Here is a 71,256-nt window from a genome sequence, read left to right on the forward strand (position 1 = left end):
ACTGATCCTAGATCTGTACCTAAGGGCATAGTCTACCCAGGGCGAGCTGCCAGCCAGGCTGGCTGGGGCCTTTTGTGTGGCTGACACCCCCTACGGGTCACATGAGCATGAAGGATGACATCACTCTCCAACCGAGACGCCAAGCAGGTTCTCATTGGTGTGAACACAAACGCATTACGTTACACTTGCCAACAGATTTGCCATAACAGTAACTTACTTTGAGCAACTAAGGTGATGTTCAAATGTGACCAACCTTTTTCCCTTGCCTTATGTATTATTTAAATCTGTGAATGTATACAATTGAAAGTGTCAACGTACATACTCAAATACACTGAGAGTTGTTTGTTCTTGAGGACAAGGCTTTGTTTGAGTGACCCATTTAAAAAAAAAAAAAACAGATTTTTCTTTTTATCTACCATCTCTGTACACAAGTAGACCGGTGTCAGTCAGTGCCATCCAGTCAACGTCTCTCAATCTGTGGCCATTTGAGGCTAATTGACAAGGTGGTGGGGTTCAATCTGTCAGCAGTCTCCTACGTTCAAACCAACACCAACTTAAGGACTAACTTTCTTCAACTTCAAGTGTGAAAATTGATTTTAGAAACTTGAGTTTGACTATAACCCCTTACAAATTCACAAAAGAAAAACAGCTTGGGCATGATTTGCTTACACAGCCCTAAATGTCAAAAAGCACTTTGGGTTAAATACACCAGAGACTCCTACTACAGTATTCTAATGGACTATGGGATACATAGAGGCCTTGAAAGTAAGGTCTAAGCTACCTGACAATCACAACCCGAAACCAGAGATCATCACTTATTCAAAGCCTGTGACTCACGCCATGAAAGAGCACAACGGAAACACACCAAACAGACTTCACAGTTCACACATCAATTTTTTTAACAGCCAAATTTTACTTCCTCTTTTGTGACATTCAAATAGTTTAAGCATGTACATGTTAGTCAACAAGGCATCATATTGAAAAAGCTCCACTTCCATGTTGATCTGGATATCTTTATTATTTAGTCAGCATAGCAAATTGAACAAAAAAATTAAACAAAGCATTTTCTTATCTATACTGAACAGAAAGTACAGTCTTGTCTGACTGCATGACACGAGCTGTACAGCTGATGTGAATGAGCAGCGCAGAAGGCCCCAGTTACTGGAGAGCAGAGCACCATTGAAGTGGTATGGTGGGCTGAAAAGTAAACGCTTACTGGGGTCCAAGAGTCAGTCAAGAGTCAAGTGTGCACTTTGTCAAGGGGCCTATAGTATGTGTCTTCCCATCCTCTCATGGATAGGGTAGTCCCCCCCACCTATAGTGCAGACTCAGCTATGAGTATGCTGTCAGTCTGTTGGTGCACCTATAAACTCAGGGCTTCGCAAAAGCCAGCCAGAGCTGCAAATGGAAGCGCTTGGAAGAATAGAGGCAAAACGAGACCAGTGGTAAAAGATTCTGATCCGAAAACAGAACACAAATACAACAATATCCATCCATGTCAGTTTCCATATATTCCAGCATCCATATAGTGTCTTTTTAGAAAACTTCCCTAGCAGACATCATGGATGGAATCACTGTTTAAGGAATTACGCACTAACATTTTCTTCATTTTTTTTTTAATACAACCAATCAACAGTGAAAAAAGTACTTCTTCGTAAGGTCCTTACATGTCCGTAATACACAATCTTAATCCTTAAAAAAAACATGGTGGCAGTTGAACTGATATGCTGATGCTGCCCCTTTGTTTCCGGCACAGATATGAATGGGTAACGTCCTCAAAGGGGCATTTCCCATCTTTTGGGTGGAAGTTGGGACATGAGAATACTGTATGAAAAGGCTGTCTAATGTATCTATAGAACCCTGCTATCCCCCAAAACATCATACAAGAGATTTTGTTTGTGAATACGCATCTTTCAGAGCTTCTGAAAGCAAAGTATTGAGTGATAAGAATGTGAGCGAAGTATATTACAGAGCCAAAGCGGGAAAAAATATGAAAGAAAAGCCAGCCAAAACAATAGTATTTTTGTTTATAAAGAAAATGTGGGTTATAGGGAAGTCATTATCAAAAGAAAAAAAGTATAATCAAACTTTTCATTTAATCATCTGAGAAGTCATATTATTCATTAATTGCCTCAGCTTGTAATCTTTTCCATCTCTTGTTCATTTCAATTCTTTTTTGCTTGTTGTAACTAAACAGTCCAGGCTGAACATAGAAGTGATGAACATTAAGATTTGTAATTGGAGGTGAGCCAGGTCAGGCCCTCGTATAGTCCATCACCGGTGGTAGCACACGATGGCTGAACGTACCAATTCCTATCCCTGATCCGGGTCAGGCCCAGCTTCTCCTGGATCTCATGGGGCTTCATGGCGTCGGGCAGGTCCTGCTTATTGGCGAAGATCAGGATGATGGCATCTCGCATCTCCCGGTCGTTGATGATCCGGTGGAGCTCCTGGCGGGCCTCGTCTATCCGGTCCCTGTCGGCACAGTCCACCACGAAGATGAGGCCCTGGGTGCCGGTGTAGTAGTGCCTCCACAGCGGCCGGATCTTGTCCTGGCCCCCGACGTCCCACACGTTGAACTTCACGTTTTTGTAGGTTACCGTCTCAACGTTGAAGCCGACAGTGGGAATGGTGGTGACGGACTGGCCCAGCTTTAGTTTGTAGAGGATGGTGGTCTTGCCAGCAGCATCAAGTCCAAGCATCAATATCCTCATCTCCTTGTTGCCAAAGATCTTCGAGAGCATTTTCCCCATATTGTAGGCTGTGCATGAACAATCCACTTCCTTAGAAAAAAAATCTAAATAGCTTCCCTATGATTTCAAGAGAGCAGAAATCGTTATTTAAAAAAAAAAAGTTACAGGTTTCGTTTCTATTGCGGTAGCAGGTTGCCTGACAGCAGACGTCCACGTGACAGTCTATCAGTGGTAGGTTGACACAAGTATACTTTTTTTTAAAGACGGTGGCAGTTACAAACGACTGTTCCAGATACTCGTGTCTAGAATGGCGGGCAAGCAATGGAAAATTATTCACTGAAAAATACAAATATTCCGTTACCTTAACAGCTGTCAGAAAATAAATAGGAACTATGAGAGGTGTGCAAAGGGAAATTGAAGTGGTTGAGAATTTGACGTCTAGGTGCCGGGAGAGGGTGGGGAAATATTTTCATAATCCACAACACTATAATTCAGTCTATTTGATTCAAACGATTAGCGAATCTAAATTTCAGGTCCCGGTGCGTACCTTGGTGTTTTCAATAATGTAGAAAGAAATACCAAAAATATAGCCTAATAGTTGCGTTTAAGAAAGTAGGCCCTCTCTAAACCCCGTAGTAGTTCCGACTTCCTCCTTGTCTGCCGGCTGTCCACTTGCCCTTATTCCAATCGGCGGATTCAAAATAACGATTCTATTCGGGAGTTCATTGTACCGGAGACAAATAAGATCACCCCCAGTCGTATCTTCGCCGGGGACAACCAGGTCTAGAATGCTCAAAAGGTAATTGATTCATCCGACTTTACGCTCTTCCTCTCTCTTCTCTCTCTCCCTGTAACACAAGAGCAATTCAGAAAAGGGAGGGGTGTCAGACAGACAGAGAACAACTTTAATCGGCTACCCTTATGTCAAAAGTGCACTGTTCCAGCCTGAAAATAGCGCGCAAAATAATTTTAAAGCTTACACAAAAGGCGTCGCGTTGGAAAATGTGATAGGTAGCTTACCTACAACTGCGGCAACCCCCGGTCCCCAGGTTGATTCTCCCCGCTCTTGCCTCTCTCTACAGTCGTTCAGTCAAAGCGGTGGCGGTGCTGTGTTACCGGAAAAGGTGCGGACCCAGATCACCCGCCACTTCCTCTCGATTGCTCATGCACTACGCCATTTGGCATGCGCACACCGAGAGATTCAACAGCAAAACGAACGTATGATAGTTGAAATGGACGCCAGTTGTTGGGTATTATTACGAAAACAGCACGGTTTAATTTTGTGTTGTGATTATCTGGTTCTGTGTTTACAGATCTAGAAACCAATCTGATCTCCCTATTGTCTACGTCATGTTCCGTGATAATGCGCCTCATTATGACGTCATGGTTGTTCACTAGACGTTGAGTTTAAATAATGACACAAGTAATGCAAGATTTGTTGCCATGCCCAAATTGAGAGAATCAATGTCAGCTAACTACGTTTCCATCCAGTTTTTATGCGAGTAAAGTCATACACCAACAAAAAAAAATCACTACAGCTGTGATGGAAAACGATAGTTTTGGTTGTTCATGCAGAATGCAGACAGATCATTTGTTCGTTTGACATGGTAGGATCTTTTTGTGTTAAAATGAATGATGCGAGAAATGGTGGCAGAAACTTAGTCATGAGATATACAGTACCAGTCAAAAGTTTGAACACACTCACACACTCACACTCACACACACATTCAAGGGTTTTTATTTAATTGTATTATTTTCCACATTGTAGAATAGTCCCTTATCTCACCTCATTTGCTAACATTGTATATAGACTTATTTTTCTACTGTATTATTGACTGTATGTTTGTTTTACTCCATGTGTAACTCTGTGTTATGTGTCGAACTGCTTTGCTTTATCTTGGCCAGGTCGCAGTTGTAAATGAGAACTTGTTCTCAACTATATAGGTAAAATTAAATATATAGTAGTGAAGACAACAAAACTATGAAGTAACACATATGGAATCATGTAACCAAAAAAGTGTTAAACAAATAAAAATATATTTTATATTTGAGATTGTGCAAAGTAGCCACCCTTCGCCTTAATGACAGCTTTGCACACTCTTGGCATTCTCTCAACCAGCTTCATGAGGTAGTCACCTGGAATGCGTTACAATTAACAGGTGTGCCTTTTTAAAAGTTAATTTGTGGAATTTCTTTAGTTCTTAATGAGTTTGAGCCAATCAGTAGTTTGTGACAAGGTAGGGGTTGTACACAGAAGATAGCCCTCTGTGGTAAAATGGCAAGAACAGCTCAAATAAGCAAAGAGAAACAACCGTCCATCATTACTTTAAAGACATGGTCAGTCAATTCGGAAAATTTCATTAACTTTTAAAGTTTCTTCAAGTGCATTCACAAGAGCCATTAAGCGCTATGATGAAACTGGCTCTCATGAGGCCTTCATGGTCAAACTCACTGTCAGTGATTTATTTAAAATTCAAGGCACACTTAACCAGCATGGCAACCACAGCATTCTGCAACGATACGCCATCCCATCTGTTTTGCACTTAGTGGGACTATAATTAGCTTTTCAACAGGACAATGACCCAACACATCTCCAGGCTGTGTATGGGCTATTTGAACAAGAAGAAGAGTGATGGAGTGCTGAATCAAAATACCTGGCCTCCACAATCACCTGACCTCAACCCAATTCAAATCAAATTTTATTTGTCACATGGTTAGCAGATGTTATTGCGAGTGTAGAGAAATGCTTGTGCTTCTAGTTCCGACAATGCAGTAATAACCAACGAGTAATCTAACCTACCAATTCCACAACTACTACCTTATACACAAGTGTAAAGGGATAAAGAATATGTACATAAAGATATATGAATGAGTGATGGTACAGAACAGCATAGGCAAGATGCAATAGATGGTAGAGTACAGTATATACATATGAGATGAGTAATGTAGGGTATATAAACATAAAGTGGCATTGTTTAAAGTGGCTAGTGATACATTTTTACATAAATTTCCATCAATTCCCATTATTAAAGTGTCTGGAGTTGAGTCAGTATGTTGGCAGCAGCCACTAAATGTTAGTGGTGGCTGTTTAACAGTCTGATGGCCTTGAGATAGAAGCTGTTTTTCAGTCTCTCGGTCCCTGCTTTGATGCACCTGTACTGACCTCGCCTTCTGGATGATAGCGGGGTGAACAGGCAGTGGCTCAGGTGGTTGTTGTCCTTGATGATCTTTATGGCCTTCCTGTGACATCGGGTGGTGTAGGTGTCCTGGAGGGCAGGTAGTTTGCCCCCGGTGATGCGTTGTGCAGACCTCACTACCCTCTGGAGAGCCTTAGTTGTGGGCGGAGCAGTTGCCGTACCAGGCGGCGATACAGCCCGACAGGATGCTCTCGATTGTGCATCTGTAGAAGTTTGTGAGTGCTTTTGGTGACAAGCCGAATTTCTTGCTCCTTCTTCACAACGCTGTCTGTGTGGGTGGACCAATTCAGTTTGTCCGTGATGTGTACGCCGAGGAACTTAAAACTTACTACCCTCTCCACTACTGTCCCGTCGATGTGGATAGGGGGGTGCTCCCTCTGCTGTTTCCTGAAGTCCACAATGATCTCCTTTGTTTTGTTGACGTTGAGTGTGAGGTTATTTTCCTGACACACCACTCCGAGGGCCCTCACCTCCTCCCTCACCTCCTCCCTCCTCCCTCTCGTCGTTGTTGGTAATCAAGCCTACCACTGTAGTGTCGTCTGCAAACTTGATGATTGAGTTGGAGGCGTGCATGGCCACGCAGTCATGGGTGAACAGGGAGTACAGGAGAGGGCTCAGAACGCACCCTTGTGGGGCCCCAGTGTTGAGGATCAGCGGGGTGGAGATGTTGTTACCTACCCTCACCACCTGGGGGTGGCCCGTCAGGAAGTCCAGTACCCAGTTGCACAGGGCGGGGTCGAGACCCAGGGTCTCGAGCTTGATGACGAGTTTGGAGGGTACTATGGTGTTAAATGCTGAGCTGTAGTCGATGAATAGCATTCTCACATAAGTATTCCTCTTGTCCAGATGGGTTAGGGCAGTGTGCAGTGTCGTTGCGATTGCGTCGTCTGTGGACCTATTGGGTCGGTAAGCATATTGGAGTGGGTCTAGGGTGTCAGGTAGGGTGGAGGTGATATGGTCCTTGACTAGTCTCTCAAAGCACTTCATGATGACGGAAGTGAGTGCTACGGGGCGGTAGTCGTTTAGCTCAGTTACCTTAGCTTTCTTGGGAACAGGAACAATGGTGGCCCTCTTGAAGCATGTGGGAACAGCAGACTGTGATAAGGATTGATTGAATATGTCCGTAAACACACCAGCCAGCTGGTCTGCGCATGCTCTGAGGACACGGCTGGGAATGCCGTCTGGGCCTGCAGCCTTGCGAGGGTTAACACGTTTAAATGTTTTACTCACCTCGGCTGCAGTAAGGAGAGCCCGCAGGTTTTGGTAGCGGGCCGTGTCAGTGGCACTGTATTGTCCTCAAAGCGAGCAAAAAAGTTATTTAGTCTGTCTGGGAGCAAGACATCCTGGTCCGCGACGGGGCTGGTTTTCTTTTTGTAATCCGTGATTGACTGTAGACCCTGCCACATACCTCTTGTGTCTGAGCCGTTGAATTGCGACTCTACTTTGTCTCTATACTGGCACTTAGCTTGTTTGATTGCCTTGGAGGGAATAGCTACACTGTTTGTATTCGGTCATGTTTCCGGTCACCTTGCCCTGGTTAAAAGCAGTGGTTCGCGCTTTCAGTTTCGCGCGAATGCTGCCATCAATCCACGGTTTCTGGTTTGGGAATGTTTTAATCGTTGCTGTGGGTATAACGTCACCGATGCACTTTCTAATGAACTCGCTCACCGAATCAGCGTATTCGTCAATGTTGTTGTTGGACGCAATGCGGAACATATCCCAATCCACGTGATCGAAGCAGTCTTGAAGCGTGGAATCAGATTGGTCAGACCAGCGTTGAACAGACCTGAGCGCGGGAGCTTCTTGTTATAGTTTCTGTCTGTAGGCTGGAAGCAACAAAATGGAGTCGTGGTCAGCTTTTCCAAAAGGAGGGCGGGGGAGGGCCTTATATGCTTCGCGGAAGTTAGAATAACAATGATCCAGGGTTTTACCAGCCCTGGTAGCACAATCGATATGCTGATAGAATTTAGGGAGTCTTGTTTTCAGATTAGCCTTGTTAAAATCTCCAGCTACAATGAAATGCAGCCTCAGGATGTGTGGTTTCCAGTTTACATAGTCAGATAAAGTTCGTTCAGGGCCATCGATGTGTCTGCTTGGGGGAGAATATATACAGCTGTGATTATAATCGAAGAGAATTCACTTGGTAGATAATGCGGTCGACATTTGATTGTGAGGAATTCTAAGTCAGGTGAACAATTGAGATGGTTTGGGATGAGTTGGACAGCAGAGTGAAGGGAAAGCAGCCAACAAGTGCTCAGCATATGTGGGAAGTCCTTCAAGACTGTTGTAAAAGCATTCCAGGTGAAGCTGGTGGAGAGAATGCCAAGAGTGTGCAGAGCTGTCATCAAGGCAAAGGGTGGCTACTTTGAAGAATATAAAATATATTTTGATTGGTAAAAATAAATTAAACCCTTGAATGAGTAGGTATGTCCAAACTTTTGACAGTTACGTAGGCGTCTTGGAGGGAACTCAACACCCCGCCACGTCTCAACTCCCCGTGGAGTGAAAAAAGTATGTGATAGGTGCGGGGAAGGACGACAGAAGCAGAGAAAAATACCGTTTACAGGGAATTTATTATTCCTAAACACAGTAAAGTGGGGAAAGGGGGCTGGATAGAACCAAAGCAAAGAAATGAAAAGTTAACGTCCCCTCTCCTACCTTACCTGCCTTCCCACTTCTTACCCAACCTTTAGCACCACCTGGTGCGTTAACCAAAGTTCAGGGGGTGGTCCGCCCAGGTCTTATCTAGTGTGCATAGACAGATTAAATACTACGGGTTACGTATGCCCGCAGGCCTCTTGCCTAAACACTCCCCAAGGTGCCTTCCCCTTCCCCCCCGGGAACAAATGAAACAATGATTACCAAAACTTTAAGTGAAACATTTCATTAACCAAAAACACTAAGTCCTATTCGCATACACATACCTCTGAAGGAGCGGCTACAAAAAAATATAAAGAAACTTTTACTGACCGCCGCCACAACAACCAACACAAGACATAAAAAGAAGCTCTCTTCCATGATAAAGGAACACTGGCTTTTATCAAGCTGGAGAAGGAGTTAGTAATTGAAGAGACAGCTGTATCCCTGACGAGAGGGAGGGTTCAGAGCTCCAATCAGCGATGGGGCCGACCAATCAGCTGCTTTAGGAATCCAGGAAGCCATTTTCTGAAATACACACACATACAAACCCACAACACAGAAACTGGGGAACGTAACAACTGGTACTGTATATTTATATGGTGTGTGTTCCTCCTCCTATGACTCGGGAAACCATGCAGTTTTAGGCTACAGGTGAAATAAGTTATGATGAACTGTAACGATGTACACAGAGTCAGGAAGCAAGTACAGGGAGTGAATGGTTAGTAAATAACCGGTACATAAAACAAGAACCACAAACACACTGACATGAAACAGAGTCAATAACACCTGAGGAAAGAACCAAGGGGAGTGACAGATATAGGGAAGATAATCAAGTAGGTGATGGAGTCCAGGTGAGTGTCATGAGGTGCTGCCTGGTGACCTAGAGGCCGGAGAGGGAGCACACGTGACATGAACTTCACAGGTTGGTGAAAGTGCAAGGTGATGAGCTTTATGCTCCTTTCCAATAAATATTGAGGGTCTTATTCTGGTAGCATTAAAATATTACTCTTTTATACATAATATTCTCACCAGCACTATTTCTGAGAGCTGTTGGCTAGAGCGCACGTGCCAATACTACATTTTGTGAGAAAACCATCAGTAGAGTTAAAGGCGATGGAAACACATGTATTTTTTATTTTATTCGGTACATGGGAATTTAACCGCAAAAGGTAATTTGTCAGCACACACAGCCTTTAATCTACAACAAGTCAATTTGACTAGGTTTGTCACGTGTGCTCCTTCTCCGGCCTCTAGGTCACCAGGCTGCTCGTTATGGCTCACACCGCACACCATGGTTACGTGCATAATGACACTCACCTGGACTCCATCACCTCCTTGATTATGTGCTATATATATATATATGTCACTCTTTGGTTCCTTCCCCAGTCGTCATTGTTTTGGTTTCATGTCTGCGTTGTTCGTGTTTTATATTACGTTTCGCTTATTGATAAGTCACTGACTCCCTGAACTTGCTTCCCGATTCTCAGCGCACATAGTTACAAGGTTCAGTTTGCTTCTACCAGAACTTGGTTAGGAGAAGCGAACTTGCATACTCCCTTAAAAAGACCTTCGCTTGAAGAATGAGGGGAAAAAAGCAGCAATATTACTATTTGTCCCTCTTGAGACACTGTAGCAACAACATAGCTAGTAACACTTCCTCAAATTAGTCAGAATTAAAAGATGAGCTATGCAGAAATCATTCCACCATTTCCTGGTTGCAAAAAATAGTTTGCTTATTTTCAGTTGGTGACAACTGCTGTGAAATATATTTTCCACAACCAAAAATATTATTTTCAGCTTTTGCAAACTGGTGTACAAAACCGAAAGTAAAAGACGCAAAAACTAAACTTAAGAACGGGAAGCATAGAAATAGAACAGATCTACCACTTCTTAGACTCACTTTCAATGAGAATTACAGATAATGCATTTCTATGTGAAGTTGGTCAGGTCACCCAAAATGTTTTTGCATTGTGCATGTTTTCAAATCTTTAATTTTAAAGTTTTTGCCAAAATGTTTGCAATTTTATATCCAAGATGTTTGGTGCAGTATTTCCCAAGTGAAAAACTGCATGAAAATTAGTAATCTCGTTGAATGACAACAAACACTTCATTGAAGAATCCAGTCCATAGCCCACTCCTACTTGGAGTAGTACTGTTGACCAATCTCTGTGCGCACCACCAGCCCCCCCAAAAAAACACCCGAAGACCAAAACTAACAAAAAAGGTCAATTTCGTCATAACATACAGTGCCTTCGGAAAGTCTTAACCGTATTTTGTTACGTTAGACTTTTTCTAAAATTGATTAAATTGTTTCTTTCACCTCAATCTACACAAAATATACCATAATGAAAGGTTTTTAGAAAAAAGTTTACAAAAAAAAAAAAACTCAAATTTCGTGGTATCCAATTAGTAGTTAGTCTCATCGTTGCAACTCCCGTACGAACTCGGGAGAGGCGAAGGTCGAGAGCCGTGCGTCCTCCTAAACACAACCCAACCAAGCCGCACTGCTTCTTGACACAATGGCCGCCACAGGAGTCGCTATTGCACGATGGGACAAGGATATCCCTGCCTGCCAAACCCCCCCCTATTCCGGACGACGCTGGGCAAATGGTGCGCCGCCCCATGAATGCTGTTCATCGCCGGCTGTGACAGTCTAGACTCGAACCCAGAATCTCTAGTGGCACAGTTGGCACTGCGATGCAGTGCCTTAGACAACTGCGCTACTCGGGAGGCCATTTTTAGAAATGTTTGCAAATTTATTACAAATAAAAAATGGAAATATACTCAGTACTTTGTTGAAGCACCTTTCGATGTGGTATTCGCTGGCAGTCTTCTTGGGTATGACGCCAGAAGCGTGGCACACTTGTATTTGGGGAGTTTCTCCCATTCTTCTTCCCTGCAGATGCTCTCAAGCTCTGTCAGGTTGGATGGGGAGCATTGCTGCACAGCTACTTTCAGGTATCTCCAGAGATGTTCGATCAGGTTCAAGTCCGGGCTCTGGCTGGGTCACTCAAGGACATTCAGAGACTTGTCCCGAAGCCACTCCTGCGTTGTCGTCGCTGTGTGCTTAGGGTCGTTGTCCTGTTGGAAGGTGAACCTTCACCCCAGTCTGAGGTCCTGAGTGCTCTGGAGCAGGTTTTCATCAAGATCTCTCTGTATTTTGCTCAGTTCATCTTTCCCTCGATCCTGACTAGTCGCCCAGCATGATGCATGCCACCACCATGCTTCACCGTAGGGATGGTGCCAGGTTTCCTCCAGACGTGACGCTTGGCATTCAGGCCAAAGAATCTTGTTTCTCATGGTCTGAGAGTCTTTAGGTGCCTTTTGGCAAACTCAAAGCAGGCCGTCATGTGCAGCCTCCATTTACTGAGGAGTGGCTTCTGTCTGGCCCCTCTACCCTCTACCATAAAGGCCTGATTGGTGGAGTGCTGCAGAGATGGTTGTCCTTCTGGAAGTTTCTCCCATCTCCACAAAAGGAACTCTAGAAGTCTGTCAGAGTGACCATCGGGTTCTTGGTCACCTCCCTGACCAAGGCCCGTCTCCCTCGATTGCTCAGTTTGGCCGGGCGGCCAGCTCTAGAAAGAGTCTTGGTGGTTCCAAACTTCTTCCATTTAAGAATGATGGAGGCTACTGTGTTCTTGGGGACCTCCAATGCTGCAGAAATGTTTTGGTACCCTTCCCCAGATCTGTGCCTCTCCACAATCCTGTACTCGGCGCATCTACAGACAATTCCTTCGACCTCATGGCTTGGTTTTTGCTCTGACATGCACTAACAACTGTGGGACCTTATATTGACAGTTGTGTGCCTTTCCAAATCACGTCCAATCAATTGAATTTACCACAGGTGGACAACAATCAAGTTATAGAAACATCTCAAGGATGATCATTGGTAACAGGATGCACCTGAGCTCAATTTCAAAGTCTCATAGCAAAGGGTCTAAATACTTATGTAAATACGTTTTTATTTTGAATACATTCGCTAAAATAAAATAAACAGTGTTTGCTTTGTCATTATGGGGTATTGTGTGTAGATTGCTGAGGATTTAGAAAACATTTTTTTTTAATAAGGCTGTAACGTAACAAAATGTGGAAAAATTCAAGGGGTCTGAATACTTTCAGATGGCGCTGTATGTGTGTCACGTATATTCCCTCTCTGGCCTCTAGGTCACCAGACTGCTGATTATTACGCACACCTCCCTAGGCGTTATTGTTTCTGTTTGTGGTTCTTGTTTTGTTCATTTATTACATGTATTCACTCCCTGAACTTGCTTCCCGACTCTCAGCGTACATTGTTACAGAATAACGCCTCACCCAAGAGAAGCATCAGGGAGTGTTTTTGTATTTTTGTGTTGGAGATGTTGGGTCTGGGTTCCGCTGCCGGAGGAACCGAGGATGCCTCAGCCGGCTCGTCATGCTTTTCATGCCTCAGCTGGTACATCGAGTGTCAAGACTCGGTTGGCGGGTCAAGCGTCCCTTGCTGACTCTACCGAGGATGCCTCAGCTAGCTCGTCAGGCTTCCATGCCTTAGCTAGCTCGTCAGGTTTTCAAGACTCGGTAGGCTCAGCAGGTTCCCATGCCACAGCTGGCTCGCCAGGTTCCCGCGCTTTGGCAGAGGTGGCCGGTCCGTTCCTGATCCCCGGGACGTCCCTGCGGCTGGAGCCGTGCGTCAAGGAGGGGGTACTGTCACTTACATGGCTTCTAGGTCACCAGACTGCTGATTATTACGCGCACCTGTCACCATCGTCATGCGCACCAGCGCTTATTGATACTCACCTGGACTCCATCACTCCCTTGATTACCTGCCCTATTTATGTCACTCCCTTTGGTTCCTTCCCCAGGCGTTATTGTTTCTGTATCGGTTTCATGCCGGTGCGCTGTTAGTGGTTCTTGTTTTGTTTGTTAAACGTGTTCACGCCCTGAACTTGTTCCCGACTCTCTGCATACATCGTTACAATGTGTGAACCGTTTTGACTTGGAAGCAAGCCTATGGTAAGCTTGACATTACACCTACTGTAATGTCAAGCTTACCATACGCTTGCTTCCAACTCTGAAATGCATCCACATTTTCTGTGTGTTTGTAGCCTACAAACAGACAGAAAATGTGGATGTATTTCAGAGTAGGCTATTGGGTTAATAGCCATGAGGATTTTGAGAAATCTTGATGTTACAATTACTGAAATACTTGTCCCTGAACATTCATTTAACGTAACAAATTGCATATAGTATAAGGCTTACGCGCAAACTCCAATGCAATTAATTATAAATCCCAATACACATGGTTAGGCTAATTCTGTTTGCATGCTCTGGATTATTTTAAAGGGGCAGTGAAGTTAAAAACATGAGAGAATTAAAAAATAAATAATGATAGTGAAAATTCTGATAATGCCCTTTTTGTGTAAGAGCTGTTTGTTAATATTTGTTTTTTTAAATGGCAGGAATTTCAGCCTGTTCAGGTGGGATGGAGTTTTTTGCCCAGATCATGACATCACAATCTGATCTGAATATTCTGACCAATGATCAGTCATCTTTTATTTGCATATGTACCTCCTACTTTGAAAGGGTAAGCATGTAGGCTTCAGAGTCTAGATCAGGCATCTCCAACAGATAGATCACGAGCTACGATTAGCTTGCAGCTTGCAGCCCACCTATGAGGAGCTTGCCATTTTTCAACATAAAGCTCCCTGCTACTATACAATCAAGCCATATTGACATTACCCCACCCCTGGTTAGCCACTATTGCCTTAAAAAGCCAAATGTAACACTGCCAATTCATTTCTACCTGTTTGCTTTGGTATGCACGTTTGTCTATCACTGTATGTAGCCAATTAGCCACTTTTTAAAATATTTTTTTTATGAACCTTTATTTAACTAGGCAAGTCAGTTAAGAATAAATTATTGTTTACAATGACGGCCAAACCCGGACGACCCTGGGTCAATTGTGCACCACCCTATGGGACTCCCAATCACGGCCGGATGTGATGCATCCTGGATCCGAACCAGGAACTGCAGTGATGCCTCTTGTACTGAGATGCAGTGCCTTAGACCACCGCGCCTAAGGCACCTAAGGCACTTGTGGGTAGATAGACTTTTCTCAAAAATCTTCTCAGTTGAACGTTAACTGCAAAGATGGCTTACCTGACAGAACTATATCATGATTTGAATCAATTGGGTGCCGATTGTTTTGCAAACTCTGCCATGGTATGTTCTGCAGCAGTAGGCCTAACATCGCTAGATGACACATTCCAATCTCGTTAGATCATAGAAGTTATTTATAACCATGAACCAGATGCACAATTAAAGGGGAATTACACCAAAAAAAGACATAAAATTGTCTAAAATGTATTTTGTTTCTCTATGAATAATTGTAATATTTAGTGTGAAAAATGTCCAGGAGAGAAAAAACAGAATGCAGGAAAATACCTCATATAATTTTATGGGGCCCCCTTAGAGTTGTTTATTAACCATTATTTTACCAGGCATATTGACAGAAAACACATATCTTCTACACCAAGGACCCATTTAAGAGTTGCAGGGTAGAGGAGAAGAGAAGAATGTGCCTATTTGAAAGCGATAAAAAAATGGTGTAGCGACTGCACTTGAAGAAACATTCAAAGTTCTTGAAAACCTTCATATCTTAAAGTAATGATGGACTGTCATTTCTATTTGCTTATTTGAGCTGTTCTTGCCATAATATGGACTTAGCCCTATTTGGTAAAAGACCATCTTCCGTATACCAACCCTACCTTACAAAAACTGAATGGCTCAAACGCATTAAGAAGGAAAGAAATTCCACAAATAACAAGGCACACCTGTTAATTGAAATGCATTCCAGGTGACTACCTCATGAAGTTTGTTGAGAGAATGCCAAGAGTGTATAAAGCCTTCATCAAGGCAAAGGGTGGCTACTTTGAAGAATCTCAAATATAAAATATATTTTGATTTGTTTTACACTTTTTCGGTTACTACATTATTCCATATGTGTTATTTCATAGTTTTGATGCCTTCACTATTATGCTACAATGTAGAAAATAGTCAAATAAAGAAATACCCTGGAATGAGTAGGTGTCCAAACTTTTGACTGGTACTGTTTATATACACTGAACAAAAATATAAATGCAGCATTCAACAATTTCAAAGATTTTACAGAGTTATAGTTTATAAGGAAATCAGTCAATTTAAATAAAATTCATTAGGCTGTAATATTTGGATTGCTCATGATTGGGAATACAGATATGCATCTGTTGGTCACAGGTACCTTCAAAAAAGGTAGGGGTGTGGATCAGAAAACCAGTCAGTGTCTGGTGTGACCATCATTTGCTTCATGCAGTGCGACATATCTCCTTCGCATAGAGTTAATCAGGCTGTTGATTGTGGCCTATGGATAGCTGTCCCACTCCTCTTCAATGGCTGTGCGAAGTTGCTGGATATTGGCGGGAACTGGAAAACGCTGTTGTACACGTCGATCCAGAGCATCCCAAACATGCTCAATGGGTGACATTCCTGAGTATGCAGGCCATGGAAGAACTGGGACATTTTCAGCTTCCAGGAAATGTGTGCAGATCCTTGCGACATGGGGCTGTATATTATCATGCTGAAACATGAGGTGATGGCGGCGGATGAATGGTACAACAATGGGCCTCATGAACTCGTCATGGTATCTCTGTTCATTCAAATTGGTATCGATAAAAGACAATTGAGTTCATTGTCCATAGCTTATGCCTGCCCATACCATAACCCTACTCCCACCATGGGGTACTCTATTATATAGGTCCTGGATGGCAGGAAGCTTGGCCCCAGTGATGTATTGGGCCGTACGCACTACCCTCTGTAGCGCCTTGCGGTCGGATGCCGAGCAGTTGCCATACCAGGCGGTGATGTAACCGGTCAGGTTGCTCTTGATGGTGCAGCTGTAGAACTTTTTGAGGATCTAGGGAACCATGACAAACCTTTTTAGTCTCCTGAGGGGGAAAAGGTGTTCTAGTGCCCTCTTCACAACTGTCGTGGTGTGTTTTTGGACCATGATAGTTTGTTGGTGATGTGGACACCAAGGAACTTGAAACTCTCGACCCGCTCCAATACAGCCCCCTCGATGAGAATGGTGGCGTGTTCAGCCCTCCTTTTCCTGTAGTCCACGATCAGCTCCTTTTTGTCTTGCTCACATTGAGGGAGAGGTTGTTGTCCTGGCACCACACCACCAGGTCTCTGACCTCCTCCCTATAGGCTGTCTCATCGTTGTCTGTGATCAGGTCTACCAATCTTGTGTGGTCAGCAAACTTAATGATGGTGTTTCTTTAACGAGTTGGACGAGAGGGATTTACTCTAGACACCCGAAAGGGCCCTCATCCCTGTCATTCGCAGGAGAAGGAGACAGAGATATCACGGAAGGAGATCGGGGTGCCTTGTGAGGATTAGGCGATGAGTGGCTAATCTGCCTTTGCCATCGGTACTATTGGCCAACGTACAGTCGCTGGATAATAAAGTGGACGAACTACAATCACGTATATCCTACCAACGGGACATTAAAAACTGTAATATCTTGTTTCACCGAGTCGTGGCTGAACGACGACAAGAATAACATACAGCTGGCTGGGTTATACACTGTATCGGCAGGATAGAACATCAGCCTCTGGTAAGACAATGGGTGGCGGTCTATATATATTTGTAAACAACAGCTGGTGCACTAAGGAAGGAAGTCTCGACTAAGGAAGTCTCAAGGTTTTGCCTGCCTGAGGTAGAGTATTTTATGATAAGCTGTAGACCACACTATCTACCTAGCGAGTTCATCTATATTCTTTGTAGCTGTCTATTTACCACCACAACACGATGCTGGCACTAAGACCGTACTCAATGAGCTGTATACGGCCATAAGCAAACAGGAAAACGCTTATCCAGAGGCGGCGCTCCTAGTGGCCAGGGACTTTAATGTAGGGAAACTTAAATATGTTTTATCTAACTTCTACCAGCATGTTAAATATGCAACCAGAGGGGAAAAAATCTAGACCACCTTTACTCCACACACAGACGCGTACAAAGCTCTCCCTCGCCCTCCATTTGGAAAATCTGATCATAATTCTATCCTCCTGAGTCCTGCTTATCAGCAAAAATTTAAGCAGTGAGCACCAGTGACTCGGTCAATAAAAAAGTGGTCAGATGAAGCAGATGCTAAACAATAGGACTGTTTTGCTAGCACAGACTGGAATATGTTCCGGGATTCCTCCGATGGCATTGAGGAGTACACCACATCAGTCACTGTCTACACCAATAAGTGTATCGATGACGTCGTCACCACAGTGACTGTACGTACATACCCCAACCAGAAGCCATTGATTACAGGCAACATTCGCACTGAGCTAAAGGATAAAGCTGCCGCTTTCAAGGAGCGGGACTCTAACCCGGAAGCTTATAAGATTATCCCGCTATGCCCTCAGACGAACCATCAAACAGGCAAAGCATCAATACAGGACTAAGATCGAATCTTACTACACCGGTTCCGACACTCGTCGGATGTGGCAGGGCTTGCAAACTATTACGGACTACAAAGGAAAGCACAGCCGAGAGCTGCCCAGTGACATAAGCCTACCAGACAAACTAAATTACTTCTATGATTGCTTCGAGGCAAGTAATACTGAAACATGCATGAGAGCATCAGCTGTTCCCGGACGACTGTGTGATCATGCTCTCCGCAGCGAGTGAGTAAGACCTTTAAACAGGTCAACATTCACAAGGCCGCAGGGCCAGATGGATTACCAGGACGTGTACTCTGAGCATGCGCTGACCAACTGGCAAGTGTCTTCACTGACATTTTCAACCTCTCCTTGTCTGAGTCTGTAATACTAACATGTTTTAGGCAGACCACTATAGTCCCTGTGCCCAAGAACACTAAGGTAACCTGCCTAAATGACTACAGACCCGTAGCACTCATGTCTGTAGCCATGAAGTGCTTTGAAAGGCTGGTCATGGCTCACATCAACCCCATTATCCCAGAAACCCTAGACCCACTCCAATTTGCATACCGCACCAACAGATCCACAAATGATGCAATCTCTATTGCACTCCACACTGCCCTTTCACATCTGGACAAAAGGAACACCTATGTGAGAATGCTATTCATTGACTACAGCTCAACGTTCAATACCACAGTGCCCTCAAAGCTCATCACTAAGCTAAGGTCCCTGGGACTAAACACCTCTCTCTGCAACTGGATGATGGACTTCCTGACCTGCCGCGCCCAGGTGGTACGGGTAAGTAACAACACATTATTAAGTTTGCCGATGACACAACAGTGATTGGCCTGATCACGGACAATGACGAGACAGCCTATAGGGAGGAGGTCAGAGACCTGGCCGTGTGGTGCTAGGACAACAACCTCTCCCTCAACGTGATCAAGACAAAGGAGATGATTGTGGACTTCAGGAAAAGGAGGACCGAGCACGCCCCCATTCTCATCGACGGGGCTGTAGTGCAGCAGGTTGAGAGCTTCAAGTTCCTTGGTGTCCACATCACCAACAACTAACATGGTCTCAGCACACCAAGACAGTTGTGAAGAGGGCACGACAAAACCTATTCCCCCTCAGGAGACTGAAAAGATTTGGCATGGGTCCTCAGATCCTCAAAAGGTTCTACAGCTGCACCATCTAGAGCATCCTGACCGGTTGGATCACTGCCTGGTATGGCAACTGCTCAGCCTCCGACCGCAAGGCATTACAGAAGGTAATACGTACGGCCCAGTACATCACTGGGGCAAGCTTCCTGCCATCCAGGACCTCTATACCAGGCGGTGTCAGAGGAAGGCCCTAAAAATGGTCAAAGACTCCAGCCACCCTAGTCATAGACTTTTCTCTCTGCTACCACACGGCAAGCGGTACCGGAGTGCTAAGACTCCTGAACATCTAATCAAATAGCTACCCAGACTATTTGCATTGTCCCCCCCTCTTTTACACTGCTGCTACTCTGTTATTATCTATGCATAGTCACTTTAATAACTCTAACCACATGTACATATTGCCACATTTACCTCGACTAACCGGTGCCCCCGCACACTGACTCTGTACCGGTACCACCTGTATATAGCCTCGCTATTGTTATTTTACTGCTGTTCTTTAATTATTTGTTACTTTTATTTATTTTCTTTTTTTAGGTATTTTTATTAAAACTTCATTGTTGGTTAAGGGCTTGTAACTAAGCATTTCACTGTAAGGTCTACACCTGTGACAAATAACATTGGATTTGAGTCGTGGTTGGCCACGCAGTCGTGGGTGAACAGGGAGTACAGGAGGGGTCTAAGCATCTACCCCTGAGGGGCCCCAGTGTTGAGGATCAGCGTAGCAGATGTGTTGTTGCCTAGCCTTACCTCCTGGTGGCGGACGGTCAGGAAGTCCATGATCCAGGTGCAGAGGGAGGTGTTTATTCCCAGCATCCTTAGCTTAGTGATGAGCTTTGTGGGCACTATGGTGTTGAACGCTGAGCTGTAGTCAATGAATAGCATTCTCACATAGGTGTTCCTTTTGTCCAGGTGGGAAAGGGCTGTATGGAGTGCGATTGAGATGGCATCATCTGTGGATCTTTTGGGACGGTTTGCGAATTGTTTTGGGTCTAGAGTTTCCGGGATGATGGTGTTGATGTGAGACATGACCAGCCTTTCAAAGCACTTCATGGCTACCGACGTGAGTGCTACGGGGGGGTAGTCACTTAGGCAGGTTACCTTCACTTTCTTGGGTACAGGGACTATGGTGGTCTGCTTGAAACATGTAGGTCAGGGAGAGGTTAAATGTCAGTGAATACACTCGCCTACAATGGATTTTTTCTATTATTTCTAATCTAGACCTTAGTCAAATCTATGCTCCCATTTCAATTCTTCTACAGTTCAATGATAAATAAATGTTTGTTTTTTAAATCATGTAAAATAGTGGCAACAAAGCCAATGACAAATAGGTATATTATTATCTTATTCTTATTCACCTTTTTGCATAAATCCGTGACTGCAGCCTCTACTGGTTACGTTTGTTGGATTCATTACAAAGTAGCCAGACAAACACAAGTCGACAGATATACAGTGTAACCATTCTTGGTTACTTTGGGCTTGTTCGACATTGGAGCCGGCTGCAGGCGACTGCCGACTGACTACTCAACAAAGAACATTATATCATAAATAACTACTCTTTATTTTTTGTAGATCAGTCAGTCACAATTTAGCCATGATATATTACGGTTTTGATCCTCTCGAACACAGCCATTATATTAGTGGATCCGCCCCCCTACAGTACGCATGGGTCGTCACTAGTTACTATAGCCACAAATACATTATGGCTAAACTCCGCCTCTTTCTACAATGAATCTAATTTAAATCTGTTTTTAAACATAACATGAAATACACTGCTAACCTTATACCTGACCCAAACCTTAAACCAAAAGCAAATGTTTACGATATAGCCATTTTGACTTTGTGTTTGTGGTAACTATTGAGAACCTTACGCATGCGCACATTCTGTCTGCCCTTCCGAAGCCTCCTCAAAGTTGTCGCTGGAGAATGAGAGTAGAAACGCGGCTACATGTTGTTGGTTAGATACGTTTAAAGTAACAGAAATACACATTTGTCTAAACTGAATTTCATGGAAGATACTGGTAAGTTGGGATTTTTTATTTATTTTTTATACATGTTTTCCCCTGAACTTGTTACCACTCCGCTTGCTGTAATGTGAAGATGGTGGTGGACGTGTGCGGTCTGGCTAGCTAGCAGCTAACGTCGTTAGGCCCAAACCAAGGCAGGGTTGAAGACATAACTACGCTGTGGTACTGTTTGTAAGACTTTCAGCCAATTATTGGATTAAAATTAAACGGTCGCCTTTCCCTACTATCATTACAATGACACGCAGCATATGTGGACTTTACTAACGTCTTATTTCCGAGGATATACAGTCAGTGGGTAAGTTAGGTATTTAGATCCGTTTGAATTAACTAGCTACAGTTAGTTAGGTTACTAAGCCAACTTCACTGTTGTGTTTACCGCGTCGTGCTTCAATGATGTCTGGCTAGCTATCATTACAAGTGGGCTAGCTAGATAGTAAGCTATTTTGGTCGTTGTTGATTGAACAAGTAAAATGTTTAGTTATATATGATAGCTAACGTTACTATACGCCAACACGCGCGCCTGTGCTAGCTGACATGCTAGCTATGTTCCTAAACACGGAAGTACGCATGCTTGCACAAGTCGGTGTGACTGAAAAAGTCAGGAGCTGCGGTCGGTGGGGATTCTTTGGTTTACAACTACTTGAATAAAGTTGAGCATGACTTGAATGGTTCAGGTTACTAATCTGGAACATGCATGACATTTATTTTGTTACTCGTTTTCAGTTTACTTAGTTAGCCATATGTGGACATTTGGATATATATATATAAAAAATCTGTTTTAGTGCATTACTAGAGATGCCACAGGAATCTATAACCCTGCCTAAACATCAAATTGTTACCATGGTTGCTCCATGGACTTTCAGGCTGATCGAAGTCGCCCTAAAAAGACGCAATACTCTTTACAGGCCAGAATGTTTAATAAAAATATGTATCCGTACTTAACCAGTTGTACATGCTCTTGGTCCTTTTTGGTGGTAGGACGTGGAAATAATGTTGTTTACCCAATTTTTTTGCGTTACTGTGCATTGGAGAAGTGTTCAGACCCCTTCACCTTTTCCACATTTTACAGCCTTATTCTAAAATGGAATAATTTGTTTTCTCATCAATATACACACAATACCACGTAATGCCAAAGCGAAAGTAAGTTTTGGATAATTTTAGCGCACAAAAAAATACCTTATTTCAGACCCTTTGCAATGAGACTCGAAATTGTGCTCAGGTAAATCCTGTTTCCATTGATCATCCTTGAGATGTTTCTACAACGTGATTGAAGTTCACCTGTGGTTAATTTAATTGATTGGACATGATTTGGAAAGGCACACAACTGTCAATATGAGGTCCCACAGTTGACGGTGCATGTCAGAGCAAAAACCAAGCCATGAGTTCAAAGGAATTATCCGTAGAGCTTCAAAGCAGGATTTAGTCGAGACACAGATCTGCGGAAGGGTACCAAAAATGTTCTGCAGCATTGAAGGTCTCCAAGTACAGTGGCTTTCATCATTCTGAAATGGAAGAAGTTCGGAACCAGCAAAACTCTTCTTAGAGCTGGCTGCCCAGTCAAACTGAGCAATTGGGGGAGTCGGGCCTTGGTATTGGGGGGGTGACCAAAACCCTGATGGTCACTCTGACAGCGCTACAGAGTTCCTCTGTGGAGATGGGAGCATTTTCCAGAAGGACAACCATCTCTGCAGCACTCCACCAATCAGGCCTTTATGGTAGAGGGGCCAGACGGAAGCCATTCCTCAGTAAAAGGAGGCTGCACATGACAGCCCGCTTGGAGTTTGCCAAAAGACACCTAAAGACTCCCAGACCATGAGAAACAAGATTCTTTGGCCTGAATGCCAAGTGTCACGTCTGGAGGAAACCTGGCACCATCCCTACGGTGAAGCATGGTGGTGGCAGCATCATGCTGTGGGGATGTTTTTCAGCGGCAGGGGCTAGGAGACAAGTCAGGATAGAGGAACAGAGTGGGGTGAAGGTTCACCTTCCAACAGGACAATGACCCTAAGCACACAGCCAAGACAACGCAGGAGTGGCTTCGGGACAAGTCTCTCAATGTCCTTGAGTGGCCCAGCCAGAGCCTGCACTTGAACCTGATCGAACATCTGAAGAAACCTGAAAGTAGCTGTGCAGCGACGCTCCCCATCCAACTTGACAGAGCTTGAGAGGCTCTGCAGAGAAGAATGGGAGACACTCCCTAAATACAGGTGTGCCGAGATTGTAGCGTCATACCCAAGAAGATTCAAGCCTGTAATCGCTGACAACGGTGGTTCAACAAAGTACTGATTAAAGGGTCTGAATACTTATGTAAATGTGATTTCAGTTAAATGTTGGCAAATAAAACATTTATAATCTGTTTTTTTTTGTATTGTGTGTAGATTGAGGGGGGGGGAACTATTTAATCCATTTTAGAATAAGGCTGTAAAGTTACAAATGTGGAAAAAGTGAAGGGGTCTGAATACTTTCCGACTGCATTGAAGGTTCTGTAGCTTGTATTTTCAATCTCTTGAGGCATTGCACGTGATGCATGTTTCCTCGCAATCAGCTGGAAGATTTTGCATTCCTGTTTGGTTAGGGTCAACCACGTTGTGCAGGTGCTTGTATAAGTGCAAATTTCATTAGTATTAAAAATTCTAAAACGGAAATACAAACCGATATACAGATCAGCGTACTGAAAGTCATGTTGATAACACTTCCCTGTAGATATTTTGTATTATATTACCTACAATATGTTGCCGAAATCGGGGGACAACAAGTAAAGTTGAAATTAAGTTTGTTCAGCATTCTTACTTGTAATGGACTGTTCAGGGATGCTGAGCCTACATGTTAGTATTTCACTCTTGGATTCGGAAAGGAGGCTACGCATAACCCAGTTATGTCAATGTGACCTTTGGCATTGCATTTTATGTCAACACTGTCTGGATCCACTTCTTACTCGAGGGCTGGGCGACCGTATCGTATTAACTAAAATTCATGTGTTAGAGCATTGTTGCAAGTATCAAGGTTGACATTTTCCTGCCTTAATCATTTTTGTCTCCTTCGCTCCTGTGCTGTAGGGACTTTACACAGACACCAAGCCCCTGCCACACACGACAAAAGATAACTTCTTCCCCTCTGACAACGAACAGTTTAAACTCGCTATTTGCGGTTGAGGTTTGGTCCAACAGATTTGGGCATATGGACTCCGAAACACTTAGACATTATTTTACTGTAATAGTTGAGAATCTTTTCTAACTATACTTTTTTTTGGTCTCGACTCCCAAAATGAACATGATTGTGGAAAGTGTATGTTCAGTTTCTGTCTCACAACGTACTGCTAGCAGCATTTTAGCCACATACTTATGTGCTAAATGTATTGTCTGTGTTTTATAAATGAGCATAAGATGCATTTATATAAGACATTGGCAACTCGTACTCATTCTGAGAAATAGCCTAAGCATCTTTTTATACAGGTAGGCCACTTGATTTCAGTGTCTAAACAAAGTGAACAGGCTGTTGTTCAAGTAGTTAGTGATGGACAGGTGTATTCGTAAGTTTAACTATTCTACCTTGTTGGCAAGCAAGTAGATCCAAGTTGGCTAGACTTTAAATATAAAGTTTAGCTGGTTACTCACTTGAGTGTTTATGGTACCTGTGTTAATAATTTTCTATAATGCCTGCTGCTAGAAGTTGGTCATTATTCGTGGCTGTGCATGGTTCTGGTTAAATTTGTAACAAAAATGGCATTTTCATAGACTTGAAAGCCAGATCAGTGATTATTGCAAAAAAGCAGATCCAATTTATTTTGTTAAAATAATTACAATATTAGTGGGTCTTATGGTTGTGGAAGGTATAATTTTACAAGCCCTGAATTAATTACATTATTCCTGGCTGTTTGAAATGCAGTGTATTGACCTTTCATTGTATAAAAAAAGCTTATTTAGAGAACGTAGGAAAAAATTGCGATTTGAGAAATAAGATATTTGTGCATATGGAATAGGGCTGTGACAAATTGACAATTTTGCTTAACACTTAAACTGCTATGTTCTTAATCGGTTTTCCATTAAAATGATAACTCATAAAATTCCAAGTAAATTTACAATGCTGAATAATGGTGCTATTACGCATGTATGACCTCTAGGGCCGGGCGATGACGTTATCTACCGCAAGTTAACTCGCCAATGAAATTTAGGGCGCCAAATTCAATCAAAAGAAATCTCATAATTCAATTTTCTCAAACATACAAGTATTAGGCACCATTTTAAAGATAAAATTCTCGTTAATCCAACCACAGTGTCCGATTTCAAAAAAGCTTTTCGGCAAAAGCAGAACATATCATTATGTTAGGTCAGCAACTAGTCACAGAAAGCATACAGCGATTTAAATTTTATTTTATTTTATTTGACAAAAAGCAGAAATATTGATAAAATGAATCACTAACCTTTGATATTCTTCATCGGATGACACTCCCGGGACAACATGTTACACAATACATGTATGTTTTGTTCGATCAAGTTCATTATTTATATCCAAAAACCTCAGTTTACATTTGGCTTTGCCTCCAAAACATCCCGTGAATTTGCACAGAGCCACATCAAATCACAGAAATACTCATAATAATCATTAATAAAAGATACAAGTGTTATTCACAGATTTACAGATATACTTCTCCTTAATGCAACCGCTGTGTCAGATTTCAAAAAAACTTTACGGAAAAAGCAAACCATGCAATAATCTGAGTACGGCGCTCAGACATTCACAACCCAAGAATATATCCGCCATGTTGGAGTCAACATAAGTCAGAAATAGCATTATAAATATTCACTTACCTTTGATGATCTTCGTCAGAATGCACTCCCAGGAATCCCAGTTCCACAATAAATGTTTGATTTGTTCCATAAAGTCCATCATTTATGTCCAAATTCCTCCTTTTTTGTTAGGGCGTTTAGTAAACAAATCGAAACCCACGAGGCGCGGGCAAGTCCAGCGGAAATGTCAGATGAAAATTCCAAAAAGTAATATTACTGGTCGTAGAAACAAATCAAACGATGTATAGAATCAATCTTTAGGATGTTTTTATCATTAATCTTCAATGTTCCAACCGGAGAATTCCTTTGTCTTCAGAAAAGCAAATGGAACGGGAGCTACCTGTCATGTGAACGCGCATGGTCAGCTCGTGGCTGCTGGCAGACCTCTGACTCATTCCCCTCTCATTCGGCCCCACTTCACAGTAGAAGCACCAGACAAGGTTCTAAAGACTGTTGACGCAAGGTGACCCATATTCCACTGTATATTCAATAGGGGCTGAGTTGAAAAACTACAAACCTTAGATTTCCCACTTCCTGGTTGGATTTTTTCTTAGGTTTTTACCTGCCATATGAGTTCTGTTATACTCACAGACATCATTCAAACAGTTTTAGAAACTCCAGAGTGTTTTCTATCCAATACTACTAATAATATGCATATATTAGCATCTGGGACTGAGTAGGGGGCAGGTTACTCTGGGCACGCTTTTCATCCAAATGTGAAAATGCTGCCCCTTATCCATAAGAAGTTTTAAGCCCTGAAATTTGTGGAATTTTGCTTAAATGGATGATGTATTTTGGGAGAGAGTGGTAAGCAGCCTGAAACTCATGAAACCTATTGCAATAGCCATTGCACGGATTGACCATGCCATCCTGTCTGATGTTCAGACTCTGCTTGCAGATGTAAGAGGAGAAATCCGTTTTGCCCTGCCCACTTCCCTGTTGCTCCAAGCAGAGGAAACTGCAGTTCTGAAATACATCAAAAAGCGTGAAGACTATTGCCTGTAGCCCGTACACACTGCAGCGTACATGTTGGACCCCAAGTATGCTGGCAAGAGTGTCCTGTCTGGTGCAGAGATCAACAAGGCCTATGGTGTCATCACTACTGTCTCGCCACCTTGGCCTGGATGAGGGCAAAGGTTCTTGGTAGTCTGGCGAAGTACACTTCAAAGCAAGGGCTTTGGGATGGAGATGCAATGTGGCTGTCGTGCCAACATATCTCATCAGCCACCTGGTGGAAGGGACTTTGTGGATCTGAGGCTCTTTCCCCTGTTGCCTCCATCATCCTCCAAATCCCAGGGTTGAAAATTGGTGGCCATCTGGGCAAATTTGAGGCTTTGTGAGCCCGACAGCGAACCATCCTCAACAAGGTTGTAAAGTGACAGTGAAGATGAGGCCTCAGAGTCTGATGTTCAAGAGGTGGACATTGAGGAGGTCCAGGGAGAAGACATGGAAGCCTGAGAGGAAGACAACCAAAGCTTTAGTTTCTGGACTATCATTTTACAGATGTATGTTGAATTTTTTTGGGGGAGATGCGATGGATCATTGGGGGATCATTCAATATTCCCTTTGTTGTTCAGTGAGATCATCCCATGTAAAAGGTCAACTCATTTAAAGTTCAATTTGTAACTAAATTGTTATTTTATTTCTATTGGAAGGATTTAATCACTTGCAGTTATGTCTACTTATGATAATGTTAAAGGTTTATGTTTGTCTCCATATGATATGGTAAATATATGCAATAAACATCTACATTGAAATGGTTTTAATATTAATTCCCACGGAAAGTTTCGACCTCTGAACATTCCACAAAATGTGCAAACCTAATAGCGACAATTGATACCATTTTTTTTCCAGAATTTTTTTAGAAAGTGGTGCCTCAGGTCTGTACCACAGAACAATGAGAGAGATATTTCACGGGATGTATAAATGTGAAGCATCCACTTGGCGTTTCTACTCGCTACCGAAGATGGAACAAGATGGATTTCGGCAGACATTTTACACATTTTCTCCTCGATTTTTAAACAATTGATCTCAATACAGTTTTCTGTTCCCAAAACTAGAAGCTGTTATGAACAGAGGGGCAAAGTTTTGTTAACTTCACTGTGTGCCAAGTAAATAAATACATATATGTGTGTGTGTGTGTATATATATATTTATTGTTTAGGAGTACAATGGTAAATTGAGTTATTGCACACTTCAGAGTAGGTGTTCCCTAACGGAAATATGCAAATGCATGCTAGAACGCGCCAATTGAATCTCCAACCTCCTTCCTTGTTCTGCCCACTGACTCATTTGTTCCCGTTGGAAACGACAGGCTGTGGTCATTCTTGGGTTGGTTATAAAAAATCTTTGTACTATTGTCAGATGGTAGAATTCTTCTCTGGCTTAAAATATTCTGTTTTTTCCTTTACAACAAAGGTTGCTGATTGATGTGCTGCTGTTGTGTTTTAATACCTTTTTTATTTTTATGGTAGCTAGATGTTGTATTTCTACTAAATGTCTTGGTATTTTACAAACAGTACTTTTTTTTAGGAAAGAGTGATCTGCGTGCAGGCTGCACGAAGCAGCTCGATTTATTTGGTTGACAGTTCTGGTTGCCTAGTGATGGACTTTAGTCCGGCTTCAGAAGTGGCGTTCCTTTACAGACAAGTAAAATGTCTGTTCATATCACCAGAGAAGGTTTTGTGCTGGCATAAAACAATAAAACGTAGGGTAGCCTACCCTAACAGACAGATATGCTGTAGCCGAGGCACTTTCAAGGGGCCACATTCCATTACGCCTGAAAAGCGTAATCGATACATGCTACCGGTAGTCTACTGTGATTTCATGCGGCAAAAACTATGAGTACCCCGTGCTTGAACACACACTTGCATCATTAGTGAAGAGACAGCGCAGGCAAGCCAGCGTGACGGCGGGATTGAGAGAGGCAGAAGAAGCGTGCTCATATGTTTTGGTAATCTTGCATCTCGCAATATCTTGTCTTGCATGCCTTGCAAATTCACCAAGTAGCCTAAAGTTTGCCTCTTCCTCTCTGGTTTTATTTGAATTACACAATCTCCACAGGCCTTTATAGCCTATCGGCTATAACATGTAAAAAAAAAAAAAAAAAAAAATGTTGGTTGTGTAACTGAACTGTGATTATAATTACGTGCAGTGGGCGAAGACAGTTTTTTTGGTTAGAGGTTTATATTAACGTTAAGGATCCCAACTTTGTTCACACTCCTAGGTTGGACATTTTCTGTGACATTTCATTAAACATGGGACTTCCATATCACCCAGTCAGAACTGATTCCACATCAATTTCCTGTAATACTAACTAATAATTACTGTCCCTTCTCGATTTTGTGATATTGACGTGCATTATGTGTTCCTCTCCCCAGACCTGCACCTCTCAGACGAGCCCATGACGGGGATGTTGGACACAGACAGCCCTGAGAGTGTGGATTCCCCAGCCATGGAGGGCAACGGAGAGGACTTCCTCCCCGACCTGCCTGTCCTCACGCATGCTGCTGAATGGACCATGGATCAGGTCAGTGTGGGAAATGCACGTGGGGGTTGACCTCTTTTGCCCTTGATGTAGTTGTAATGACAAAGCCAATGTATCCCTTTTGTTATTATTCATAGCAAATGCTATTTTGTCTGCCTGCATTACTAGTAGGTCTAAACACCAACACTTCCATCTTTCAATAGTGGTGCTCACTCAAACATGAGGCAGTCCCTTACCTATTTTCTTAGTTGCTTGTTGGTAATAATTTCCTTCCCCCTTGACCAGGATCCCCATAACCTCACCACGGTTATCCACGACTCGGACTCAGAGTCAGATCAATCGTCACCAGAGGTTATAGAGCAGCACCACGTCCAGCAGTCTGATCTAGGATCTGTTGAACAGGCGGTGCAGCACTTCCAGCTAGCGAGTGCTGAACTCTTCCAAGACGAGCGTCGGGAGCATGAGGATTCAGATGAGCAGTCTGGTTCTCCACAGGCAGAACAACAGAACCAAATGGAGGCATCGTCAGACGAGAGTCAGGATGGGCACAACACAGCCACAGAGCCTCTGATACAGAGCGAGAAGTTGTCCGACGCTGTGGAACAGCAACAAGATCGAGTCCAAGCCCAGCCACCAATGGTTGCAGAAGATGGTAGCCCAGCTAACATGGAACTTGACGAATCCAAAGAGACAGAGCAGGGGGAACCTGTTGAACCAGCTGTCCCTACAGAGCCTCTTATCCCTTCTGAGTATGAGAAGCTGGCTAAAGGGTGTGAGGAGAACCCTGATGACTTCAATGGTTGGGTCTACCTGCTGCAGTATGTGGAGCAAGAGGTGAGTGTGGAAAAGTCCTGGAATTTTTATGTTGACCCTTGCTTCTATTGTGGCTAGGTTTTATCTGCTCTATTAAACTACATGTAAACATTGAGGTTTTTCTGTCAGTAAGCAAGTTGTAAATGTCATTTTTTTGCCGCCTCAGAATCATCTAGGTGTGGTGCGGAAGGCGTTTGATGCGTTTTTCTTGCGCTACCCCTACTGCTACGGCTACTGGAAGAAGTTAGCTGACACTGAGAAGAAACATGGCAATGCACAGGTGGCAGAGGAGGTAAGTCTTTGTCTTCCATCGCTGGGCTCATGCAGTGGTATTTAATAGTGTAAATGGACATCTTCTCCTCCTGTCCTAAGCTGAAAGGGCTTGACAGGGTTAGTGGCTGGAGCTTTGTTCTGTCTACTGTTTGGGTTCTTGCTGTGACATTCATTCGGCTTTTCACACTGGTTGTCTCATTCCCCAATGTCGTTTTTGCCTCCTATCCCCAGGTGTACCGGCGGGGTGTGCATGCCATCCCCCTCAGTGTGGACCTGTGGCTCCACTACCTGTCCTTCATCAAGGACAACGCTGACCCTGAAGACCCAGAGACACCGTCACGCATTAGAGCGTGAGTAAAGAGCTCTGTCCTCACTGAAAAGTGAAACGCCGCACCTCAACACACACACTCCTGTATATCCACAAGTTAGGTGCGCGAGAGCCTTGTGACAATTCCACAACCAAAACCAAGTGTTTTACCGATTTTACAGGTCATAGTGTATTGTTAACAGGGTTGGGGAGTAATTTGTTTTCCAAAAACATAACTAATCAGATTACAAATGCTTTTGAAAAATATTAATATTCAGAAAAAATGTGTTGACACCTTTGTTTTCTCATTGATCTTCCATTCAGCATTGAAAAGGGGTGCAAGTTTAAGTTTGTTCCACCTGAGCTAGTCTGACAACAAGTCAAAGACCACTATGATGACACACATGGATCCTTTTTGTCTTCTTCTAATGCCTTTTTAAAGGGAAAGTAATCAGATTACGTTACTAAGTTTGGGTAATCCAACAGTTACATTACTGATAAATGTGGACAGATAACTGTAACAAATTACATTTAGAAAGTAACCTACCCAACCCTGATTGTTAATCATGTCGTCTGTGTTCTATCCTACAGTGCGTATGAGCATGCTGTGTTGGCAGCAGGGACAGACTTCCGCTCTGACCGTCTGTGGGAGGCCTACATCAACTGGGAGACGGAGCAGGAGAAATTGGCCAACGTCACGGCCATCTACGATCGTATCCTGGGCATACCCACCCAGCTCTACTCCCAGCACCTCCAGAGGTATGACGGTTCAGCTCATTCACAATAGGTTTTGATAAACCGTCCATGAGGGTTATGGTCTACATCTCAGGTAGTGGGTAGCTCAGAGAAATCAAACACTGGCATTAGTTCTAACCTAAGTTAACCTTAGTTCTAACCAGCCACACTTACTTTCAGGGGAACTATTTTCTGGTCGTACTTTTTGTTCTCTTAGTGATGTACTAATTGTCATTCTTCAGGTTCAAAGAGCATGTGCAGAACAACAACCCCAAACACTTCCTGTCAGAGGAGGAGTTTGTCCAGCTCAGGGTGGAGCTAGCCAAAGCCAATGCAGTCACCGTCAATGAGGAAGGAGAGGAAGCAACACCCGCGGAGCCCGAGGGTCTCCCAGCCGGCACCGAGGACCTCCCAGATCCTGCTAAGGTACGACTCCGCCGCCTCACCTTCAGGGGGGTTGATGTACCACAACATGCCAGAGGGTTAGGAAGGAGGCCCTTGTCTCTTCATTATCACCCATGGAGACATCATCCATGGGGTGAAACACACATCTGTGCAGGTTTGAAGAGGTGTCTTTCCGTCAGCAGCCAAGCCAATGAGTACGTGGGCATCATCCAGTCAGGGATTTGGAATGGATGGATCGTGGGCTGGCTGGCCTAGTTGAGTGACTCCTCTCGTCCTCTCCAGTCCCCAGCACCAGGACTGGCCTACAGACAGGGTGTATATGGTGCATACCCTGTCCCGGGGTGGGCCTCGGTCCCTGGGTAGGCCCCAACACCTTCGACAGGCAGAGCCCCTGCTTGTCTCTGGCTCTCTTTCAGCCTCAGGGTGATGTAAATAACCTTGGCAGCAGGACATGCAGTTTGCACATCAGTGGAGAATGAGATGGTTACGAGATTGTTTTAAAGTCAAGCAATTAACGTTGAGTGTCTTGTGTTATGTTTAGAGAATGACGGAGATTGAGAACATGCGCCACAAGGTGATCGAGTTACGCCAGGAGGTGTTCAACCAAAACGAGCAGGAGGTCAGCAAACGCTGGGCCTTTGAGGAAGGGGTGAGTACTGACATCTGTCTTTTTTAATGATCAGAATATCATCCAATTGTATTTCATAATGTTAAAAGGAATAGTTCACCTCAAAGTTTTCATACCTCTAAAGTGGGCTTTGTCAAGCTGGGTGGAGATGGAATTGGATGGTGCCACTCTTTCCCATTCATTTGGGATTGAGGCCTACAGATGTCTACACAGTAGATGGAATACGAGGTATGAAAATATTGGACAAATGTTGATTTTTGGGGTGAACTATCCCTCATTAATTTCCTTCCATTGTTAATAACGTTACTTTTGAAATGGTTGTACTTTTTGGTCCGCTGCCATTTTGAATGCCGTGTTTCCCTTTTCCCCTCGTAGATAAAACGGCCCTACTTCCACGTTAAAGCCCTGGAGAAGACCCAGCTCAGCAACTGGAAGGAGTATCTGGACTTTGAGATGGAGAATGGCACTCCCGAACGTGTGGTCGTTTTGTTCGAACGCTGCCTCATCGCCTGTGCTCTCTACGAGGACTTCTGGATGAAGGTAACCCAACCATAACATTTGATCTTCAACCCCACCTCAAAAATAATGACCCCCGCACTTCCCCCATCAACGATTGCATCACTTCCTGACAACAGTAAATCGTCCTGAACATCTCTTCTTTGCGTGTAACGTTGATCTGTTAATCACTGTATCTGTTGTATTAGGGGATGGCCAGCTTTGCCACACAAGATTTGACTCCAGCATTTGCCAACTACTACGTTGCATCTTCTCCGTCTCCCACTACCTTACAGAAACTTATCTTATTGGTTCCATGAAGGTGCTGATGGGTTTACAAAGAACATTTCTAAAAACACGATCTTGTCAATGAAGAAATTCACTGGTTGAGCAAACCGGAAATGGGTGTTTTAAAATGTTGTTGTCACCTTCCCTTCCTCGTCTTCTCTCCACCTCCTGCTCTCCATCCACCCCGTCCTCCCCTCTTTCTCCAACCCTCTCTTTCTCTTGCTTCATACTGAAGTACGCAAAATATCTAGAGAGCTACAGCATTGAGGGAGTGCGACATGTGTACAAGAAGGCGTGTACCATCCACCTATCCAAGAAGCCCAACATTCACCTGCTGTGGGCCGCGTTCGAGGAGCAGCAGGGTGAGTGGTGTTTCTAGTTCCCACTTAACATCACATTCACATAAAGCTGTGACGGTTATGGAATTTTGGGTAAGGATTAATTGTCAAGGAAATTACCATGGTTATTGTCAATTTTGTTAAATGGTTTTGAGCTTGTAATGTACCATAATGCAACACAGCTTTGGTAACCCCCCCTCCCGTCTAAATTAAATGTTTTTGACCGCTTGGAACTTTTGGAAATGAAACATCTCCTCCCGACTGTGCCGTTTTTGCTTGTAAAAAAACATGTACCAACCTTACCCTCATGTACAGTTGAAGTCGGAAGTTTACATACACTTAGGTTGGAGTCATTAACTTGTTTTAACCACTCCACAGATTTCTTGTTAACAAACTATAGTTTTGGCAAGTTGGTTAGGACATCTACTTTGTGCATGACAAGTCATTTTTCCAACAATTGTTTACAGACAGATTATTTCACTTATAATTCACTGTATCATAATTCCAGTGGGTCAAGAAGTTTACAATACACTAAGTTGACTGTGCCTTTAAACAGCTTGGAAAATTCCAGAAAATGATGTCATGGCTTTAGAAGCTTCTGATAGGCTAATTGACATCATTTGAGTCAATTGGAGGTGTACCTGTGGATGTATTTCAAGGCCTACCTTCAAACTCAGTGCCTCGTTGCTTGACATAATGTGAAAATCTAAATAAATCTGCCAAGACCTCAGAAAATAAATTGTAGACCTCCACAAGTCTGGTTCATCCTTGGGAGCAATTTCCAAATGCCTGAAGGTACCACGTTCATCTGTACAACAATAGTACGCAAGTATAAACACCATGGGACCACGCAGCCGTCATTATGCTCAAGAAGGAGACGCGTTCTGTCTCCTAGAGATGAACGTACTTTGGTGTGAAAAGTGCAAATCAATCCCAGAACAACAGCAAAGGACCTTGTGAAGATGCTGGAGGAAACAGGTACAAAAGTATCTATGTCCACAGTAAAACGAGTCCTATATCGACATAACCTGAAAGGCCGCTCAGCAAGGAAGAAGCCACTGCTCCAAAACTGCCATTAAAAAAAGCCAGACTACGGTTTACAACTGCACATGGGGACAAAGATAATACTTTTTGGAGAAATGTCCTCCGGTCTGATGAAACAAAAATAGAACTATTTGGCCATAATGACCATCGTTATGTTTGGAGGGAAAACGAGGAGGCTTGCAAGCCGAACAACACCATCCCAACCGTGAAGCACGGGGGTGGCTGCATCATGTTGTGGTGGTGCTTTGCTGCAGGAGGGACTGGTGCACTTCACAAAATAGATGGCACCATGAGGAGGAAAATGATGTGGATATATTGAAGCAACATCTCAAGACATCAGTCAGGAAGTTAAAGCTTGGTCGTAAATGAGTCTTCCAAATGGACAATGACCCCCAGCATACTTCCAAAGTTGTCAAAATGGCTTAAGGACAACAAAGTCACGGTTTTGGAGTGGCCATCACAAAGCCCTGGCCTCAATCCTATAGAAAATGTGGGCAGAAGTGAAAAAGCGTGTGCGAGCAAGGAGGCCTACAAACATTACTCAGTTACACCAGCTTCGTCAGGAGGAATGTGCCAACATTCACCCAACTTATTGTGGGAAGCTTGTGGAAGGCTACCCAAAATGTTTGACCCAAGTTAAACAATTTAAAGGCAATGCTACCTAACACTAATTGAGTGTATGTAAACTTCTGACCCACTGTGAATGTGATGAAGGAAATTAAAGCTGAAATAAATCATTTTCTACTATTATTCTGACATTTCACATTCTTAAAATAAAGTGCTGATCCTAAAACGGGAATTTTTACTTGGATTAAATGTCAGGAATTGTGAAACGGAGTTTAAATGTATTTGGCTAAGGTGTATGTAAACTTCAACTGTAAAAGCGTAATGATTATTAGGTAAACTTTGTCTATTTTAAAAATGAATCCCCACCCTATTAAAATGAATGTGTTAAGACAATTCTGACAAAACAATTGTGGTTCATGGTGATTGTCCATAATTGTTGGTTGTACGATTATTGTGCCAGCCCCACGATTCACACACTTCACCTGTCAGACCTTTACCTGATGTGATTTACAAACAAGTGCATTTGACTAATGAGGCTGAGACGATAACGTAATAGAAGTTCAAAAGCCTTGGTAGACTCTGTCTACACATACTAGTAAGAAACATTCAACCCAGAAGTGTAACTGAGTTTTTGTGTTTTGTTTCCCTGCAGGGAACATAGAGGAGGCACGCGGCATCCTGAAGTCTCTGGAAGAGGTGGTACCGGGCCTGGCCATGGTGCGTCTGCGGCGGGTCAGCCTGGAACGTCGCCACGGCAATCTGGAGGAGGCAGAGGCCCTGCTGAGCGAGGCGATGGCATCGGGGAAGAACGCCAGCGAGACGTCGTTCTACGCCGTGAAGCTGGCCCGGCAGCTGCTGAAGGTGCAGAGGAGCCTCACCAAGGCCCGCAAAGTGTTGCTGGACACCATAGACAAGGACCAGGTAAGATCACAGAGCTAGATGAATGGAATCACTTGGTTCAGGATCTTGATATTGAGATACAGTACATGGTGTCAAAGGGAGTTTGATTCAGAGAAAATGTGTTTAGAGAAACCATTTGAGTTCATCATTAATCTGTGTGTGTCTCCAGACGAGTCCTAAGCTGTACCTGAACCTGCTAGAGCTGGAGTACAGTGGGGACGTGCAGCAGAATGAGGCGGAAATCTTGGCCTGCTTCGACCGCGCCCTGAGTAGCCCGCTGCCCCTCGACTGCCGCCTCACCTTCTCTCAGCGCAAGCTCGAGTTCCTCGAGGACTTTGGCAGCGACATCAATAAGTCAGTTGACCTACAGTACCTACACCCTCAAACAATGAGTACATTTTCACTGACCCGTGTTCTGATTAGTCAATGAATGACAATGAATCCATATGGCATGCTTGCACTCCTAATCTCAACCATGTACTCTTTTTCCATCCTCACAGGTTAGTGACTGCATACGATGAACACCAGAAGCTTCTGAAAGAACATGAGTCGACAAAGAGGAAAGCAGAGAATGGGTAAGATTTGAATTTGTTCACGTCTCTCTCTGTTTAACATTTACGACATTGAGTACAACACAGTAGGATGCTTCATAGCAGGTTGTGAATCGCCATACCTGAATTGATTTAGTTGGGTGCTCTTGATTGACATGAACCTGTTCCTTCGTGTCCCTGCAGCTCACAGGAGCCCGAGTCGAAGAGACAGCGTACAGACGACCACACCAGCTCAGGGCACATGATGCAGGGAGACAACTCTGCCTACAACTACAACTGGTACCAAGTGAGTCCTATGATAGAACGGAGTCAAACATTGGTATACATGCAATTTGTATTGCAAGGTGACACATGTAATACCATCCCTGACAATTGGTTCTCACTAGAATAAAAAAAAAATGGGAGGACTATAGTGTTGAACTCTATCATCTGGTGACGCTGACAGGAATGCCAACTAACCCTGTCTTTCCTTGCTTTCCTTCTACAGCAACAGTACAATAACTGGGGACAGCATTCCTGGGGACAGTACAACCAGTATGCCCAGCAGTATAACCAGTACTACCCCCCTCCACCAACATGATGTTTCAAAGACCGATGGGCAGAGATCCTTCTGAAGGAAGAAATTCAGAGGAAACATACTTTCTACCCAGCCCAACCGCTCAGCTTGACCATCCTCTTTGATTTGTTTGATGTCCTTTTGTTTCCATTGGCCATTTGACATATTCATTGTAATCATCATCTCACCATCATTCATTGACTGGCTGCTTTTTGTGTTCTTTACGCATGTGTTGGTGATGCGGACTTCAGATTATTATTATTTTTCCCCCACAGTCAAAATTACGCCAAATTATATGTTTTTAATTTTAGATTGGTTCCTCTTCGATATCTCTGTGTGGGGAAACTAGTTATGTTTGATACAGATTATAGATTCGTATAGAGGTAGTGGTACCTGCTGTGCTCCGAGTCCTCCCTGAGCCTCTCCTCTGCTTTCCTAAGATTAAGGTTTGTTTTGTTTTCTGGGACAAGAACAGAAATGAATGAAGATTCATTTTTTTATTTTGACTTAATTTCATAATAAAGACATTGATATCCTATTTCTTGTTTTGTTCCCTGAATTAACAATTTTTAATATCATTGCCATTGCAGCGTAACCGTTAAGATTGGGTAGGTACAGGCAATTTGCTCTCCAATCATACATTCCTGTAATTGACATGTACTTACGCCTTGTAAACATTTTATAGATGAAAGCATAGGTCATACTCATCAACCCTGGTCATGGAGTGGTACAGTAGGATGTGGTGTATGCTGGCTTTTGTTCCAAGTCCAACCCACCATTACAAAGATGATGTAGTTTATCATGGTCTTAATCCAGCAGTTCTAATTGGATTGTTATGTTGTGGATGGGAGTGACCTCAGCCAGTGCACTACAAACTCAGCAAAAAAAGAAACATGACCCTGTCTTTCAAAGATAATTTGTTAAAATCCAAATAACTTCACAGATCTTCATTGTAAAGGGTTTAAATACTGTTTCCCATGCTTGTTCAATGAACCATAAACAATTAATGAACATGCACCTGTGGAACGGTCATTAAGACACTAACAGCTTACAGACGGTAGGCAATTAAGATCACAGTTATGAAAGCTTAGGACACTAGAGGCCTTTCTACTGACTGAAAAACACCAAAAGAAAGATGCCCGGGGTCCCTGCTCATCTGTGTGAACGTGCCTTAGGCATGCTGCAAGGAAGTATGAGGACTGCAGATGTGGCCAGGGCAATAAATTGCAATGTCTGTACTGTGAGACGTCGAAGACAGGACGGACAGCTGATCATCCTCGCAGTGGTAGACCACGTGTAACAACAGCTGCACAGGATCGGTACATCTGAACATCACACCTGCGGGACAGGTACAGGATGGCAACAACAACTGCCTGAGTTACACCAGGAATGCATAATCCCTCTATCAGTGCTCAGACTGTCCGCAATAGGCTGAGAGAGGCTGGACTGAGGGCTTGTAGGCCTGTTGTAAGGCACGTCCTCACCGGCAAAAACGTCACCTATGGGCACAAACCCACCGTTTCTGGACCAGACAGGACTGGCAAAAAGTGCTCTTTGACAAGTCTCGGTTTTGTTTCACCAGGGGTGATGGTTGGATTCACGTTTATCGTTGAAGGAATGATCGTTACACCGAGGCCTGTACTCTGGAGCGGGTTTGATTTGGAGGTGGAGGGTCCGTCATGGTCTGGGGCGGTGTGTCACATCATCGGACTGAGCTTGTCATTGCAGGCAATCTCAAAGCTATGCGTTACAGGGAAGACATCCTCCTCCCTCATGTGGTACCCTTCCTGCAGGCTCATCCTGACATGACCCTCTAGCCTGACAATGCCACCAGCCATACTGCTTGTTCTGTGTGTGATTTCCTGCAAGACAGGAATGTCAGTCTTCTGCCATGGCCAGCGAAGAGCCCGGATCTCAATCCCATTGAGCACGTCTGGGACCTGTTGGATCGGAGGGTGAGGGCTAGGGCCGTTCCCCCCAGAAATGTCTGGGAACTTGCAGGTGCCTTGGTGGAAGAGTGGGGTAACATCTCACAGCAAGAACTGGCAAATCTGGTGCAGTCCATGAGGAGATGCACTGTGGTATTTGTAAGTCGCTCTGGATAAGAGCGTCTGCTAAATGACTTAAATGTAAATGTAAATGGTACTTAATACAGCTGGTGGCCACACCAGATACTGACTGTTACTTTTGATTTTGACTCCCCACTTTGTTCAGGGACACATTATTCTATTTCTGTTTGTCACATGTCTTTGGAACTTGTTCAGTTTATGTCTCAGTTGTTGAATCTTGTTATGTTCATACAAATATTTACACATGTTAAGTTTGCTGAAAACAAATGCAGTTGACAGTGAGAGGACATTTATCTTTTTGCTGAGTTTAGAAATTAGGAATTGCAGTACTAGAAGGGGTTCTAAGAACCGTGTCCCTTATGATGGTCCCAAGGTCATCCATATTGATCATGGTTTGCCAGTGCTGTGATAAGATATTGTTTAAAACATGAATTTGAAGAATTTATCGGCACTGTTAGAAACTGCTAGCCAGCCAGTTTTAGAAGAATGATTCCATGCATTTTTTCAAATGAACTGCCAACATTCCATTTGAACAATGCTGTCAATCCACAACCATACACTGGCTCAAATCAGTTAATGATAGGACTTAGACAAGTTGTAAATGCAACAAGGCCTGATATTGTATCATATAATAGGACTCACAGCTTTCCAGTAATTGATGGTCTGTTCACTATATTTTAGAGGCTACTTATGCAGAAAATTTGTATAAGACCCATATAAACTCTATAATTATGACTATCTTAGGTTGACTAATATTCCATTACACCATTTCTGATACATCACATGCCTTTTACTTTTCATAATTAAAAGCAGGAAAAGCATCACCTATGCCTCTACTGCCATTTATTCCCAACTAGACTAGTTTGAAATTTCTCCCTGACCAAGATGGCTGCCATTCACACTGAAATATGCAAATATGAGGAATTGTGACATTTATCATCTAGTAGTTTAATAGGATCTCTATGGTTCTCTACTTATCGACGTCACACGTCGACACATGCGCACCGCCGACGCTCCCTAAGTCCTTTTTTAACCTAGTGTTGAACGACTAGCACCAAACGAGGTAAGGCCTGTGCAAAATGAGAGGAAATGTTGAATTTTATACCCTTTAGAGACAACATATCAGGTCGGAATATTGATCGTAAGTACTTCACCATCCACGATGAACAATAGTTTTTTGGATTGCCTTATTTGGCAATTTTAATAGTTTTTCCGAAACCGCATGCCTCGTGGCTAGCTTTAGCTAGCTAACGTTAATTACGTGACTGTCGCGAAGCAAACAAGTATGGATAGCTAGCTAGCTAAATTTGGTAATATAATACATATATGGTCGTATAATCAAACGTATTTTCACATATTTGTCATGTTGCTAATTTGCAAACTTATTGCCGGGCTAACGTTAACTGTTAAACTACAACTTAAGCTAACGTTAGCCAGTGAAATTCCTCATTCATCCTTACTGCAATGCTAGCTAGTTTGCTATTTAACTAGCTAGCATTGCTCTCGTTCGTGCAAAGTTGTAGTTATTGGTTCCTAAATGGCTATCTATTGATTTGTAGATGTCTACAAATAGTTTGACATATTGCCTGCTTAAGTTCTCTCTTCAATCCTAGCTCAGTCATTATTGCTTTTTAGAGGGGATTCAAGTCACATGTGGACTAATGACACCCTACTTACTGCCTGCTGTTTTCATACTGGAAGCTAACTGGCCATCTCTTCCTATCCACAGCATCAAGATGCAGCTCTTCTTGCGTGCCCAGAACACTCACACCCTTGAGGTGACAGGACAGGAGACTGTCAGAGATCTCAAGGTGAGGCCAAGCTAGGGTACATCAATGAAAATGTTAATTGTGGTGTAATGGTAACTTGTGTACTGTTTGGAGTCTACAATACCACAGCCACAAATCGTATTCTGCATGCTCTTGTCTGGATTGTTACATGTATGTAAATTGTCTGGATCAAACCATTGTGTGTGTGTGGTTTCAGGTCCATGTCCAGAGTCTGGAGGGTCTCCTAGTGGAGGACCAGGTGTTGTTGCTGGCCGGCTCCCCCCTGGAGGATGCTTCCTCTCTGGTGGAATGTGGCATCTCTGAGCACTGCACCCTGGAGGTGGCCGGCAGACTGCTGGGAGGTCAGTTCTCAAAATGATGGCGCATCAAATATGGCCTGATTTTGAATACTTTGAAAATGCTTCCTTCCCCCCTTGAAAGTAATCACACATGAGGATTGGATATTGTTGAAAGAAATAGGGTGGACACCTTGCTTTGACTTATTAAAAGGTTTTCTGGTACATTTATTTGTATCGTCAATTGCACAAACAGTCCAACCGAAACTTGACTTCTGCTTTTAACAGAACCTGTCTGAATCTGGGAAGTTCAGGGGGGCTACCACATTGGGGAGCTGTTGTGGGGGGTTAAAGTGCCTTGCTCAAGGGCATAACAATAGATTATTCACCTTGTCGGCTCAGATTCGAAAAGGCAACCTTCTGGTTACTGGCGCAATGCTCTAACCGCTAGGCCACCTGCTGTACATACAGTTCCAGATCAGTCGTTTACTCAAGGATACTATGAATTTATTTTGTCATTAGTTCCATTGCTGTATGTTCACTCGGAATAATCACTCTTTGGTTTCTCTCTCCACCAGGAAAGGTCCATGGCTCCCTGGCCCGTGCCGGTAAAGTGAGGGGACAGACACCCAAGGTCAGCAGATACTTTCTGCATTTAAAAAAATATATATTTAGATTGTTAGTTGGCTATGATTTTGTAGTTGATCTTGTGGCAATTGTAACATTGTCTGGTTGTTTTAAAAGTCATTATAGCTCCTGGATTAGTGTCTGCTAAATTATGTATTTCTGCATAGTAATGACCATGGTAGCGCTGTCCCTCTTTTTATCACTTCAGGTTGACAAACAGGAGAAGAAGAAAAAGAAGACTGGTCGTGCCAAGCGTCGCATCCAGTACAACAGGCGCTTCGTCAATGTTGTGCCCACCTTCGGCAAGAAGAAGGGCCCCAACGCCAACTCCTAAAAACACTGTCCCCCCTCAGGAGAATACTTGTGATCACACCCCTTTCATTTTAACCCACTGAAAGGTTTTCCTCCTGTACAGAATAAAAATTTGGCTTAGACTAATGAACTTGTTTGTAATTTCTTGGGTGTTTATGCATTTTGAGACCGGGTTGCTTGATAATAATATAAATGGCTCGTAATAGAAAGGATTGTTTGGAAAACAAATTGAAAAGTGATTGAGCCGTACTGCTGGTTTTCTGTTGTACCTGATAATTTTCCTGTTCTAGTTTCTAATGGTTTATTTGGCAGTGTAATGTTTTATTAGTTGTATGTAAAAGCTACATATGGTGTATAACCATCAAACTCAACTCTGGACCTTGAAGCCAGCATCACAGCATTGTTTTATTCCCCTCTAATCAGGGACTGACTTGTGACAACAGGTGGGTGCAATTCAGGTAGAACAGAACCAGCAGGCTCTGGACCTCATAGGGTAAGAGTTGAAACTGGCTTCAAGGTCCAGAGTTGAGTTTGAGGAGTATACACCGTCCAATGAAATGCTTACTTGCAGGTTTTGTATCGACAATGTTCATATTTGAATTCTTATTGTTGCAAAGTAAATGGCTCAGAATAATAAACATTTTAGCATAAGTATACAGGTAGGAAAAATATGTACCAGAGAAAGGGGGAAAGTGTTTAAATAAGTCTGGTAGCAGCAATTGTGATGTTTTAAAGTGGAGATTCAGTCCAGGTCATTCAGCAGTCTGATGGCTTGTAGATAAACTTTCTGAGCCTGTTGGTATCAGAGCATGAGGTCTGATACCATCTGCCTAACATTGAGTGAACAGCTCATGTGGGGTCCTTGATGCTGCGGGACATCCTTGGGCACCGTTTCAAGTGGGTGGGAACCTGGGCCGTCTTCACCACCCGCTGGAGGGCCTTGCGGTTGTGGATGGAGCAATTCCCTTACCAGGCCATGATGCTCTCGATGGCGCAGCGGTATTTGGAAAGGAACCTGGTTGGCATGCCAAATTTCTTCAGGTGCCTTAGGAAGTAGAGGCGCTGTTGGTCCATGTCCTCTGATGTGGGCACCAAGGAACTTCAAACTGCTGACTAGATGTAGTCTCAGGGATGTTATCAAAATCAAACGTAATACCAACACCATGTGATAGTCCAAGGAGTTATATATAGTTCTGGCAGCTATCCAAAGTGACTTGAGGGCAGAGTTCTCGTGTGTAGTATAAATCTTCATACTAAAAATAGTATTTCAAGTATACATTTCCAAAAAGAACTGGGCCATGTTCAACAGGAGTCAACGTTTGTCAACAGAACCAGTGCTGTTTAAAAAAAAAAATATATATATATATTGTGGCCCAGAGTGCAATTGTGTGCTACTACTACATGAAACTGCCCACCTTCAGGTTAAAAATGTGATGACATACCATTGGAGCTTGCAAAGTTAAGTTGTCACATGCACAAGTACAAGTGAAATGCCTTTCTTGCAAGCTCTAAACCCAATAATGTAATACTAAAAGTCATTTAAATTAGAAATAAGAGGAACAAGAAAGCAAGCATACTATATATACAGGGTCATTCAGTTCCAGGGACATATTTACAACGTTCAGTGAAAAGAAATGCATCTCACTGTACTTGTGCATGTGACATTGAAACTTGATCATACGTCTGATTTCAAGTGCAGGAACTTACTTCCAAACCATTCACTGATGCCCAGTTTTCTTGACCATTCAAATACTTACTGAAGGTGCCCAATAAACACAATTTCAGATGCATATGACAATTTAGTCTCCAAAATTGGTTTAATCTTTACAAGAACATTATACATGCAATAAAAACAAACAAAAAACAGGAATAAAACAGAATATCCTGAGAGGCTTTACTCTGCGGTGTGTAACTTGTCAGAAAGGATGCCCCGTCTGTACAGTGTTGCCCAGTCGTCACTATCTGGCCATGCTGGAAAGGACAGAAGTAAAGCACCTACTTAACTCAGCACTAATAACCCTAACCTGGTCCCATGTCTGTTCCTGCTTCAGACAATATGCCAAACATGCCAAGACAATGATAAAGGACTTGGCTTAAGCAGAAAAAGACTTGAAACAACCAGACTAACCTTAAACGTAAATTAAGAAAATATATTACAGATTCTTTCTTCAAAGTTCTGACAATGAAAGCCACTTCTGTCCTTTTGCGCATGGCCATCTGGTGACTACTGCGTCTTCCCCGTCCACGGAGAGAAGTGCATGCTGAGTCGGTTTCCGCCGTTAATCGACAGCCACCAGCTCGACCTCGAAGATCAGCTTTGCGTTGGGTGGGATTCTGGTGGTGGGAGAGTTAAGGGAAGCACACAGGAAACAGTTGCATATCGATTCAAAGAGGGAGACATTCATTATATAGTTCAACTTTTAAAAACTTGGTGGTTAGAAATCCAGCTCAAATTCAATTAGTATCGACAAAGCTTTGATAGAGCCATTGTACAGGAGAAGACTCCTCTCGGAGGATTGTCAATCGTCCTGACCATCACTGGTGGTGTAAAACATAGCAGAAAGCGAAGCCTCTTGACTTTAATCTCCTAGTTAAATATTAGCCCATAGTTCCCTTGATGTTCCAATGTAAAGGATACTTTGAGTCAGGAAGTCCCTTCTTCCCGTAGGCCCATTCTGGTTCAATCTCCAGTTTGGCCGTCTCCCCTTTGCTCATCGTTAGGATGCCTTCATCCCACTGTGGAAAAAAAACATTTCTCATAAGACTTAGTGATAACTGTTGCAATCTAGTTTTCAACAAGGGAAATGGTTGCAATAAGGCACATACATGCATATATATTTTTTATTTAACCTTTAACTAGGTAAGTCAGTTAAGAACTTATTCTTATTGACAATCGACGGCCTACCCCGGCCAAACCCGGACGACGCTGGGCCAATTGTGCGCAGCCCTATGGGACTCCCAATCACGGTTGGATGTGATACAGCCTGGATTTGAAACCAGGGACTGTAGTGACAACTCCTGCACTGAGATGCAGTGCCTTAGACCGCTGTGCCATTCAGAAGCCCGAAATACAACATCAATCTCTCTATGGTCTTACCCCTCTGATGACCCGGCCCAGGCCAACTTTGAAGCTCAGTGGCTTGCTCTGTTTCTTCTTTCTGGCAGCTGGAGAGGGGAGGACAGAGGAAACAGTAAAATCATTATTGGTATTAATGAGAGAAAGGTAATTGAGGAGAAGGGAGTGTGTGTGTGTGACAGAGTGACAATATGTGCGTTTGAGACAGAGATAGTCTGCATGTGTGTGTATGAGAGAGAAAACGTACTTGCAGGGATGTTGGTGTCGAACACTGTGCCGTCCTCCAGGGAGCCAGTGTACCAACAGCTCACATTGTCTCCCTTCTTAGGGAAGTTAGTCTTGTCTCCTTTCTTCAGCACAGACTTAAAGAACTTAGGAGGACCCTGGGAATGGAAATGCATAACACAAGTGACCATTTTAACAATCAAATTATTCTGACAACCAGTGGAACGTGGATGTAGTGGAGTTGCAGTAACTTTGAGATTTGTTCAATTCTGTTCAACACTTTTACCCTGATGCTTATTTCAGCGGGAAACGTTGAATCAAGCTTTTCAAACATGGGTCGTTTACCTCATCCACGACTTCCACAACTTCTTTGGGCTTGTCGTCAATCTTCACATTTTTCACATGCTCTGTCACATCTTCAATGGGTTCCGACCCTAAAAACCTCTGTTAGTTGCACAAAAAAAAAAAAACACAATCTCATCATTCGTAATTCACATCTTATGTCATGCCATGTGCTTCTAAAATATGCATCACTCCATCCATGTTGTCCACCTACCTTGCTCTCAAACAAGTCGTTGTAGGCAATAATCAGTTGCTCTTTCTTCGCCGTTTTGGCAACATTCTTGATATTTCCCATCAGCTTGTGCTCGGCAAGAAACTGGAAAAGAAAAGTAATGACGTCAAAGAGGGTTATTGTGGCATGAAAGCAATACTCAACCCTTTGGTGCAAATGGATGCTTTTGCATTATTATTATTTCCCAAAATTGGCGACCAAAAAAACAAGCCTGGCTGACGTGACTCATGGGGACACAGTGACGTCGATTTAGGTGTTAGCGAGCCCATTCATAGACTAACTACCCTTTGTGTCTATTAATGAAGGTATCTTCTGGGCCAGGGAAGTTAAGAGCCTCGACTGCACTTAAACACGCATAGCTTGTAGTACGGTTTTGGAAACATAAGCAAAGTATCTTTCATATCAGTGCAACATTATTTTATCTTCTTCAAAACAAAAAAAGTTAAACATTAAAAAAAAGTAAAAACTTTGAATGTTTGAGTTCCCACACGCAGCCCTATTACAGCATGTTCATGCAAAACAGACGGAGGACAGAGGGCTAACGCTTTGAACACACCGACAGCGTCTTTGCACTAAGTAGTACGCGCTACAGAGGGGTCAAACTACCTGCCAGCCAGGAACTCTATACCAGGCGGTGTAAGAGGAAGGCCCTAAAAATGATCAAAGACACAAGTCATAAACTGTTTGCTCTGCGACCGCACGGCAAACGGTACCTAAGTCTGGAACCAAAAGGCTCATGAACAGCTTCTACCCCCAAGCAAACAGCTACCCATACTATTAGCATTGACCCTTTCTGCAGTAACTCTGACTCTACCACCACACTCACGCCGACATATACACTGCTGCTATTGTCTATTATCTATCCTGTTTCCTAGTCACTTTACCCCTACCTATATGTACATATCTAGTGCATTCGGAAAGTATTCAGACCCCTTGACTTTTTCCACATTTTGTTATGTTACAACCTTATACTAAAATTTATTAATTTGTATTTTGTCTCTCTCCAATCTACACACAATACCCCCAAAATGACAAAGCAGAAACAGGTTTCTAAGCAGAACACTGACATTCCTGTCTTGCAGGAAATCACGCACAGAATGAGCAGTATGGCTGGTGGCATTGTCATGCTGGAGGGTCATGTCAGGATGAGCCTGCAGGAAGGGTACCACATGAGCGAGGAGGATGTCTTCCCTGTAACGCACAGCGTTGAGATTGCCTGCAATGACAAGCTCAGTTCGATGATGCTGTGACACACCGCCCCAGACCATGACGGACCCTCTACCCCCAAATCGATCACGCTCCAGAGTACAGGCCTCGGTGTAACGCTCATTCCTTCGACGATAAACGCAAATCCGACCATCACATCTGCTGAGACAAAACCGCGACTAGTCAGTAGCTATGACTGGAGGGCTGGTCTCTCTGTATAATTGACTCAGGGCGATACATCTGTCCTCCTCTCACCCTGTCTGTGTGATGCACTCTGGTGAAGGTTGTTGTGACTGAATGTAGGCTAGAACAAAAGGGTAGAGTGGAGTGCATTGTGTACAGTGCAGAATATCAAAACAAAAGTAGAACTAAGTACTATTTGGTTATGTCGAGGTCTACAATGTAACAGAATGTAATTGCTTGCTGTTTGGGGTTTTAAGCTGGGTTTCTGTATAGCACTTTGTGACATCGGCTTGATTGGTCAGTGAAGAGCACTTTTTCCCAATCCTGTCTGGTCCAGCGACGGTGGGTTTGTGCCCATAGGTGACGTTGTTGCCGGTGAGGTCTGGTGAGGACCTGCCTTACAACAGGCCTACAAGCCCGCAGTCCAGCCTCTCTCAACCTATTGCAGACAGTCTGAGCACTGATGGAGGGATTGTGCGTTCCTGGTGTACCTCGAGCAGTTGTTGCCATCCTGTACCTGTCCCGCAGGTGTGATGTTCGGATGTACCGATCCTGTGCAGTTGTTACAGGTGGTCTGCCACTGAGAGGACGATCAGCTGTCCGTCCTGTCTCCCTGTAGCGCTGTCTTAGGCATCTCACAGTACTGACATTGCAAGTTATTGCCCTGGCCACATCTGCAGTCCTCATGCCTCAGGCACGTTCATGCAGATGAGCAGGGACCCTGGACATCTTTCTTGTCCTCTTTCGTATCCTAAGTTTTCATAACTGTAACCTTAATTGCCTACCGTCTGTAAGCTGTTAGTGTCTTAACGACCGTTCCACTGGTGCATGTTCATACATTTTTTATGGTTCATTGAACAAGCACGGGAAACAGTGTTTAAACCTTTTACAATGAAGATCTGTGAAGTTATTTGGATTTTTACGAATTATCTTTCAAAGACAGGGTCCTGAAAAAGGAATGTTTTTTTTGGCTGCTGAGTTTATAATAAAAAACTTAAAAATCACATTCACATAAGCATGCAGACCCTTTACTCAGTACGTTTGGCAGCAGTTACAGCCTCGAATCTTCTTGGGTATGACACTACACGCTTGGCACACCTCTATTTGGGGAGTTTCTCCCATTCTTCTCTGCAGATCCTCTCAAGCTGTCAGGTTGGATGGGGAGCGTTGCTGCACAGCTATTTTCAGATCTCTCCAGAGATGCTCAATCGGGTTCAAGTCCACGCTCTGGCTGGGCCACTTAAGAACATTCAGAGACTTGTCCCGAAGCCACTCCTGTGTTGTCTTGGCTGTGTGCTTAGGTTCGTTGTCCTGTTGGAAGGTGAACCTTCACCCAAGTCTGAAATCCTGAGCGCTCTGGAGAAGGTTTTCATCAAGGTTCTCTCTGTACTTTGCTCTGTTCATCTTTCCCTCCATTCTGACTAGTCTCCAAGGAAGAGTATTGGTGGGACCAAACTTCTTCCATTTAAGAATGATGTCGGTCACTGTGTTCTTGGGGACCTTCAATGCCGCAAACATTTTTTGGTAAGCTTCCCCAGATCTGTGCCTCAACACAATCCTGTCTCAGAGCTCTACAGACAATTCCTTCTACCTTATGGCTTGGTTTTCGCTCTGAAATGCACTGTCAACTGTGGGACCTTATATAGACAGTGCCTTTCCAAACCATGTACAATACATTGAATTTACCACAGGTGGACTCCAATCAAGTTGTAGAAACATCTCAAGGATGATCAATGGAAACAGGATGCACCGGAGGTCAATTTCGAGTCTCATAGCAAAGGGTCTGAATACTTATATAAATTCGTACATTTTTTAAACAATTCTAAAAACCTGTTTTCGCTTTATTGCTATGGGGTATTGTGCGTAGATTGATGAGGGAAAAAATACATTTCACAATAAGGCTGTAACAAAATGTGGAAAAAGTAAAGGAGTCTGAATACTTTACGAATGCACTGTACCTACCTAAATATACCCTATGTATATAGCCAAGCTATCACTGCTCATTGTGTATTTATTCTTTGTTTTTTTCTCAATTATTATTTAAAAAAAAATATATTCTGCATTGTTGGGAAAGGCCTATACGTAAGCATGTTACTGTTTAGCCTACACATTGGTTTTGAGGTGTTAGCCAGACTAACCCAAAACAACGGGCTAACACCATCTCTGATTCGTAGCTTGTTGTTTACGGTCTGGTGCAATAACGCATTTGTTACCGGGTGGCCCACCGGCGAAAAAGATATTCAAAGTTAAATAAGTAGTCGTATCAAAAAACTTGACACGGAATGGTGATATACAGAACGAATGGGACTATACATGCATGCCATGTTGAACTGTTACATGCTAGGCTAACAAGCTAGCATCAAGCTAAATTGGCAGTGGTGCGCCAATGCGGAGGTAACTGATATCACCATGCGTGCGCACTAAAAGTGAGCAATGGCGTTTTAGTTAGTGCTGTTAAATCAATGCATGCATTGATCAAACATAAAACATACCGAGTGGGCCGCATTGTCCTGAATGAACTTAATAACGTCTTTTTTGGATAGATCATCACTTTTGAGCTGCTCATCGCTCCACTCTCTGGTCAATTCAGCCGCCATTTTACAAGGCGCACTGCTGAACTTTCACCTCCGTTGTGGGAGGACCGGAGGCGCAATCTTCTTGGGACACTTTTCACGCCACTTCGATACAAAGTGATTTTCGTAGCAGGTTAGGAGAGCATTTTCGCTAACCCTAACACCAACCATAACCTCCGTCTCATAACCTGCTGCTTAAATTCTCATACTGCAACAAAACAGTATTTTTTTGCGGTTTGGCTTGCCTTGGTGCAAGGGGAGATCATCATCATTAGTGCTCTGCTTAATAAATATATTTTACAGGACCAGAAAATAATTATTTAGACTTTGATTGCAAAATCTGACAAAGAAATCTGACATTAGATGCAGTTCTTTGTATTTTTTTCATTAATAAAATAGAAAATACAAAGTGTATATTCATGTTGAATATTGCAAATTAATAATGTGCATTTAATGAAACCACCTGTAAGAAAATTGCAAGTGATAATGTAGTCAATTATATATACGGACATGTTCTTCAAGACCGTGCACGGGGTTGCAATTTCTTGTAAATTAAATTCCTTCCGATGCCACCTTGTGGTAGAGATGTGTTAGAGAAACCATATCAGTCCTTTTCCCGGCTTTGCATTACATTTACATTTAAGTCATTTAGCAGACGCTCTTATCCAGAGCGACTTACAAATTGGAAAGTTCATACATATTCATCCTGGTCCCCCCGTGGGAATTGAACCCTGGTCCCCCCGTGGGAATTGAACCCACAACCCTGGCGTTGCAAGCGCCATGCTCTACCAACTGAGCCACACGGGACCACTTTGCCTGTGTTCTAAACTCATTCTTCCACAACTGAAGTGTATTAAAGAGTCCCACCTTAGTCTGTATAATCAGTGAATCCCTTACAAAAATATTTACAACATTTTGGTGGTAAATCTTTGTATAGCAGTTAATAAGTTGTATTCCGTCAAGAGGCAAAGCTATAGACAGACAACAGTTTTTTTTATTCATCTTTTGTAAAAACAAAAATAGACAAACGTTAGTGACTACTTTTGCATTGACTCCTTCCTACTACAGTTTGTAGCTGAAATAATAGTCAAGAAACCATGAACACATTACCTGAGGTTTATAAACACCTGGTTTAGGCCTGACTGATATATCACGTGTGTCTGTCTACTGAGGAAAATATAAAATGCTATGAAAATAGAAGTGAAAACTATCAACAAACGGATTAAACAGCATGATCATTACACAGCTGGGTGGTGAGGAGTATTTCTGTCTGCAATAAAGCCATTTGAGGGGAAAAACTCATTCTGATTGCCTGGGCTTCCAAGTGGGTGGGCCTATGCCCTCCTAGGCCCACCCATGGCCCATGCCCACCCCTGCCCAGTAATGTGAAATCCATAAATTAGGGATTTATTTATTTATTTAAATGGACTGATTTCCTTATATGAACTGTAACTCAGTAAAATCTTTGAAATAATTGCATGATGCGTTAATATTTTTGTTCAGTATACATCAACTGGCAAAAAAACAATAATAATGACAGCCAGGGATTTAATGAATGCAATGAAATGTAAACACAGCTTTAAAGCTGTCACGTTCCTGACCTGTTTTATGTTATTTTTGTATGTGTTTAGTTGGTCAGGGCGTGAGTTGGGGTGGGCATTCTATGTTTTGTGTTTCTATGTTCAGGTCGTTTGTAATTAGCCTTATATGGTTCTCAATCAGGGACAGGTGTTTTACGTTTTCCTCTGATTGAGAACCATATATAGGTTGGCTGTTCACACTGTTTGTTTGTGGGTGATTGTCTTCCGTGTCTGTGTCTGTGCACCACACGGGACTGTTTCGTTTGTTCGTTCGTTTGATGTAGTCTGTTCCTGTTCGTGTGTTCTTCGTGTAGTTATGTAAGTTCCATGTTCAGGTCTGTCTACGTCGTTTTGTTATTTTGTAAATTCTCAAGTTTGTTTAGTTTTTGTCTTGTTTAAATAAAACATTCATGTCGTATCACAACGCTGCGTTTTGGTCGAATCCCTACTCCTCCTCTTCGGACGAAGAGGAGGAGGAAAACCGTTACAGAATCACCCACCAACCAAAGACCAAGCGGCGTGGGAGAGCGCAACAAAGAAACCAGGACTCGTGGACATGGGAGGAAATATTGGACGGAAAAGGACCCTGGGCTCAACCAGGAGAATATCGCGCCCCAAAGCTGAGCTGGAGGCAGCAAAAGCAGAGAGGCGGCGATATGAGGAGGCAGCACAGAAGCAAGGCTGGAAGCCCGTGAGTACTACCCAAAAATTTCTTGGGGGGGGGGGCTTAAAGGGAGAGTGGCGAAGTCAGGTAGGAGACCTGCGCCCACTCCCTGTACTTACCGTGGAGAGCGAGAGTACGGGCAGACACCGTGTTACGCAGTAGAGCGCATGGTGTCTCCTGTACTTGTGCATAGCCCGGTTCGGTACATTCCAGCTCCACGTATCGGCCGGGCTAGATTGAGCGTTGAGCCGGATGTCATGAAGCCGGCTCTACACATCTGGCCACCAGTGCGTCTCCTCGGGCCGGCTTACATGGCACCAGCCTTACGCATGGTGTCCCCGGTTCGCCTACATAGCCCGGTGCGGGTTATTCCACCTCCCCGCACTGGTCAGGCGACGGGGAGCATACAACCAGGTAAGGTTGGGCAGGCTCAGTGCTCAAGGGAGCCAGTACGCCTGCATGGTCCGGTATTTCCGGCGCCACCTCCCCGCTCCAGCCCAGTACCACCAGTGCCTACACCACGCACCAGGCTTCCAGTGCGTATCCAGAGCCCTGTTCCTCCTCCACGCACTAGCCTTATGGTGCGTGTCTCCAGCCCAGTGCCTCCAGTCCCGGCACCACGCACCAAGCCTCCTGTGCGTCTCCAGAGCCCTGTGCGCACTGTTCCTTCTCCCCGCACTCGCCCTGAGGTGCGTGCCCTCAGCCCGGTACCTCCAGTTCCGGTACCACGCACCAGGCCTATAGTGCGCATCGAGAGTCCAGTGTGCCCTGTTGTTGTTCCCCGCACTAGCCTGAAGGTGCGTGTCCTTAGCCCGGTACCTCCAGTTCCGGCACCACGCACCAGGCTTCCAGGGCGTCTCCAGAGCCCTGTACGCACTGTTCCTTCTCCCCGTACTCGCCCTGATGTGCGTGCCCTCAGCCCGGTACCACCAGTGCCGGTACCACGCACCAGGCCTATAGTACGCATCGAGAGTCCAGTGTGCCCTGTTGTTGTTCCCCGCACTAGCCTGAAGGTGCGTGTCCTTAGCCCGGTACCTCCAGTTCCGGTACCACGCACCAGGCCTACAGTGCGTCTCAGCCGGCCAGAGTCTGCCGTCTGCCCAGCGGCGCCTGAACTGCCCGTCTGCCCAACGCCGTCTGAACTGTCCGTCTGCCCAACGCCGTCTGAACTGTCCGTCTGCCAAGCGCCGCATGAACTGCCCGTCTGTATTGAGCCTTCAAAGCCGCCCGTCGGTACTGAGCCTTCAAAGCCGCCCGTCTGCCATGAGCCTGCAAAGCCGCCCGTCTGCCATGAGCCTACAGAGCCGTCCGCCAGACAGGAGCCGCTAGAGCCTTCCGCCAGACAGGAGCCGCTAGAGCCTTCCGCCCGACAGGAGCCGCTAGAGCCTTCCGCCCGACAGGATCAGCCAGAGCCTTCCGCCCGACAGGATCAGCCAGAGCCTTCCGCCAGACAGGATCAGCCAGAGCCTTCCGCCAGACAGGATCAGCCAGAGCCTTCCGCCAGACAGGATCAGCCAGAGCCTTCCGCCAGACAGGATCAGCCAGAGCCGTCAGCGAGCCATGACCAGCCAGAGCCGTCAGCGAGCCATGACCAGCCAGAGCCGTCAGCGAGCCATGACCAGCCAGAGCCGTCAGCGAGCCATGACCAGCCAGAGCCGTCATCCAGCCATGACCAGCCAGAGCCGTCATCCAGCCATGACCAGCCAGAGCCGTCATCCAGCCATGACCAGCCAGAGCCGTCATCCAGCCATGAGCCGTCATCCAGCCATGAGCCGTCATCCAGCCATGAGCCGTCATCCAGCCATGAGCCGTCATCCAGCCATGACCAGCCAGAGCCGTCATCCAGCCATGACCAGCCATGAGCCGTCATCCAGCCATGAGCCGTCATCCAGCCATGAGCCGTCATCCAGCCATGAGCCGTCATCCAGCCATGAGCCGTCATCCAGCCATGACCAGCCAGAGCCGTCATCCAGCCATGACCAGCCAGAGCCGTCATCCAGCCATGACCAGCCAGAGCCGTCATCCAGCCATGAGCCGTCATCCAGCCATGAGCCGTCATCCAGCCATGAGCCGTCATCCAGCCATGAGCCGTCATCCAGCCATGACCAGCCAGAGCCGTCATCCAGCCATGACCAGCCAGAGCCGTCATCCAGCCATGACCAGCCAGAGCCGTCATCCAGCATTAAGCCATCATCCAGCCAGGATCCGCCAGAGCCAGCCAGCCAGGATCCGCCAGAGCCAGCCAGCCAGGATCCGCCAGAGCCAGCCAGCCAGGATCCGCCAGAGCCAGCCAGCCAGGATCCGCCAGAGCCAGCCAGCCAGGATCCGCCAGAGCCAGCCAGCCAGGATCCGCCAGCCAGCCAGGATCCGCCAGTCATTCTGGTGTTGCCCCTCATTCTGGTGTTGCCCCTCATTCTGGTGTTGCCCCTCATTCCGGTGTTGCCCCTCATTCCGGTGCTGCTCCTTATCCTGGTGATGCCCCTTAATTTAGGTGGGGTTATTTGGAGGGTGGTCATTGTGAGGGGGATAAAGAAGCGGGGATTTATTATGGTGGGATGGGAACCACGCCCAGAGCCTGAGCCGCCACCGTGGACAGATGCCCACCCAGACCCTCCCCTAGACTTTTGGTGGTGCGTCCGGAGTTCGCACCTTGAGGGGGGGGTTCTGTCACGTTCCTGACCTGTTTTATGTTATTTTTGTATGTGTTTAGTTGGTCAGGGCGTGAGTTGGGGTGGGCATTCTATGTTTTGTGTTTCTATGTTTAGGTCGTTTGTAATTAGCCTTATATGGTTCTCAATCAGGGACAGGTGTTTTACGTTTTCCTCTGATTGAGAACCATATATAGGTTGGCTGTTCACACTGTTTGTTTGTGGGTGATTGTCTTCCGTGTCTGTGTCTGTGCACCACACGGGACTGTTTCGTTTGTTCGTTCGTTTGATGTAGTCTGTTCCTGTTCGTGTGTTCTTCGTGTAGTTATGTAAGTTCCATGTTCAGGTCTGTCTACGTCGTTTTGTTATTTTGTAAATTCTCAAGTTTGTTTAGTTTTCGTCTTGTTTAAATAAAACATTCATGTCGTATCACAACGCTGCGTTTTGGTCGAATCCCTACTCCTCCTCTTCGGACGAAGAGGAGGAGGAAAACCGTTACAAAAGCGTCAATAAAATATGCGGTCAACAACAATATACTTTGTTAGCCTGGCTACCAAGATATCCTGTTTATTATAGCATATATATATATATATATATATATACACACTACATAACCAAAAGTATGTGAACATCTGCTTGTCGAGCATCTCATTCCAAAATCATGGGCATTGATATGGAGTTTGTCCTGCTATAACAGCCTCCACTCTTCTGGGAAGGCTTTCCAGTAGATGTTGGAACATTGCTACGGGGACTTGCTTCCATTCAGCCACAAGAGCTTTAGTGAGGTGGGGCACTGATGTTGGACGATTAGGCCTGGCTCGCAGTCGGCATTTCAATTCAGCCCAAAGGTGTTCGATGGGGTTCAGGTCAGGTCTCTGTGCAGGCCAGTCAAGTTCTTCCACACCGATCTCGACCAACATTTCTGTATGGACATCACTTTGTGCATGGGGGCATTGTCATGCTGAAACAGGAAAGGGCCTTCCCCAAACTGTTGCCACAAAGTTGGAAGCACAGCATTGTCTAAAATGTAATTGTATGCTGAAGCGTTAAGATTTACCTTCACTGGAACTAAGGGGCCTAGCCCTAACCATGAAAACCTGCCCTAGACCATTATTGCTCGTCCACCAAACTTTACAGTTGGCACTATGCATTGGGGCAGGTAGCGTTCTCCTGGCATCTGCCAAACCCAGATTCGTCCGTCGGACTGCCAGATGGTGAAGAGTGATTCATCACTCCAGAGAACGCGTTTCCACTGCTCCAGAGACCAATGGTGGCCAGCTTTACACCACTCCAGCCAAAGCTTGGCATTGCACATGATGATCTTAGGTTTGTGTGCGGCTGCTCGGCCATATTCTTCAGGCTTGTTTGGCATATACTGTCGGAAGGGACAGCATCCTCTCAATGGAACAAGGCGTTCATCCACTGTAACATGAGGACCAGGATTGTACAGTAACTGTAGAATTTCCACCCGTTTGTATAACCGTGATACCAGACCAGCTCAAAGTGAAAGAGACAAATTAGCTGAAATCAGAAATCAGTATGGGACAAACGGATGGAAATTCTACAGTTACTGTACAACCCTGGTCCTCGTGTTACAGTGGATGAACGCCTTGTTCCATTCAGAGGATGCTGTCCCTTCCGACAGTATATGCCAAACAAGCCTGAAAAATATGGTATCAAAATATGGGCAGCATGTGATGCCAAATCAAGCTATGCATGGAATATGCAAGTATACACTGGGAAGCTACCCAGCGGAGTGCCTGAGAAGAATCAGGGGATGCAGGTGGTGCTGGATATGAGTGAAGGGCTGCAAGGTCATAGCATCACGTGTTATGCAACAAACCAAAACAAATCGAACTTTGCAAGATTGAGCCTGTGATTTTGTTGTAGGCAGAGCTAGAGTGCAACAGAGTAGAATTATATTGGCGGGTGTAGCCCACGAGCGGGCTTTCAATCACCCGCGAGTGAATACGCTTTTCAGATCAGCGCAGAGCCACGGGTGTGCACATCTCTTTGCTAGTTAGCCAGTTATTAGCTGGATGATAGATACGTATTGGTCAGCAATGGGGAGTTACTGCTTCTTACAAGAGCACAAAACGTGTAGGCTACATTTCAAGCTGTCTTTGAAAAGCCAGCCAGGTAAAAAGTTTGTCTTAATTAAAGGGGCAGTGTTGTATTTTGAGAATGGCTTGAATATGAAAATAAGCCAATAGGCAGAGGGGTAGCCTACATTGTCGAATTCTCTGTGTGGTAATAATAATACATTTTATTTTGTGGTTTCTTACAACACAATGCAATGCAATGTACAGTCACCTATTTGGCCAATGGTGTTACAGACCAAGTAAACAATAATGAATTCATGTCTGGCCCTTTATAATGTAAAAACGTTTTTAAAAGTCTCATGCAATGTAGGCCTGCATTGAACACAACCTACAGTGCCCTACTGTAGGCTATATCATAGAAATCAAAAGCTATTTCCATGTGAAAATGTTCTGGGATTTGCTCCATTGGTTTTGTTGGTAGGCCTATATTATGCTCAAATAGCCACAATAGCCTATTGGCTACTGTCTAAAACTGTAAGGGTACAGCCTCAGTGTTCACTGTTAACACATTGGAAGTTGCACACAATTCTCACAATGTTCAAGGTTTCGCTCACAAGACCAAACATTTGCTCAAAGAATTAGATTTAATATTGGTTGCAGCCCCCCCTTTTGCCCTCAGAACAGCCTCAATTCTTCGGGCAAGTTGGCTGGATGTCCTTTAGGTGATGGACTATTTGTTAAAAACCTAGCAGCGTTGCAGTTCTTGACACAAGCAGGTGCGCCCGGCACCTACTACCATACCCCTTTCAATGGCACTTACAAATGTGTCTTGCCCATTCACCCTCTGAATGGCACACATACACAATCCATATGCCTCAATTGTCTTCTCGTAGATTCGCTTCTCATACAGTACATTCTCACACTGCACAATGCATAAGGCAGATTGGTGGATAAATGGACTCAGAGGGGCATAGAGAGGGACAATGAGGGTGCAACAGAAAGATGGGGTGAGGGACAGGGGGAAGGAAAAAGTGAGAGAAATGGAGAGAGTGCGGAAGAGAGAGAAATGACAGACGAGATATACAGTGCCCTCCATAATTATTGGGACGGTGAAGCATTTTTTCTTCTTTTGGCTCTATACTCCAAAAGTTTGGATTTGAAAACAAATCATTTTCATCCATATCGGGTGAACCGTTTAGAAATTACAGAACGTTTTGTACATAGTCCCCCCATTTTAGGGCACCAAAAGAATTGGGACAAATTCACTTACATGTGTATTAAAGTAATACAAAGTTAAGTATTTGGTCGCATATTCATAGCACAAAATGACTACATAAAGCTTGTGACTCTACACATTTGTTGGATGCATTTGCTGTTTGATTTGGCTGTGTTTATGATTATTTTGCGCCCAATAGAAATGAATGATAAATAATATATTGTGTCATTTTGGAGTCAAATGTATTGTAAATAAGAATATAATATGTTTCTTAACACTTATACATGAATGTAGATGCTACCATGATTACGGATAATCCTGAATGAATCGTGAATAATGATGAGTGAGAAAGTTAGATGCACTAATATTATACCTCCACCAATTTTTTAAACTTTTTTATATTTTAGTAAATTCTTATTTTTTAAAATATATTTTTACCCCTTTTTCTCCCCAATTTCGTGGTATCCAATTGGTAGTTACAGTCTTGTCTCATCGCTGCAACTCCCGTACGGACTCGGGAGAGGCGAAGGTCGAGAGCCATGCGTCCTCCGAAACACGACACAACCAAGCAGCACTGCTTCTTGACACAATGCCCATTTAACCCGGAAGCCAGCCACACCAATGTGTCGGAGGAAACACCATCAGCTGGTGACCGTGTTAGCGTGCATGCACCCTGCCCGCCACAGGAGTCGCTAGAGCGCGATGGGACAAGCACATCCCTGCCGACCAAACCCTCCCTTAACCCAGACGGCGCTGGCCAATGGTGCGCCGCCCCATGGGTCTCCCGGTCACGGCCGGCTGCGACAGCCTGGACTCAAACCAGGATCTCTAGTGGCACAGCTAGCAACTGCAATCAAATCAAATCAAATTGATTTATATAGCCCTTCTTACATCAGCTGATATCTCAAAGTGCTGTACAGAAACACAGCCTAAAACCCCAAACAGCAAGCAATGCAGGTGTAGAAGCACGGTGGCTAGGAAAAACTCCCTAGAAAGGCCAAAACCTAGGAAGAAACCTAGAGAGGAACCAGGCTATGAGGGGTGGCCAGTCCTCTTCTGGCTGTGCCGGGTGGAGATTATAACAGAACATGGCCAAGATGTTCAAATGTTCATAAATGACCAGCATGGTCAAATAATAATAATCACAGTAGTTGTCGAGGGTGCAACAGGTCAGCACCTCAGGAGTAAATGTCAGTTGGCTTTTCATAGCCAATCATTGAGAGTATCTCTACCGCTCCTGCTGTCTCTAGAGAGTTGAAAACAGCAAGTCTGGGACAGGTAGCACGTCCGGTGAACAGGTCAGGGTTCCATAGCCGCAGGCAGAACAGTTGAAACTGGAGCAGCAGCACGGTCAGGTGGACTGGGGACAGCAAGGAGTCATCATGCCAGGTAGTCCTGAGGCATGGTCCTAGGGCTCAGGTCCTCCGAGAGAGAGAAAGAAAGAAAGAGAGAATTAGAGAGAGCATACTTAAATTCACACAGGACACCGGATAAGACAGGAGAAATACTCCAGATATAACAGACTGACCCTAGCCCCCCGACACATAAACTACTGCAGCATAAATACTGGAGGCTGAGACAGGAGGGGTCAGGAAACACTGTGGCCCCATCCGATGATACCCCCGGACAGGGCCAAACAGGCAGGATATAACCCCACCCACTTTGCCAAAGCACAGCCCCCACACCACTAGAGGGATATCTTCAACCACCAACTTACCATCCTGAGACAAGGCCGAGTATAGCCCACAAAGATCTCCGGCACAACCCAAGGGGGGCGTCAACCCAGACAGGAAGACCACGTCAGTTGTGACCACGTCAGCAATGCAGTGCCTTAGACCACTGCACCACTCGGGAGACCCACAACAAGTCTAACCTCCCCTGTCATTGTAAGGGTGAGAGGTTAGCTTGTCTTTGGGGTATGATGTGTGCGTCTAACGTTCTCACTCATCATTATTCACAATTATCCATACAAAAAGTTTTAAATGGTTCACCCGATATGTATGAAAATATCCTCAAATTAAAGCTGAAAGTCGTCACTTTAACCTTACATTGTTTGGTTTCAAATCCAAACTTTTGGAGTATAGAGCCAAAATAATAAAAAATGATTTACAGAGGGCACTGTAGAAGGGATTGATAGCAATAGAGCGAGAGAGAGAGAGACCTAGAAAGTGGTACTGTAGATACTGATTTGTTCCTATATACTGTATCTAGCCATCTTCTCTGGCTCAAAGGCGTGCATCAATACTCTGACAATTCTCCCCTGTTTACTCAAACTCAATGAACTCAAGCCAAGGATACTATCATGACACTAGGAGGCAGATGGTTGGAGTTTAAGGTGTTTAATAAATCCAAAGGGATAATAGGGAAGAGAATGGTCGTGGACAGGCAAAAGGTCATAACCAGATCAGAGTCCAGGAGGTACAGAGTGGCAGGCAGGCTTGAGGTCAGGGCAGGCAGAATGGTCAGGCAGGTGGGTACAAAGTCCAGAACAGGCAAGGGTCAAAACCAGGAGGACTAGAAAAAGGAGAAAAGGCAAAGCAGGAAACCGGGAAAAACTGCTGGTAGGCTTGGACATACAAGACAAACTGGCACAGAGAGACAGGAAACACAGGGATAAATACACTGGGGAAAACAAGCAACACCTGGAGGGGGTGGAGACAATAACGAGGACAGGTGAAACAGATCAGAGCGTGACAGATACAAGAAAGGGTATATATAGCAACTGCCTGTCGACTAGTCCATCTTTCCCTAATGGCGACAGAGGGCACACAGAAGGAGCTGGCTTAGCTTACCTTACCTTCTCTTTGCGTGTGAAAGGGGCTTTCTCCCTGTCTGTTGTGCTCTCTCTGTCTGAGGTGAGCTGTTGGATGGGCTGGGCCATGTCTGGAAGGAGAGGGATAGAGGGGTTAGAGCCAGGCATGTTAGTAGGCCTATTGTTCCCAGCTGTGTGTCTGTCAATCTACACAAGGTCTGGTGGAACAGGGAGGCACGAATGGTCACCTCCTGAAAAATCATGTTTAGTCAGAAGTAGCCGACTACTTCTTTACTGAAAGTGCACATCCCTAGCCTGGAAGCAAATCTGTTTGTGCTTTAGTCGTTGTCAGAAATAGACCCCCAGAAAGGAAGGCTGGCAAACCACTTCAGTGGATTCTTAAGATACTTAAAGGCTCTACGCTGTCTACGCAACAGATCGGCAACGGATTCGACGGAAGTTCATTCGTGTAGCTCTATCAGTAGTACTACATAATTTGGTGCGGTTTAATTTTGGGAATGCGATGCAGATGCAAATAGAGCTCCGTAGCTTCGTTTGCATAGACTGAAATCCCTGTGGAGAGCCCTATACAGTGGTGCTATAACACTAGTATAATGCTGCTATAAGCCGGCAACAGGCTGAAGGCAGATGGATCATCAGCCTCCTAATCCTACACACACGCACACACGCACAGGCACAGGTATAGGGTATAGGCTGGGGTGATGTCATCCTATCTGGGATAGTCTTTAAAGTGAGTTAATGTCCCTGGTGTGTCACACGATGCCGCCTATAAGAAAAATGGCCGCATAAATAAGTGATCCATTTCTCTTCCTCAGATGGCCTACATACTGCACAATAATAACCCTACTGTTGTGCTGTAGTACACTGGGGTCTGTGTAAAAGAAAAACAGTTTTGATGAGAATAATTTGATAGCAATGGAAATTGTTTAGAAAAACGAGTAGACTTAAACAATCTCAAAATATAAGATTTTGCCTGGGCTCAAAGAAGTGTGTTGAGAGTTAGCCTACATTTCTGGCAAAGCATGTTCTCAGTGAGTGATCGAAGATGAGTGAGCTGAAGTTTAGGAAGCAATGAGAGCCCTAAGGAAGCACATCATAGGAACATTTAGCTAAAGAGAGGATGTGACAGAGAAACAGGTTTCCTGGCAGTTTGTGTGACATCTGCAGAATCCACTGTACACTCAATAGGACTCACATTTACTCTGGAGTCTCCGTACACTTGAACATTGGTCTATGCTCAAATATGACACACAAAATATCTTCAAAGTCATCTTTCGCAACCACTATTCTCTCTGTGACTTCAAGCCTTTGTTTGTTTTCCGTGTGGCCTATGACCTACTTTCTGTACAGGAGGAAAACCGCTAGGCTAAGAGACTTATTTTGTACATATTTGCACTAAAACCAAAACAATCTATTTAGCTGCTTAGCTCTGAGCTCTGGCTACAAATGAAAACCACTCACAAATCTGATTATAACCCTCTATTTTGAGACTAGAAAAGGGCAGATAGGCTTACATATCTAAACTGCCTAGCCTTGTTAGGCGTACCCCTATTTCACAAAATAACATGGCGTTAGCCTGTTGCCTTATCAAGGTGTAGGTGTTATATTCTCCTCCATTTTACAACAGGGGTGTACGTTTGACATGTTGCGGAACGGGTTTGTATTGAATGACATGCTTTCCCAAAACGTTCCTGTACGTTCTTGAGCAGACTTTGAGGTACGTGTGTTTGGTGGGTGTGGCGGGTGTGGCTTGAAGCATTGACTGACGCATTTAAAGTGCAGCGCCCATGCTGACAGTGTTCCCCCAATCATGAACCCCTCCTGTTTTTAACTAGTCGTTCAGAACAGCACCGTTTCCATTTAATTGAACGTTTTTTCGTACTGAACGCAGCTCACACAGCTAACTGTTGTGGTCCCTTTTGTTCTTTGAAAGCTGATTCTGAAAGTGTGAGTTGTTTCTATCCCCTAGTGTTGTGAACAAATTTCAGACCTGCAATTAAACTAAAACGATAACAATGCGAGTTCACACTTCCAGGTCCCTTTGCTTGTTATGCTGCCTCACTCATGCCATATTGATGGTCTGTTCATTCAAATGTCTCCATCATGCTACGTAACATGTGCCCCGTAGAAATGAGTAGGCTTGATGAGACATTATGTTTATCTTGCATTGCTGGTGACAGTCCAAGACACATGTCATTGTGGCGGGAGGGGCACAGATCCTTGCGCGTACAGGCCAAAGTGCTACATTTAGCATACAGCCTCCAGAGCCGTTCGATTTTTCTAAACCTCAAGGATAGATCAAATGGATTAGGAAGTTTGAGCACTTTCGTCAGGCGAGTAATCTTTATTTAAAGTGCATTTAAAGAAAAATATCAACAATAAATATTGTTGAAGATTGTAAATCTGGGACATTAAAAAACATTTTTAACTAAATTATTTCTGTATCCATGCAGACATCAGACATATGCATAATCAGCGCATATCATCCAAAAATATGGAACAAAACAACATTATTAATCAATCAATCAAAGCCCGTTTGACACCATACAGTTGTCACAAAGAAACGTTATTTTCACAGATCTTCCCCCCCACATAACAGAGTTTAGGAAGAATCTGTTGTTCTGCCCCTGAACAAGGCAGTTAACCCACTGCTCCCCGGTAGGCCGTCATTGTACATAATAATTTGTTCTTAACTGACTTGCCTCGTTAAATAAAGGTTAAATAAAAAAATTGTAATTGGTGTGACTTAACCGTCTCGCTGGTTGTGTCTTATCAACTTTGGCCTTCCTCAACCTTTCGGCCAGAGCTCAGTAAAGTGCTTAGTGGGTGCGCCTGCTAGCTCAACATGCTACAATGGAGAGGGACCACTTACCTTATTAATACGATCAATATGAGTGCAGGTGGCTGGATTTGTTATGATCAGATAGCATTGAGAAGATAATGGAAAGTAACACTCAATAGCTCTTCCAGGTATTCATTGAATGACTAAACCGAGTGAACTGACGTTTCGGCACACTGGAGATATCAGGGAGTATTATAGCTAAGATGTATAGCCCTGGAGTTAAGTCTTTATTTCCTCCATCAGAGTGAAGCACCAACTACATCCTGCTTTGTACAGACATCAATTCAACGTCTATTTTTGATCAAATCAAATCAAATTGTATTTGTTACAGCCTAATACAACAGGTGTAGACCTTACCGTGAAATGCTTACTTACAAGCCCTTTAATCAAATGGGTGGCCATTTGATTAATTGTTCAGCAGTCTTATGGCTTCGGAGTAGAAGCTGTTAAGGAGCATTTCAGCTCCAGTGCCGCTTGCCGTGCGGTAGCAGAGAGAACAGTCTATGACTTGGGTGACTGGAGTCTTTGACAATTTTTGGGGCCTTCCTCTGACACCGCCTAGTATATAGGTTCTGGATGTCAGGAAGCTTGGCCCCAGTGATGTACCGGGCCGTATGCACTACCCTTTGTAGCGCCTTGCAGTTGGATGCCAAGCAGTTGCCATACCAAGCGGTGATGCAGCCAATCAAGATGCTCTCGATGGTGCAGCTGTAGAACCTTTTGAGGATCTAAGGAGCCCATGCCAATTCCTGAAGCGGAAGAAGTGTTGTCGTGCCTTCTTCACGACTGTGTTGGTGTGTGTAGACCATGATAATCCCTTAGTGATGTGGACACAGAGGAACTTGAAGCTCTCGACGCGCTCCACTACAGCCACGTCGATGTGGATGGGGGCGTGCTCAGCCCTCCGTTTCCTGTAGTCCACGATTAGCTCCTTTTTCTTGCTGACGTTGAGGGAGAGGTTACTGTCTTGGCACCAGACTGCCAGGTCACTGACCTCTTCCGTATAGGGCTGTCTCGCTGTCGTTGGTGATCAGGCCAACCACCGTCGTGTCATCAGCAAACTTACTGATGGTGTTGGAGTCGTGTTTGGCCACTCAGTCGTGGGTGAACAGGGACTCCAGGAGGAGACTAAGAACGCACCCCTAAGGGGCCCCGGTATTGAGGGCCAGCGTGGTGGATGTGTCATTTCCTACCCTCACCACCTGGGGGCGGCCCGTCAGGAAGTCCAGGACCCAGTTGCAGAGGGAGGTGTTCAGACCCAGGGTCCTGAACTTAGTGATGAGCTTGGAGGACACTATGGTGTTGACCGCTGAGCTATAGTCAATGAACAGCGTTCTCACATAGGTGTTCCTGTTGTTCAGGTGGGAGAGGGCAGTGTGGAGTGCAATAGAGCTTTTGTCATCTGTGGATCTGTTGGGGCGGTATGTGAATTGGAGTGGGTCCAGGGTGTCTGGGATGATGGTGTTGATGTGAGCCATGACCAGCCTTTCAAAGCATTTCATGGCTGCAGATGTGAGTGCTATGGGGTGATAGTCATTTAGACAGGTCCCCTTGGTGTTCTTGGGCACAGGGACTATGGTGGTCTGCTTGAAACATGTAGGTATTACAGACTGGGTCAGAGAGAGGTTGAAAATGTCAGTGAAGACACTTGCCAGGTGGTCAGCGCATGCTCTGAGTATGCGTCCTGGTAATCCGTCTGGACCCACGGCCTTGTGAATGTTTACTTGTTTAAAGGTCTTGTTCACATCGGCTATGGAGAGTGAGATCACACAGTCATCTGGAACAGCTGGTGCTCTCATGCATTGAATTTAACTTGTCTAGTAGGCTCGCGTCACTGGGCATCTCGTTGCTGGGTTTCCCTTTGTAATCCGTGATAGTTTGCAAGCCCTGTCACTTCCGACGAACGTTAGAGCCGGAATTGTAGGATTCGATCTTAGTCCTGTATTGATGTTTTGACTGTTTGATGGCTCATTGGTGGTCATAGCATGGTTTCTTATAAGCGTCCAGATTAGTGTCCCGCTCCTTGAAGGCTGCAGCTCTAGCCTTTAGCTCAGTGAGGAGGTTGCCTGTAATCCATGGCTTCTGGTTGGGATATGTATGTACGTACGGTCACTGTGGGAAGGACGTCGTCGATGCACTTATTTATGAAGCCAGTGACTGATGTGGTAAACTCCTCAATGTTATCGGATGAATCCCAGAACTTATTCCAGTCTGTGCTAGTGAAACAGTCTTTTAGCTTACCATCGGCTTCATTGGACCACTTCCGTATTGAGCACGTCACTGGTACTTCCTGATTAGAATTTTTACTTGTAAGCAGGAATCAGGAGGATAGAATTATGGTCAGATTTCCAAATGGAGGGCGAGGGAGATCTTTGTATACGTTTCTAGTTGCACAGGTGGAATAGAACCATAGAAAATACCATTTCACATTGTATTAATGTGAAGCTAGTCTTGTTTATATACAAACTTTGCAAGTGTTAGCATATTTTTTTTAAAAGATTGCCCAATGCAATAAATCAAAATATAAAGATCTTGGTGCATCCCAGTGTAACGGATGTGAAATGGCTAGCTAGTTAGCGGTGGTGCGCGCTAGCAGCCTTTCAGTCGGTTACGTCACTTGCTCTGAAACCTAGAAGTAGTGGTTCCCCTTGCTCTGCAAGGGCCGCGGCTGTTACACCAGCATGGTTCATGATTCATAAGAGGTGAACTTCATCCTAAGAGAGACCTCACCATGGCAACACCCAGCAATCGGGACGTCCTGAAGACGTTTGGCGACGTTCCCATTAGGTAAGGGTTCCGGTGTAACGTAATCTCACTGATGTTCTGAGAACGTCACTTGATAGTCCAAAGGTAACATTCTCTGGGGGACCTTTGTGTAGTTCCCTGTAAGTTACCAGTACATCACTGAGGACCGTGTCAGGACTTTTTTAGGATGTTCTCAGGACTTTCATTTTACTAGTCCTTAGGACAACACTTGATGGCCCCCAGGTGTCCCAAACCATTATAAGTAAAGTAATGAAATGGTATGGTATGGGGGGGTTTATGATAAGTGGTAGGCTGTTCATCTGAAATAGTGTAAAAAACATGAATGAATTACAGTATTTGACGTGATCATTTATTAGTGACTTTTCAATATGACCTCAACTGGAATTTGAACTCACAACATCTGGATTTGGGGTATGCTGATCTGTAGAAATGTAGAAGTCCCCTAAACATGAATTACCTGTAATACATCTCTGCAGTTAGAAAGAGAGTACCATCTGAACTGCTATTTTAGTTATGGGTTAATCTGACTCGTCTCTCATTGATTTAATTTAGTTATCAGTATAGTTGTCTTATTGTTGGTGGGGCATATTATTCTGTTTTAATGTTACTTCTGAATTGCTATGATAAGTATAATAGGTGAAATCAGTCATTGATACAGACATGGTGGAGTAGCAGGAACATTGGAATGCGGTTGTGAGTTGAAGTCCCAGGTAAGGACATGTTAAATAATATTTACTGAATGAATACACCTTCAGAAAGTATTCATACCCTTTGACTTATTCCACATTTAGTTGTGTCACAGCAGGGGTGCCACACTCCTTCCATGGAGGGCCTTGTGTCTGCTGTTTTTTGTTCCTTTCTTTCCGTTAAAACCTAGACAACCAGGTGAGGGGAGTTCCTTACTAATCCATGACCTTAATTATTAAATTAAGGATAAGGGGGGAGCGAAAATCCACAGACACTCGGCCCTCCGTGGAATGAGTTTGTGTTACAGCCTAAATTCAAAATTGATTAAGTAGATTTTCTTTTTCAAACCGATCGACACACAATACCCCATAATGACAAAGTGACAACATGTTTTTTGAAGTATTTGCAAATACATTGAAAATGAAATACAGAAATATCTCACATCAGTATTCACACCCATGAGTCAATACTTTGTAGAAGCACCTTTGGCAGCAATTACAGCTGTTTTACCTTGGTAAGTTTCTAAGAGCTTTGCACACCTGGATTGTGCAACATGTGTAGATTATTATTTAAAAAATTCTTCAAGCTCTGTCAAGTTGGTTGTTGATCATTGCTAGACAGCCATTTTCAAGTCTTGCTATAGATTTTCAAGCCAATTTAAGTGAAACTGTAACTAGGCCACTCAGGAACATTCACTGTCATCTTAGTAAGCAACTCCAGTGTATATTTGGCCTTGTGTTTTAGGTAATTGTCCTGCTGAAAGGTGAATTTGTCTCCCAGTGTCTGTTGGAAAGTAGACTGAACCAGGTTTTCCTCTAGGATTTAGTCTGTGCTTAGCTCCGTTCCGTTTCCTTTAATGACTCAAGACATTTCAGCATTTTTTATTAAAATGAAAACATTTAGAAAAACATAATAGTACTTTGACATTATGTGGTATTGTATGTAGGCCTGTGACACAAAATCTAAATTGAATCAATTTTAAATTCAGGCTGTAACACAACAAAATGTGGAAAAAGTCAAGGGGTGTGAATACTTTCTGAAGACACTGTACACAATGTAATGTTGTATGTCAAAGTGTGTCCAATATGTACATTAAAATCACTGTTTGTGTGTGTGTTGATGTGTCACGCCCTGACCTTGGAGATCTTTTTTATGTCTCTATTTTGGTTGGTCAGGGCGTGAGTTTGGGTGGGCAATCTATGTCTGGTGTTCTATGTTGTTCTATGTTTTGTATTTCTATGTGTTTGGCCTGGTATGGTTCCCAATCAGAGGCAGCTGTCTATCGTTGTCTCTGATTGAGAACCATACTTAGGTAGCCTGTTCCCACCTGTGTTTGTGGGTAGTTATTTTCTGTTTCCTGTTGTGTGTCTGCACCAGCCAGAACTGTTTCGGTCGTTATTCTTTGTTATTTTTGTTATTTCAGTGTTCATTTCTTAAATATGGACACGTACCACGCTGCACCTTGGTCCTCTCCTTCCAACAGCCGTTACATGATGTCCCTAGCATTGCCAAAAGAAATTGAACTGTGACTGGATTAGTCATTCATTAATCAGGGCCTTGATGGGCTTGGTAACAGTAACAAGGGGTGATGTGTAATGAAACTAGGGTGCACGTGCCTTGGGTAAAATGTTAGATTTTTTGGGGGGGAAAGTTTCTTTGTGACCATCAGGTGACATCCCTGGGACAAACCGAGAACTAGACAAAAACCTCCAGGGGACCATGACACAACGTCCCACAAATGTTCAGGAGACCTTTAAGGGACCATGACACAATAGCCAAAGAAAGTCCTAAAAATATCCTCTGGGACATCCCCGTGACCAACCGGGAACTAGACAAAACCTCCAGGTGACCATGACACAGCGTCCTGACGACTTTAGGCTACCATTTCATGACGTCCTACCGACTCATTATTGTTTATCGGGCATACAAGTCTTATAAATGTCACAGGTGTGACGAATGCTCTTAATTACTGTGCCTGATTCTGCCCATGTGCTTTTAAGTGAGAGCTAGTTTATTGCTTGATTCATTGAGTGATGTGACTTGCTCACTGTGCTTCCTCGCCCCTTTATAACCTTTCTTTTGGTTGTGGTGTGGCTGCCCAGGGAAAGGTGCAGGTGAGAGGGAAGCTACCGTTGTGGTGAAGCTGGGGCAGAGCCGCTTTGGAAGCATTGTTTATTTTTTATTAAATGATGCTTTAAGTTAATGATAGTGTTGAAATACTTTCCCTGCACTGGAACCTGTTTTTGTTTGATTTAATTGTTTTGTGGTATGTCCTTCCTCCATTTTCTTTGCTAAGCTAAAGCTATCTTGTGAACATATGCTCCTTGCTCCTGTGTGGAAGTCCCCCCCCCCCCCCCCCCCGAGAGAGTATGCCCCCCTCACACACACACACTGAGTGTTAATGGAACAGAGGCTTTTCCCTGATCCTGTGCAGAGTGTTAGATCAACAATGCTGCCACACCACCAGCTGTATCAGGGCTTCTCGACTAACCCAGAACTAAAATCTTGTGTGATTTTTGTTCAGATGCTCGATTTAAGAACGATTACGGTACTATTTGTTACGTCATCTGTCCACGAGAGATTCAGAAACAGCAGGCCTGCGTTCACTGCGTTCATCCACCTCTGGCCTGCTCGCCTCCCTACCTCTGAGGAAGTACAGTTCCCGCTCAGCCCAGTCAAAACTGTTCGCTGCTCTGGCACCCCAATGGTGGAACAAACTCCCTCACGACGCCAGGTCAGCGGAGTCAATCACCACCTTCCGGAGACACCTGAAACCCCACCTCTTTAAGGAATACCTAGGATAGGATAAAGTAATCCTTCTAACCCCCCCCCCCCCCCTTAAAAGATTTAGATGCACTATTGTAAAGTGGTTGTTCCACTGGATATCTTAAGGTGAATGCACCAATTTGTAAGTCGCTCTGGATAAGAGCGTCTGCTAAATGACTTAAATGTAAATGTAAATATCGCTGACAGACCTTAGTGCTCTTTATTCCCTGACAGAAATTTCCAGTTGATCAACTAGCCCATGTTAGCTAATCAGCTATCCAGATCTTGTATGGCCAGAGTACGTGCCTAGGGGCCTTGACCCCTAGGGGGTCCCCATTGATTTTGTTGCGTTACTCAGGTATATGAAGATAAGATATGGCAAAATGTGTAGAATTAGCAGGAAATGTGCTTTAAAACTAGAGGGGTGTTAACAGTTTGGGGTCCTATGAGTTCCGAGGTGCATGTTTGTTATTAAACCGATATATGGCAGTATCCATTGGACCATTGGACTTTCTCAAATAGTACTTGAGTACCCCTGCTATATATAGTGTGCAACTTGTTTTCTTTTTTGACAGTTTACTCTCTGTTAGTAAGCACCTCTACCAAATGTTTTGGGTGTGCGTCAGCCCATGATTTTTACAGCCCAGCAGTAACACTAGATTCAAGGTCTGTCTGCTTGAGTCCGTGACTTGGATGATGGATCTATCCAGAAGTTTATTTCGTTTTTATTAGACATTTTAGTAATAATAATACATTTGATTTGTAACTCACTTTTCTTTTCAGAAACCCAAAGTGCATTACAAATGTAAAATGGAGAATCTCGAAAATTCGAGATGCAACTTTTGTGTACAAAATATAGTGTTTTCAGTAGAGGCATTCATTCAATCTTAAATGAACTCCCTCCCCATAATTTCACTCGCCATCATTCATTGTATCATTCAATTTTTCTCTATTATAAAGTAGGCCTGCCCTCTTTGAAGTCTCATAGATCAACGCATTGCACTCTTTTTGTTTATAAAGCACTCCTGCAT

The 71,256-nt window shown here is 44.1% G+C and overlaps 4 protein-coding genes across 4 annotated transcripts; 2 read left to right on the forward strand and 2 right to left on the reverse strand.

Moving 5' to 3' along the window:
* Positions 1 to 893: 893 nt before the first annotated feature.
* On the reverse strand, positions 894 to 3,992 carry LOC120024109 (ADP-ribosylation factor 6). The gene is made up of 2 exons (XM_038968253.1): positions 3,714 to 3,992; positions 894 to 3,541 (listed from the first exon to the last, which is right to left on the reverse strand). Exon 2 carries the CDS (start codon positions 2,751 to 2,753, stop codon positions 2,226 to 2,228), a length of 528 nt encoding a protein of 175 aa, XP_038824181.1. The 5' UTR covers positions 2,754 to 3,541; positions 3,714 to 3,992; the 3' UTR covers positions 894 to 2,225.
* Positions 3,993 to 21,010: 17,018 nt separating this feature from the next.
* Positions 21,011 to 37,869, forward strand: LOC120024074 (pre-mRNA-processing factor 39-like). The gene is made up of 15 exons (XM_038968187.1): positions 21,011 to 21,151; positions 29,325 to 29,473; positions 29,717 to 30,265; positions 30,411 to 30,536; positions 30,749 to 30,867; positions 31,416 to 31,583; positions 31,802 to 31,985; positions 32,506 to 32,613; positions 32,968 to 33,132; positions 33,611 to 33,737; positions 35,977 to 36,245; positions 36,394 to 36,578; positions 36,725 to 36,799; positions 36,959 to 37,061; positions 37,263 to 37,869. The coding sequence occupies exons 1-15, from the start codon at positions 21,139 to 21,141 to the stop codon at positions 37,353 to 37,355; spliced, it is 2,433 nt and encodes an 810-aa protein (XP_038824115.1). The 5' UTR covers positions 21,011 to 21,138; the 3' UTR covers positions 37,356 to 37,869.
* A 2,470-nt stretch (positions 37,870 to 40,339) lies between these two features.
* On the forward strand, positions 40,340 to 42,530 carry LOC120024318 (ubiquitin-like protein FUBI). The gene is made up of 5 exons (XM_038968537.1): positions 40,340 to 40,463; positions 41,130 to 41,211; positions 41,387 to 41,531; positions 42,044 to 42,099; positions 42,301 to 42,530. The coding sequence occupies exons 2-5, from the start codon at positions 41,137 to 41,139 to the stop codon at positions 42,424 to 42,426; spliced, it is 402 nt and encodes a 133-aa protein (XP_038824465.1). The 5' UTR covers positions 40,340 to 40,463; positions 41,130 to 41,136; the 3' UTR covers positions 42,427 to 42,530.
* Positions 42,531 to 44,196: 1,666 nt separating this feature from the next.
* Positions 44,197 to 50,292, reverse strand: LOC120024319 (peptidyl-prolyl cis-trans isomerase FKBP3-like). Its single transcript, XM_038968539.1, has 7 exons — positions 50,161 to 50,292; positions 46,262 to 46,363; positions 46,051 to 46,149; positions 45,728 to 45,863; positions 45,502 to 45,569; positions 45,043 to 45,140; positions 44,197 to 44,738 (listed from the first exon to the last, which is right to left on the reverse strand). Exons 1-7 carry the CDS (start codon positions 50,263 to 50,265, stop codon positions 44,684 to 44,686), a joined length of 663 nt encoding a protein of 220 aa, XP_038824467.1. The 5' UTR covers positions 50,266 to 50,292; the 3' UTR covers positions 44,197 to 44,683.
* Positions 50,293 to 71,256: the final 20,964 nt, after the last annotated feature.

The sequence above is a fragment of the Salvelinus namaycush genome, chromosome 29, assembly GCF_016432855.1.
Source record: "Salvelinus namaycush isolate Seneca chromosome 29, SaNama_1.0, whole genome shotgun sequence".
In the NCBI taxonomy this organism is placed as follows: Eukaryota; Metazoa; Chordata; class Actinopteri; order Salmoniformes; family Salmonidae; genus Salvelinus; species Salvelinus namaycush.

What these genes read in the sequence shown, in the direction of transcription:
- LOC120024319 (XM_038968539.1), bottom strand. Translation starts at nt 50,265, where the DNA reads ATGGCGGCTGAATTGACCAGAGAGTGGAGCGATGAGCAGCTCAAAAGT. An exon ending in AGGACAATGCGGCCCACTCG is followed by an intron (nt 46,364 to 50,160) that starts GTATGTTTTATG and finishes TTTCTTTTCCAG; the next exon opens with TTTCTTGCCGAGCACAAGCT. An exon ending in CGACACCAACATCCCTGCAA is followed by an intron (nt 45,570 to 45,727) that starts GTACGTTTTCTC and finishes TCCCCTCTCCAG; the next exon opens with CTGCCAGAAAGAAGAAACAG.
- LOC120024109 (XM_038968253.1), bottom strand. Translation starts at nt 2,753, where the DNA reads ATGGGGAAAATGCTCTCGAAGATCTTTGGCAACAAGGAGATGAGGATA.
- LOC120024318 (XM_038968537.1), top strand. Translation starts at nt 41,137, where the DNA reads ATGCAGCTCTTCTTGCGTGCCCAGAACACTCACACCCTTGAGGTGACA. An exon ending in GGCCGGCAGACTGCTGGGAG is followed by an intron (nt 41,532 to 42,043) that starts GTCAGTTCTCAA and finishes TCTCTCCACCAG; the next exon opens with GAAAGGTCCATGGCTCCCTG. An exon ending in TGAGGGGACAGACACCCAAG is followed by an intron (nt 42,100 to 42,300) that starts GTCAGCAGATAC and finishes TTATCACTTCAG; the next exon opens with GTTGACAAACAGGAGAAGAA.
- LOC120024074 (XM_038968187.1), top strand. An exon ending in TACTCCCAGCACCTCCAGAG is followed by an intron (nt 31,584 to 31,801) that starts GTATGACGGTTC and finishes GTCATTCTTCAG; the next exon opens with GTTCAAAGAGCATGTGCAGA. An exon ending in TTTGGCAGCGACATCAATAA is followed by an intron (nt 36,579 to 36,724) that starts GTCAGTTGACCT and finishes CCATCCTCACAG; the next exon opens with GTTAGTGACTGCATACGATG.